This window comes from Hemiscyllium ocellatum, chromosome 7, assembly GCF_020745735.1.
Source record: "Hemiscyllium ocellatum isolate sHemOce1 chromosome 7, sHemOce1.pat.X.cur, whole genome shotgun sequence".
Taxonomy (NCBI): domain Eukaryota; kingdom Metazoa; phylum Chordata; class Chondrichthyes; order Orectolobiformes; family Hemiscylliidae; genus Hemiscyllium; species Hemiscyllium ocellatum.
This window is the reverse complement of record NC_083407.1, coordinates 87554432-87626520: the sequence shown is the minus strand read 5'-3', so window position 1 is coordinate 87626520 and position 72089 is coordinate 87554432. Positions and strand designations below refer to the sequence as shown.

The 72089-nt window shown below is 40.2% G+C and overlaps 1 protein-coding gene across 3 annotated transcripts; it reads left to right on the top strand.

The window, feature by feature from the left end:
- Positions 1-20554: 20554 nt before the first annotated feature.
- Positions 20555-70714, top strand: rab5b (RAB5B, member RAS oncogene family). 3 transcript variants are annotated; one of them, XM_060827438.1, is made up of 7 exons: positions 20555-20779; positions 42558-42717; positions 52768-53036; positions 54891-55042; positions 57718-57840; positions 66581-66674; positions 68924-70714. In XM_060827438.1, the coding sequence occupies exons 3-7, from the start codon at positions 52877-52879 to the stop codon at positions 69034-69036; spliced, it is 642 nt and encodes a 213-aa protein (XP_060683421.1). In that variant the 5' UTR covers positions 20555-20779; positions 42558-42717; positions 52768-52876; the 3' UTR covers positions 69037-70714. The 3 variants fall into 3 exon arrangements, with proteins under 3 accessions (XP_060683421.1, XP_060683422.1, XP_060683423.1); XM_060827440.1 differs by lacking the exon at positions 20555-20779 and adding an exon at positions 21164-21332; XM_060827439.1 differs by lacking the exon at positions 42558-42717.
- The last annotated feature ends 1375 nt before the right edge of the window (positions 70715-72089 follow it).

Below are 72089 nucleotides of genomic sequence, written 5' to 3'. Positions count from 1 at the left end.
CAGAGTGGTGCTGGAAAAGCATATCAGGTCAGGCAGCATCCGAGGAGCAGGAAAATCGATGTTTCGGGCAAAAGCCCTTCATCAAAGGCCCTATCTTTATCCCCCTCCGTCCACACATCAATGAATTTAATATGCATTGTGACGTCAAAATCACTTTTGCAGTCCTCACTTTTTACGATGTTCTTCAGGGCTACTTCAGAGAACCAGGACAACAGGGTTGATCCTTCATCAGTAGACATGCTAATCCATTGTCAAATTGATCCATTCTGCTTTTGCTAGGATCATTTTTCCTCAAGTGAATGGGCAACTTTTTCCACACAGACAGGGGTCCATGTATGGAACAAGCTGCCAGAGGAAGTGGTGGAGGTGGATACAATTACAACATTTAAAAGGCATCTGGATGTGTACACGAATAAGAAAGGTTTAGAGAGATAACCCTTTGGGGTATATTGGCTAAATGCTGGAAAATGGGATTACATCAGTTTAGGATATCTGGTCAGCATAGACAAGTTGGACAGAAGGGTCTGTTTCTATGCTGTATGACTCTGTGGTAGAAAACCTAAACGTTTGCAAATTGATGTTAAGGAACAATATACCAAATATAAAACATTGTGCTCTCTGTGCTTAGATTACAAATATTTTAATTGTTAATACTTGACTACAGACTTATACAAATGCATTCATAAACAGATATAGAAATACACATATATATATATGCTCTGTATAAACGGTGAAGAGGCAGATATATAGGCAGTTTATGAAGAAGGGAAATCCTATAAGTCCAAAACGTGTATCCAGACCAATAAGGGAGCATACAATCTCAGCATTCGATTATCTTTTTGTGGAAAGGTAGAAAATTCAGTTCCAGAGGTTCGCTTTACCGTATCCCGATCCAATACAATTCTCCACAACACTTCAGGTCAAAGCGGTCAATAAAACTTCTCCATGGTGGAAGAAAGCTCATTACAGACGGAAGACTAATTACTTATATGAGTTCCAAAGGAAAAGCTAAATGTCTAAAAAATTGAGAGTCAAGAAATGATGTTACAACGCAAGCAGTCATTGTTACCAAAGAAAGCTGTTGTATTCTCATTCTGGACTGAAAGACATCCCCAGTGATTGGCGGCACAAAAAAAATATAAGCAGGGTACCATTTAGGATTGAAGTGAGAAGTATTTTTATTTGCTCAGAGGATTGTGAGTCTTTGGCAATCTCTAAACCAAAGGATTGTGGAAGTCCAGTCTTCGCGTATCTTTAAGGTAGAGATTGTTAGATTTCTGATTTCCAGTAGTGTGAAGGGTAATGGTGATATGTGGTTAAAAGACATTAAAGTGTTCAATTAGCTATAATCATGTTAAACATGGAGCAAGCTTGATGGACTAAATGACCCACTCCTTTTTCTATCTTCCTACCAATGAAGACTGATTAACTGCAACACCTCCAGAGTATTTTCTCCTAATTCTGCCATATTCCTGAGTTCAATCATTTTTGATAACCACGAAAGCCCTATTATTGGATTTAGTACACTAGCATATTAGGCAAAAGTGAAGACTGCAGATGCTGGAGATTAGAATTGAGAGTGTGGTACTGGAAAAGCACAACAGGTCAGGCAGCATCTGAGGAGCAGGAAAATCGGACAGAAGCCCTTCCTCAGGAATTACTCTAGCATATTGCCCACTCTTATTTTCATGTTCATTTTCTACTGTGATAATACATTGCAGTGTATTGGATTCAGCAGAAGTTATACTTTCTCTTCCTCCGTTCCATCCATTCATTCATTTGTCAAATGTTTTTACTCATTTAAGTCAACTCCTGTCATTAAGGTAGGCTTTACAATCAAATCAAGTAAAATACAAAGATACAGAAAAAAAACAGCAGAAGAAAACAATGTTTTAAAACAAATTAATAACTTATTCCCAAATATAGGATCAATATCAAAAAGAAATTGAGAATTTCTTCTGTGAAATCACGGAGACTCCTGGTCCCCAGAATCTGCATGGATGAATATTTGGTGGCTGAACCTCATGAAATACAAAGCAGCTGTTTGTGCCACTATAATTTGGTGCTTTGAGCAGAGTCCTTGTAAAATCAACATCACATTAACATCAAAGGACAAGTGAGTACCCTAATTTTACCATCCATTCAACAAATGGACTGCCAATGGGCTGATTTGAAATGCTTCTCATGCGGACTATAGAAAGATGTCTACCACCCCCTATCTTGACTGAGGACTGCTTGGTTGTGTGACCGCTTACAGGCAAAGCAGTCATGCTCTGAGCACCCAGGTAGGCGCTAAGTGTGTGACTGCTATTTTGTAAAGTAAATTGTGAATCTCTGTGTTTAAATCTGCGTTGGAATTAGATTGTGTTATTACAATTCTCAAAAAGGAAAAAAAGAGTTGCAGTGAAATGCAAATTAATTGAAGGATTGTGAGGTTGTACTGTTCTGTTTCTTTATGGAGTCAACAACAACAGGGTACAGACAAATACCTGGAAATCCTTCTAGTGGTATATTTAAGTGGATGGCATTCCTAGCTCAGAGGGTTCTGACCAGTGCCAACAGGAGGAAGAACCGATATAGGGACAATAGCATGAACACAATAGGCATTTAAGTTAATGTGCATGGTACTCTTAGTGGTAAATATGCTTAATTTCAATTGTAAGAAATATCCATTGCTATAAAGAACAAGGAGATCAGGGGAACTAAAGGGTGGGTTGCCACAGAAAGCAAGAGATCCAGGTATGAGATTGAGATGAAAGGGAGGCCTGTATTGAGAATTATAAACTATGCTAAAATCTTTGTATTTTTGAGACATTCTTCTGGGTTACGAGAAGAACTTGTTCCTAGCATGTGCTTGAATAAATCTTTACTTACTGAACCTTACAAGACTCAAAATGGCTGTTTATGCCACAGAATTGTTATTCCAATGCTGAAAGAAATCATTCTGCCCATTGTGTCGTGCTACCTTTCCAGGTGGAAAAATCACTTAATGCCATTCATCTCCCTTCTCCCTGTAACCCTGGATTTTGTTCTTTCCTCATATGATAGTTTAACTCCCTTGTTAAAGCCATGATTGAACAATTCTGCACCACATTTGCAGGCAATGCATTAAAGACCTCAACTAGTCACTACATGAAGTATTTTTTCTCTCATATCTTTTTTTTTCATTTGCCAATTACTTTAAATCTGTGTTGTCTCATTTTGAATATGTCTCAAGTTGAAATAGTTTCTCACTACCTACTCTGTCTGGATGAGTCATGATTTTGAACATGTCTATCCTATCTCAATTCCAGACAAAATAGTTTCAATTTCTTCAGCCTAACTTCATAACTGAAGTTCCTTATCCCGAGAAATATTCTTGTACATCTCTTCTGCACTCTCTCCACAGCTTTAACACTCTTCCTAAAGAGCGCTGCCCAGAATCAGATGCTATATTCTGAAGTTGAAACTGAAGTTGTATGTTTTTTCATTCATTTGTGAGACATTGACATCACTGGCCGGCCCAGCATTTATTGTCTGTTCCTTATTGTCCTTAAGAAAGTCATCCATCTTCTTGAACCACTGTAATGCATATTTGATAGACAGAAGCATAATAATGTTTTAAGAGGAAATTCCAGGATTTTTGACCCAGTCAAGTTCAGCACAACCTCCTTACTCTTTTGTACTCTATACTCTTATTATATTTTAGTTACTTTTCTGTCCACTTGTCCTTCCACCTTTACTACCATAGTTTTGTATGCTAAATTTCACCTGCACCTTGCTCATTATCGGTGTCTCCTGACAGTTTAATGCAAACCTTTCAGCTGAGGTTCAGAACTGCCACGTGGCTTCCTGCCTTCCAAGGCACTGCTGCCCCTCGGCCAGTTCTCCTACAAGTCATTCTATTTATGTTTCTTCTCTGGGACCAAATCCTGGAACTTTGTTCCTAACAACACAGTGAGTGTCTGCACACCAATCACAGAAAAAAATGGAGAGATGGTAGTGAACCACCTGAACGGAAGTCAGCTCCACTTTCAGGTATTTCCACGGGAAGGTAGCTGAGATGAATGAGGTGCAATCTTTGGGAACTGGAATGAAGGGTTCAGCAAACTATCAGTCCTTTAGAGAGTGGCTCTGCAGACCAGTCTGTCAGAATTGACCAGGCGGTGCCATGGACAAGGGAGTAGGGGCAGGGGGAGGTGACAGAAGGCAGGAGGAAGAATGGTTGAATCTAATTGTCGCCCATGACAACATACTGATGCTCAACCCCCACATCCAATGGCCTTCTTGGCCAGCAGATCAATGTTGATTAACTGAAAGTCTTCAAGGAAGTGACTGAGGTCTTTGATGCAACATGTCCTGAGGACAGTGCAAACAACAGCAGCAAATTATATCATGTGTTTGTTTCTCTAGACACACAGGCAATATGAGAAAAGAAAGAGGAAGAGAAATTGTGACTAATGGTTGTCTCCAAATAAAATTGTTAGGATAATTTGATATAAAAAGGAGCACAATTAGAGATAAACAACAAGCGGTATTACTGATATGTGAAGGGGGAAATGGCAGTGGTTTAAATAGTCCATCCTGTTGGTCATGCAAGTGAGTATGTGGCTAAAGTTAGAACTCTTCTCACAGAAAAGTGAATAAAACATTCAAACATTATGAGGCTTTTGATGGCTCAGTTGGAAGCATGCTCCCTCGTGTAATTATTAGAAGTATATCCAGCCAAGAGATCAAGCAACATGTTGAATATGGGTGCTAATTTGCTAAACAAAATCTTTGTAGCAATTCACAAGTATTGTCATAGCAACAATAACCAAATGACTGCAGCAAAACATGAAGCCTCATATTAGATTAGTTATTGAAGGAAGGAGGCCAATTGACCCATCATGTGTGTCTGAGTTGATTTTCTAGAGGAGTAGCTTGGCAGTCTCAGTTTTCCACCCTTTCACTTTATCCCTGCATTTTCGTTTCTCTCTTAAGGACCTATCCAATTCCTTTTGAAAGCCATGGTTGCATCTGCTTCCACCATACTCTCAAGTAGTCCATTCCCGATCCTAACCACTTAAGACCATAGGAACATGATGAAAGTAGACCATTCAGCCAATTGAATCTACTCCAACAATGAGATCCTGGCTGATCTGATAATGTTCAACTCCACTTTCCTGCCTTTTTCCCATAACCCTTGATTCCCTTTCTGATTCAAAATTGTGCATCTCAGTCTTAAATATATCTAATGGCCCACTCACTACAATTCTCTGCAAGAAGTGAATTCCACAGATTCATCAGAAATTCATTCTCATCGCTGTTTTAAATATGTGAATCCTTTCTCTGCAATTATGCCCTCTGTTCCTAGATTGTCCCACACTTGTCTTTCACTGTCAAGGCCACAAAGAAAATTGTATGTTTCAACAAGATTGCCCCTATTCTTGTACACTCCAATGAATACAGGCTAAAACTACACAAACTCTCCTCATAAGACAATTCCTATATACCCAGGATCTACCTAGTGAACTTTCAATGCACTGCCTCCATTGCCAATGTATCTCTCCTTAGATAAGGAGTCTAAAACTGTTCATAGTATTCCATGGGTAATCTAACTTGTGCCTTGTATACTTTCAGCAAGACTTCCCTATTTTTGCTTTGAAATAAACATTCCAGTTGCTTTCCCTATTACCTGTTGAGGTTATATTCGAGCTTTTTGTGATTTATGCACAAGGGCTCCCAAATCTCTGTGTTGTGGCTTTCTGCAGTGTTTCTCCATTTAAACAATATTCAGCTCCTCTATTCTTCCGGCCAAAGTGCATAACATCACATTTTCCCACATTATGTTCCACCTCCCAACTTTTTGCCAACTCACTTAACTCGTCTATATCTCTCTCTGCAGACTATTTGTGTTACTCTCATCGCTTGCCTTCCCACCCATTTTTGTGACATTTGCAAAATTGGCTAAAATATATTCAATATTCTCATCCAAGTCATTCACACATATTATGAATAATTGAGGCCCCAGCTCTTATTTTTGTGACACTCCATTATTTAGAGGTTGTGATCATGAAAATACTTCTATTATCCCAACTGTCTGTCTTCTATTAGTTAGCCAATACTTTATCCATGCCAATATACTACCTCTAACACCATAGTCTCTTTGAGAACAACCATAGCTTCTCCAATCTATCCACAAAACTCAGGTTTCTAATTCCTGAAACCAATCTCATAAATGTTTTCAGCACCAACTTTAAATCCTTTATATTCTTCCAAAGGTGTGGTGCCTAGAATTGGACACATTACTTCACATGCAGCCAAATCACCATTTCATGAAAGTTCATCATAACTTCATACTTTTTGTACTCAGTACTTTAAATTATAAAATCCAGGATCATTCATGTCATTTTAACCACTTTCTCAATTAGCTCTGCTACCTTCCTTCACTTGGGGTCAAGTTCAATTCTCCTTTGATGAATTTCAAACAATAAGGTATCAATTAAAATGTTGTTGAATTGGTGGTTAATGGCCTGAAAAATCATTTGTCTCAGTCAACTGCTATAACCACCTCCTCTTGACATTCAATTAACCAGAACTTAATCAGAAAAATCATAAATAATGAACTTAAAAAAGCAAGTCAGGTGCTTGGAACTCTTCAGAACTTATGGGATCAGAGAATCATAAGAGTACAGAATAGGTTGTTTGGCTCATTGAATCTGTCCAGCGGAAAATGCATTACTACCTACACTAGTCCCACTTTCTCACACTAGACCCATAGCTTTAAATGTTATGAAACTTCAAATGCCCATCCAACTTTTTGAAGGTTGTGTGGTTACCTGCTTCAATTATTCCCACTCCCCCCCCCCCCCCGCACACACACACAAACAGTGCATTCCAGAGCCCTATCACCCTTTGGATCAAAGATGGTTTCCACAAATTCCCTCTAAACTCTTGGTCACTTTAAAAGTGACCTTGTCCTTTTCCCTTCAACCAAGGGGAACAACTGTTTCCTATCCATGTTTCCATGCTCCTCATATTCTTATACACCTCAATCAGGCTCCCTCCTCAACCTCCTCTGCTCCAACGAAAACAAGCCAAACTTATTTCTTCATAGTTGGAATGCTCTATCTCATGCAAACTCCCGGTGAATCTTTGCACTCCCTCCATGCAATCACATCCTTATGTAGTGTGGTACTAGAACGGCACACAGTACTCCAGCTGTTCCCTAACCCAATGTTCTGTATAGCTCCAACATAATCTCCCTGTTCTTATGTGCCTCAACTGATAAAGGAAAGTGTGTCGTATGCTTTTGTAACTACCCTATTAACCTCTGCTGCCTTCTTCAGAGATCTGTGAACAACCACCCCAAGATCCCTCTGTTCCTCTGAGATTTGTGCTGTCCTGCCATTCATTAAGTACCTTACCCCCAGAATTATGCTTCCTGTAATTATTTTGCTGCAATGTGAACCTCCACGGTCTGTGCACAGGGAGTAGCTTCTAGAAGTGGAAGCCACTGTGTCAGTATGCTGATCGGAGTGTACAGAACATCCCAGTGATTGTGCAGCTGAACAGCTTAAAGTGAACATTGCTCCTGACTCCCCAAGTCAATTCACCCACTGTAATATACAAATCAGGATTGTGTTGGAATGGTCTTACTTGTCAGGATGAGTACAACTCTGACAATACTCAAGAAGTTCAATACCATCCAAACCAGCATCCTTTTCACCACTTTTAAAACTTATTCCCTCCATTGGCAGCAATGAACATAAGAACATGAGAACTAGGAGCAGGAGTCGGCCTTTCAGCCCTTCGAGCCTGCTCCGCTGCTCAGTAAGATCATGGTTGATCTTTTCGTGGACTCAACTCCACTTACCTGCGTTTTCACCATATCCCTTAGTTCCTTTACTTTTCAAAAATGTATCTTAGCTTTAAAAGCAATTACTGAAATAGCGTCAACTACTTCCCTGGGCAAGGAATTCCATAGATTAACAACCCTCTGGGTGAAGAAGTTCCTCCTAAGTTCAGTTCTAAATCTGCTTCCTCTAACCTTGAGCCAGTGCCCTCTTGTCTTAGTCTTACCCACCAGTGAAACAACCTATCTATTTCTATTTTATCGATTCCCTTCATAATTTTATATGTTTCCATAAGATCCCACCTCATTCTTCTGAATTCCAATGAATATAATCCCAATCTACTCAGCCTCTCCTCATAAACCAATCCCCTCAACTCCAGAATCAACCTAGTGAACCTCCTCTGCACCCCCTCCAGTGCCAGTACATTCTTTTCTTAAGTAAGGAGACCAAATCTGCACACAGTACTCCAGGTGTGGCCTCATTAGCACCTTGTACAGCTGTAACATAACCTCCCTGCTTTTAAACTCAACCCCTTTAGCAATGAAGGACAAAATTCCATTTGCCTTCCTAATTACTTGTTGTACCTGCAGACCAACTCTCTATGATTCATGCATAAGGACACCCAGGTCCCTCTGCAAATCAGCATGCTGCAATTTTTTTACCATTCATGTAATAATTTATTTTGCTGTTACTCCTACCTAAATGTATGACTTCACATTTACTAACATTGTATTCCATCTGCCAGACCTTTGCCCACTCACGCAATGTATCTTTGTTCCTCTGCAAAGTTTCACAGTCATCTGCACACTTTGCTCTGCTACTCACCTTAGTGTCATCGGCAAATTTTGACACCATACACGGGTGCCCAACTCCAAATCATCGATATAAATTGTAAATAATTGTGGTCCCAACACTGATTCCTGAGGCTCACCACTAGTCACTGATTGCCATCCAGAATAGCACCCATTTATCCCCACTCTTTGCTTCCTGTCAGTCAACCAATTCACTATCCACGCTAATACTCCACCCTTAACACCACGCATCCTTATCTTCTGCAGCAGCCTCATGTGCAGCACACTGTCAAAGGCCTTTTGGAAATCTGGTACACCACATCCACTGGGTCCCCGTTGTTCATCTTACTCGTAATGTCTTCATAGGATTCCAAAAGATTTGTGAAGCATGACTTACCCTTCATGAACTCATGCTGCATCTGTACAATGGGACAATTTTAAGCTCGACTTTTCTCTCTGGAGAGGAGGAGGAAGAGAGGTGACCTGATCGAGGTATACAAGATAATGAGATGAATGAATAGAGTCAATAGCCAGAGACCTTTCTCCAGGGCAGGATTGACTGGCATGAGGGGTTATAGTTTTAAGATTTTAGGAGAAAGGTATAGAAGGTTCTTTACGCAGAGAGTTGTGAATGCATGGAATGTATTGCCAGCGGTGGTGGTGGAAGCAGAGTCATTGGGGACATTTAAGCGACTGCTGGACAGTGAATTGAGGGGTGCATAGGTTAAGTTATTTTATTTTACATTAGGATTAATGCTCAGACCAACATTGTGGGCGAAAGGGCCAGTTCTGTGCTGTACTTTTCTATATTTTAAGTTCTAATTTCTTTTGAGATGCACTGCTATTTCTTCCTTGATATCAGACTCAAGCATCTTCCCCATGACAGGTTAAGCTCACTGGTCTATAATTCCCCATTTTTTGTCTACTTCCCTTTTTAAACACTGGTGTCACATTTGCTATTTTCCAAACTGATGGGATTGCCCCAGAGTCAAGCGAATTTTTGAAAATTACCACCAGTCCACCTGCTATTTCTCCCGCCATCTCTTTTAGTACCATTGGGATGCATTCCATCAGGGCCAGGGGACTTATCTATCCTTAGCTCCATTACCATATCCAACACTAACTCTTCCATAATAATAATTGTTTCCAGGTCCTGACCTACCTTCGTCTCTTTCTCACTTACTGGCATGTTGTTAGTATGATAAGACCACAGTGAAGACTGATGCAAAGGACCTGTTCAATGCCTCAGCCATTTCATCATATCCCATAACTAACTGCCCCTCCTCATCCCCTAAAGGACCAACATTTACTTTAGCCACCCTTCTTTGTTTTATATACTTATAGAAACTTTTGCTTTCTGTCTTTATATTCTGTGCTAGTTTTTTTCTCACACTCTTTTCTTTATAACTCTTTTTGTGGCTTTCTGTTGACCTTTAAATTTTCCCAATATTCTAGATTCCTGCTGTTTTTGGCCACTTTGTATGCCTTCTTCTTTCACTTTGATTTCTTACCTTATTTCCTTAGACACCCATGGCAGATTGCCCCTCCTACTGCATAAGCTGCAATGCAAGCTCACAGGAATAACCTTCAAAGTCTTGGAGATATTCTGGAAAGCAGGGAAAGTCCACATCAGAACAAGCCCTGTATTTCATTTAGGCAAAGAAGCATCAGTCTTCACTCAGTATTTAAAGGATTTCCATCCTGTCAATGAAGTCAACCCTATCAATCCTCCTCTACTCCTGTGTTGTTGTCTAACAAGTTTCGAGTAGCCCAGGAATGTTTGGCAGTTAAAACCAGAATACAGGGTCAAAGATGCAGACAGTTGTCTTTTCTGTTCACTTAAATCTCAAAACTTCCTGTTCCAATGAGACTTTCTACATATTTAGTAACAAGTATGACATTGATCATGGTGGTGTAACCAGAATGCTTCCACACTCAATTACGAGAGGGAATGTTCAATGGAGAGCTTGGGTTAGGGATCCGCTCTCATGATAGACAAAGGAAGTGCTATAAGGACACCCTGAAGGGTTCCCTTTGAGGGAGTTTTGATATAGATGTTGAGTCCTGGGATAAACCCATCCAGGATTGTTGCACTTAGCACAACAAAATTAAAAGAAATGTGCTTCCTCCTTTGAAAGCAAGTGACAATCAGAGGCAGATGGGTAAAAAAAGAACAAGGAGAGAAGTCTTAAACTGGAAACCTATCTGGTACTTAAAGATTTGTTCTATCGTGTTTTATGTGCAGCAGAACCTTCCAGATCCTAGGTGACCTCAGCAATCAGCTACATACTACCTGGAACCCAACCAAACAGCCCAGGCAATGAATGTGGTCATCTTCACTTCAAAGTCAAATAACAGAAAGGCACAACAGTTAAATGTGGAAGATGCCAAGTTACTGATTTGATTAACTTAAACTTAGATTAGATTACTTACAGTGTGGAAACAGGCCCTTCGGCCCAACAAGTCCACATCGACCCGCTGAAGCGCAACCCACCCATACCCCTACATTTACCCCTTACCTAACACTACGGGCAATTTAGCATGGCCAATTCACCTGATCCACACATCTTTGGACTGTGGGAGGAAACCCACGCAGACACGGGGAGAACGTGCAAACTCCACACAGTCAGTTGCCTGAGGCAGGAATTGAACCCGAGTCTCTGGCGCTGTGATGCAGCAGTGCTAACCACTGTACCACCGTGCCACCGTGCCACTTCTTTAACATCCACAAAATAGACCCTGAGTCTCACACCAGTTTCAGATTAATATCCAGCCATCCACAGTGACTCCCACAACCAATTGAAATATTTCTGTTGAAGGAAATGTAACTGTGTATTTTTCAGGTTGCTGGCAGGTTTGTTGGTTAATTCCCTCACTTTACTAGTCTGACTAAAGAAGGTATCATACATCAAACAGAAAACTAAATTACAAGCTTGCCAATTTATTATTCTACTGTTGTGGATTTCTGCAATCAGATAACTGAGGTTAGCTCAAACAAGGTTGCAGTAAAGCTTCAACACTGTGTTGCAGCATAAAGTCAGCTGAATATTTAAGTTTGAAGCCATTCCTTGCGAGTGATGTAACATAACCACATAGCATCAGAAATCCTGTGTGCTGAGGAAAATACTTGTTAATATTTGCTCTGCACACAGTGCACAGGATTCGTTTTTACTGTGTTGCTGATGCAAGCATTTGAGGTCAGCAGTAATGAATCATATATAGTCTGGGAGGGTAGCTTGCTGTATAAATTATGCCCAAATGATCATCAATTTATAATTCAGATATATGTTCTTGAACTGGGGAGAATATTCCAGAATTTTGGGAAGGTAATAGCAAAGTGGTATAATTGAGAGATGATTACTTCAGTGACCCAAATTATATTCTGGAGACTTGGGTTCAAATCCTCATGGTACATGGTGTATTTTGAATCCGATGAAAATCTGGAATTAAGAGTCATGAAACCATTGTCAGTTCTTGTTTGAAAAAAAAACATCTGGTTCACTCATGAACTTTAGGGAAGGAAACTGCTGTCCTGACCAGGTCTGGTAAATATGTGACTCTAGATCCACAGCAATGTGGGTGACTCATAATTATACAGTCACAGAGTCACAGAGATATACAGCACGGAAACTGACCCTTCGGCTCAATTCGTCCATGCCGACCAGATATCCCAATCCAATCTAGTCTTACCTTGCCACCACACAGCCCATATCCCTCCAAACCTTTCCTATTCATATACCCATCCAGATGCTTTTTGAATGTTGCAATTGAACCAGCCTCCACCACTTCCTCTGGCAGCCCATTCCACACACACACCACCCTCTGCATGAAAACGTTGCCCCTTAGGTCCCTTTTATATCTTTCCCCTCTCACCCTAAACCTATGCCTTCTAATTCTGGACTCACCCACCCCAGGAAAAAGACTTTGTCTATTTATCTTATTCATGCCCCATGATTTTATAAACCGCTACAAGGTCACCCCTCAGCATCCGACACTCCAGGGAAAACAGCCCTAGACTATTCAACCTTTCCCGATAGCTCAATCCTCCAACCCTGGCAACATCCTTGTAAATCTTTTCTGAACCCTTTCAAGTTTCACAACATCCTTCTGATAGGAAGGAGACCAGAATTGCACATAATATTCCAAAAGTGGCCGAACCAATGTCCTGTACAGCCGCTACATGAACTTCCAATTCCTTTTCTCAATACTCTGACCAATAACGGAAAATATACCAAATGCCTTCTACACTATCCTATCTATTTGCGACTCTACTTTCAAGGAGCTATGAACCTGCACTCCAAGTCTCTTTGTTCAGCAATACTCGCACGGACCTTACCATTAAGTGTATAAGTCCTGTTAAGATTTGCTTTCCCAAAATGCAGCACCTTGCATTTATCTAAATTAAACTCTATCTGCCACTCCTCAGCCTATTGACTCATCTGATCAAGATCCCGTTGTAATCCGAGGTAACCTTTTTCGCTGTCCATTACACCTTCAATTTTGGTGTCATCTGCAAACTTACTAACTCCATGTATACCTCTTAAGCTCACATCCAAGTCATTTATATAAATGATGAAAAGTAGTGGACCCAGCACTGATCCTTGTGGCACTCCACTGGTCACAGGCCTCCAATCTGAAAAACAACCCCCCATCACTGCCCTCTGTCTTCTACCTTTGAGCCAGTTCTGCATCCAAATGGCTAGTTCTCCCCGTATACCATGAGATCTAACCTTGCTAACCAGTCTCCCACGGGGAACCTTGTTGAACGCCTTACTGAAATCCATATAGATCACGTCTACCGATTTGCCCTCATCAATCCTCTTTGTTACTTCTTCAAAAAACTCAAGTTCGAGAGATGCGATTTCCCATGCACAAAGCCATGTTGACTGTCCCTAATCAGTCCTTGCCTTTCCAAATACGTATACCTCCTGTCCCAAAGGATTTCCTCCAACAAATTGCCCACCACCGACATCAGGCTCACTGGTCTATACTTCCCTGGCTTGTCCTTACCACCCTTCTTAAACAGTCTCCAGTCTTCCGGCACCTCTCCTGTGACTATCAATGATACAAATATTTCAGTTCGAGGCCCAGTAATCACTTCTCTAGCTTCCCACACGGTCCTGGGGATTTATTCACCTTTATGCATTTCAAGGCATCCAGCACTTTCTCCTCTGTAATATTGACATTTTTCAAGAAGTCACCATCTATTTCCCCACATTCTATATCTTCCATGTCCTTTTCCACAGTAAATATTGATGCAAAATACTCATTTAGTATCTCCCCCATCTCCGGTGCCTCCATACACAGTTAGCCTTGCTGATCTTTGAGGGTAACTAAGGAGAGAATAGGGCCCCTTTTGACCACAATGTATTTGTAAAACCCCTTTGGATTCTTCTCAACCCTACTTGCCAAAGCTATCTCATGTCCCCTTTTTGCCCTCATGATTTCCCTCTTAAGTATACTCCTACTGCCTTTATACTCTTCTAAGGATTCACTCAATCGCTCTTGTCTATATCAGACATATGCCTCCTCCTTTTTCTTAACCACACCTTCAATTTTTCATCATCCAACATTCCCAGACCTACCAGTCTTTCCTTTCACCCGGACAGGAATATACTGTGTCTACACTCTTGTTATCTCATTTCTGAAGGCTTCCCATTTTCCAGCCATCCCTTTACCTGCGAACATCCGTCCCCAGTCAGCTTTTGAAAGTTCTTGCCTAATACCGTCAAAATTGGCCTTTGTACAATTTAGAACTTCAATTTTTCGATCTGGTCTATCTTTTTCCATCACTATTTAAAATTTATAGAATTATGGTCACTGGCCCCAAAGTGCTCCCCCACTGACACCTCAGTCACCTGCCCTGCATTATTTCTCAAGAGTAGGTCACATTTTGCACTTTGTCTAGTAGGTACATCCACATACTGAATCAGAAAAGTTTTCTTGTACATGCTGAACAACTTAACATGCTTAACTCTCCATCTAAACCCTTAACACAATGCCAGTCCCAGTCTACGTTTGGAAAGTTAAAATCCCTGAACATAACCACCCTATTATTCTTACAAATAACAGATCTCCTTACAAAATTGTTTCTCAATTTCCCTCTGACTATTAAGGGTCTATAATACAATCCCAATTAAGTGATCAGCCCTTTCTTATTTCTCAGTTCCACCCAAATAACTTCCCTGGATGTATTTCCGGAAATATCCTCCCTCAGTACAGCTGTCATGCTATCCCTTATCAAAAACGCTACTCCCCCTCCTCTCTTGTCTCCCTTTCTGTCCTTCCTGTAGCATTTGTATCCTGGAACATTTACTGTCAGTCCTGTTCATCTGATGTTTCTGTAATTGCTATGATATCCCAGTCCCATGTTCCTAACCATGTCCTGAGTTCATCTGCCTTGCTTGTTGGGTTCCTTGCATCAAAATAAATGCAGTTTAATTTATCAGTCCTACCTTGATCTCTGCTTTGTCCCTGCCTGCCCTGACTGTTGGCTCACTTCTTTTCTCAACTGTACCAGTCTCAGATTGATCTCTTTCCTCACTATCTCCTTGGGTCCCACTCCACACCTTAATAGTTTAAATCCTGCCAAGCAGCTCTAGCATATCTCCCTGCCAGTATATGAGTCCCCTTCCAATTTAGGTGCAATCCATCCTTCTTGTACAGGTCACTTCTACTCCAGAAGAGATTCCGATGATCCAAAAATGTGAACCCTTCTCCCATACACCAGCTCCTCAGCCATGCATTCATCTGCTCTATTCTCCTATTCCTACCCTCACTAGCTCGTAGCACCAGGAGTATTCCAGATATTACTACTCTCGAGGACCTCCTTTTTAAATCCCTGCCTAACTCTCTATATTCTCCCCTCAGAATCTCATCATTTTCCCTTCCCTTGTGTTTGGTTGCAATGTGTACAATAACTTCCTGCTGGGCCCTCTCCCCCTTGAGAACATTCTGCAGCCTCTCTGAGACATCCTTGATCCTGGCACCAGGAAGGCAACACACCATTCTGTTTTTTTGCTGCTGGTCACAGAAACGTCTGTCTGTGCCTCGGACTAGAGAATCATCAAACACAATTGATCTCTGGGAACCCAACGTACCCTTCATTGCATTAGAGCCAGCCTCAATACCAGAAAATTGGCTACTCACGCTACATTTCCCTGAGAATCCATTAACCCCTACATCTTCCTAAATAGCAGACTTGTTTGAAATGGGTGTAGCTACAGAAGACTCCTGCACTACCTGCCACCTCCCTTACCTTTCCTGGAGTTAACTGATCCATGTGACTGTACCTGCAACTTTTCTCCCTCCCTTTAATTGCCATCCATCACACCCCCTTGCTCTTGTAAATTCTTCATTGCCTCTCACTGTGAATCCAACCGATCCATTTGATCTGATAGGATTCACAACCATTGGCATTTATTGCAGATATAATCCGCAGTAACACGTAAACTCTCCCTAAACTCCCAAGTCTGATAAGAAGAACATATCACTCTACTAAGGGCCATTTTTGCTTCTTCCAATCTGCATACCCAGAATATAGCATTGTTTTATTCCTCTGCAAAACACTGCTCCAAGCTAACTTAATACTTATAGTTTTAAGTTTAATCAAGAGACATATCTCAATAAACATATAATCAAAAAAGAACCCACTCTACTCACTACTACAGACTGACAGCTCAGTTCCAAGGCCACACTTAAAAATATTCACTTACCTGTCTCTGTGCTGTGACTTCTCCCAAACAGGTTCCTCCAAGGTTAGTTGTGAATTTCACTGTTTGTTAATTTTCCCAGATGCACTCCAGCAATACATGAATTAAACAGCAAAAGCAGTAACTGTGGAGGCTCACTGCTGTGTCAGTTAGCAATGTGGGTTTCTTTCTCTCTCTCTCTCTCTCTCTCCTGCACTGACCACACCATGTGCTGCCTATGTCTGTTCCTTTTAAAAGTGCTGTTGTTTTGACTTTTTTTTCTCCAAAGTTGCAAACAATGCAAATGCATATAAATAGTAATTGCTACTCCTGGAGTTTGAGGAAATCACCTCCAACATCTAAAATACCTCACAAAAGGGGCAGCTTGTTAACAGCCAGAAATTTTTCCCATCCTCCATCTTGGATTACCCAGAAATGCTGGCTGGCCATTGATGCCCAAATCCTATAAATGAGTAAATTTATTGTCTGTCACTTGTTTCCCAGGGAAATTACTGCTGCTGTTTACCCAGCCTCCTACCGGTTCTCTGCAATCTTTCTTGTGGTCATGGTGCTTCTAAAATGTGTCAGCTGGTGAATTCCAGGACATTGACTGAATTATAATGAATGAGTAAGGATACATGTCCAGATCAGAGAAAAAAAATTGTGGTTTGAAGAGAACTTAGATGACTATATCCCCATGATTTTGTTTCTCTTGCATTTTCAGTAGTAGATGTTGCAAGAAAGCAAATGCTATCAAAGTCTGTCAAGTTGCTGCAATGTCTCCTGCAGGTTAGTCAAACCACAGCAACAGGTAATGGAGAGGCTGAATACTGATTACAGCATGAGAGATATTGATAAAGTGACCTGATCTCTTATGGCTGGTGTTGACGTTCTTGAGCAATGCTGCTATTACACACAACAAAGTCAAGTCTTGGAGGGAATTTTGGTTAGAATCATAGAATTGCTACAGTATGAGATTTTTTTGTTTTTTTGCCTAATTAGGAGACATTGAGTAGATCGGGTCGGACCTCACTGAAATTTAGAAGAATGAGGGCAAGCTTAAAGAAACGTATAAAGTTATGAAGAGAATAAATAGTATAGAATCAGGGAGGTTGTTTCCACTGGTGGGTGAAACTAGAACTCGGAAGCAAATCCTCAAAACAAGGGGGAGCAGATTTAGGATTGAATTGAGGAGGAACTTCTTCAACAAAAGGGTTGTGAATCACTGGAATTCCCTGCCCAGTGAAGCAGATGAGCCTACCTCATTGAACATTTTAAGGCAAACATAAATGTTTGATTAGGAGATGCCAGTGTTGACTGGGGTGCACAAAGTTAAAAATCACACAACACCAGGTTATAGTCCAACAGGTTTAATTGGAAGCACACTAGCTTTTGGAGCATCGCTCCTTCATCAGGTGGTAGTGGAGGGCTCAATCCTAACACACAGAATTTATAGCAAAAATTTACAGTGTGTTGTAACTGAAATTGATTGTTAAGTCTTTCATCTGTTTGAATTCTGTGAAAGTTTCACTTCTTTCATGTGTAAATCACAAAACCTTTTTTTTAAAAGTTGCATTCTCAGGTTAGCTGTTAACAATGGGTGATAGCTAGACAATATGTTGAAGGTGTTAGCCCCCTGTGTTCTCTGTCTATGCCATGATGTTTAGATTGATTCTAATCTAAAAAGTGAGATAACTGAGTTTTACATGAATGTATGCAGTTTTTGAGCAGAGTGCAATGTAACTCTGCAAGTACAAATTCACCCCACAAAATATGTGTGTGCATGTGGGTCTTTGTCTGTGTGTGTGTGTGTGTGTGTGTGTCTGTCTGTCTGTCTGGGGTGGGGGTTGTGAGTGTGAGAAAGTGTATGTGTGTGTGCAGTGAGTGTAGAGTATCTTAAATCTGTGAGGGGGTGCATGTGTGAGTATGGGAGTGTGTGTGTCTGTAAGGGTGTGTGTGGGTGTCTGTGTGTGCATCTGTGTATATGTGTGTCCATGTGTATGCGTGTATAGGAGTGCCTCTGTGTGTGTGTGTCTGTGTGCGTGTATATTGCAATGGTGGTCACCTGTAATGTGACATGAACCGAAGGTCCCGGTTGAGGCCCTCCCTATGGGTACCAAACTTAGCTATCAGCCTCTGCTCGGCCACTTTTCGCTGCTGCCTGTCCCGAATCTGCCTTGGAGGATGGTCACCCGAAGGTCCGGGGTCGAATGTCCTGGACCACTGAAGTATTCAACACTCCTGTCTGTTGATTGTTGTGCGGTGCCCATTCATCCGTTGTCGTAGCCTTTGCTCGGTTTCCCCAAAGTACCATGCCTCAGGGCATCCTTGCCTGCAACATATAAGATAGACAATATTGGCTGAGTCACATGAGTACCTGCCATGTACAAGGTGGGAGGTGTCCCCACGCGTAATGGTGGTATCTGTGTCCACACTCTGACACGTCTTGCAGCACCTATCGTGAAAGGGTTGTATGGTGTTGTCTCGAGAGCTGGGCAGCTTGCTAAGAACAATGATCTGTTTGAGGTTTGGTGGTGGTTTAAAGGCAAGTAGTGGAGGTGTGGGAAAAGTCTTGGTGAGGTGCTCATCCTCATTAATAATGTGTTGCAGGTCACGAAGAACATGGTGTAGTTTTTCAGCTCCTGGGAAATACTGAACAACGAAGGGTAAATTTTTGAACAGTAAAGGAATTAAGAGTTATGGTGAGTGGGCACCTAAGTGGAGCTGAGCCCATGAAAAGATCTGCCATGATCGAATTAAATAGCAGAGCAGGCTCAATGGGCCAGATGGCCTACTCCTGCTTTTTATGTTCTCATGGAAGCAGGCAATGTGGCCCATCAAGTCAACACCAACCCTCTGAAGAGCATCCCACCCAGACTCACTCTTGTGAGAAACAGAATTCACTCACAAATCAGCCTGAGACAAAGCCTTGGAAACAAGAACAATTTATTACGGCCTTGCAAGTACCGGACGCCTCTGCAATCAAGCAAAAATGTGCACGCGTAACAAAACATGTAAACTTTCTTTGTTCAGTTTGCAAATTGCTGAATCACGCCTCCCTTTTCTCATTGGTCTAATCTCATCCTATCATAAACTGGTTACCTTACTTGTTTTTTTCTTCTTTAGTTATTTTCTTATCTGGCCATCTTGCTGTCCTTGTATGTCTGCATTCTTTATTCCTTGTTTGTTACAGCTTGTTCTTTTATCCAGTTTCCTTTTTAAATTATAAGCTTTATTGTGAAATGCCCCTGCTGCTTCTTTTGTGGTCAGCTACAACCCTTCATAGTTATTTCCTAGCTTAAAACTATTTTCTTTAAAAGACCCTCTATATTCATTAAAGCCTTAGCCTTAAGTATCCTGCATGCTACAAGAATTCCGCGACTGTTTGTAATAATGTCCTACCCGCGCAACACCCCACTTGCAGAAACTACATTTCTAACCTCCCACACTCTCCATTCCTATTCCTGTAGCCCTGCATTTCCGACAGCTAATCCTCCTAACCTGCACATCCCTGGTCACTATGTGCAATTTAGCATGGCCAGTCCACCTAACCTGCAAATCTTTGTACAGTGAGATGAAACCTACAGACACAGGGAGAATGTGCAAACATTATTTTATGGTCGTCATTGTGGTTCTCTCTCCACAGACGCTACCTAGTCCACTTTACATTCCTAACATTGTATTTTTATTTGACTTCTAACACTTCAGTATTGTACTTTTGAAATGTTAATACTAATAACCAGGTTTTATTTCTTACATGGGACATCTGCATTATTGGTAAGGCCAGCATTTCTTAATTGCCTTTAACCAGTTATCTTATTGGATTGCTGCACCCCCATGCAGGAGTGGCAGTACACCCACTGCTCTGTTGAGACGAAATTTCAACATTTTGAAACAGACTTAAGGAAGGAACAGCAACTTAGCTCCAGGTCTGACTTGTGGAGTAAAAAAAAACTTGCAGGAGGGTGTTTCTGCATCCCTCGCCCCTTCAGATGGTGGTGGTCGTGGGTTGAGGGTGTGCGTTTGGAAGAGCCTTGGGGAGTTGTTGCAGTGCATCTTGGAAATGGTACAAGAAGAGAGAGAGATGGTGGCCAACCAAGTAGGGGTATTTAGTCCTGGATGGTGCTGAGCTGCATCCAGGAAAGGAGGGGGGGGAAAGCATTCCATCACATTCTTGACATGTGTCTTGGACAGACTTGGAAGTGAGTTACAGTCGGTGATTGAAGGAAGGAAGGAAGGGAGGTGGAATTCCGGCGCATTTGGTCTCAGTGTGGAGGCTGTGAAAGTGATTGCAGCGGGTTTTGTGGTCAGATGCAGACACTGCGCAGTCTGGAGCTTCCCTCAGTTGCGGTGCAGACAGCGCGCGGGACAATAGGGGCACTGTTTGCGGCGGATGGACACACTGCCGGCACCGCGGCGGCTGTCGAACTGAGTGCGGCGGCTGTGAGGAGTCGAGCGGCCCCCGGGGGCGACGGAGCAGGTAAGAGCGGGGTCCGGGTGGGGTGGGCCCGGCCCGGATCGGGGGGAACACTTCACACCGGGGATCGAGGTCCGGCCTGGGTGGGGGTGGGGGTGGGGGAGCTCAGTCTCGGCTCCGCACCGTCCGGGGAGAGGGAGGAGATCGGGGAGGGGGGGGACCGAGCCCAGTCCCGGAGCGAATGGGAGGGAGGGAGGCCAGGCCCAAAGGGGAGAGCGGGACGGGGGCCAGGCCCAAAGGGGAGAGCGGGACGGGGGCCTGGACCTGGACCAGGACCAGATGGGGGCGAGAGGGAGAGAGAAGGCCGCCCCCGCCCCGTGGGGCCTCCCTTTCCTGTCGGATGGCGGCTTGTCAGCTGGATGTGGGAGATCGGGGCCCGGAGTAAACATTTCCCAGTCCCCCCCCGGGGGGTGGGATGGAGAAGCGGGGAGGGGGCATGCAGCTCAGGGTTTGTGATTTAAACCCACCCCCAGTGATCGGGGAGATTCTGTTGTTTACCGGTGGCCGGGGCGGTACATAAAGGGCTGGCCGGGCCGGCGGCTTGTTGTGTATTTTGGTGCGTAACTGCTTTGTCGGTGAGGGAGGGTGGGTGGGTGGGTGAGGGAGGGAAGGAGGGTGGGTGGGTTTGAGGCCGGCTGGGTGAGGGAGGGTGGGTTTGAGGCCGGGCTGGGTGGTGCTGGGTGAGGGAGGGTGGGTTTGAGGCCGGCTGGGTGAGGGAGGGTGGGTTTGAGGCCGGCTGGGTGAGGGAGGGTGGGTTTGAGGCCGGGCTGGGTGGTGCTGGGTGAGGGAGGGTGGGTTTGAGGCCGGGCTGGGTGGTGCTGGGTGAGGGAGGGTGGGTTTGAGGCCGGGCTGGGTGGTGCTGGGTGAGGGAGGGTGGGTTTGAGGCCGGCTGGGTGAGGGAGGGTGGGTTTGAGGCCGGGCTGGGTGGTGCTTGGTGAGGGAGGGTGGGTTTGAGGCCGGCTGGGTGAGGGAGGGTGGGTTTGAGGCCGGCTGGGTGAGGGAGGGTGGGTTTGAGGCCGGGCTGGGTGGTGCTGGGTGAGGGAGGGTGGGTTTGAGGCCGGGCTGGGTGGTGCTGGGTGAGGGAGGGTGGGTTTGAGGCCGGCTGGGTGAGGGAGGGTGGGTTTGAGGCCGGCTGGGTGAGGGAGGGTGGGTTTGAGGCCGGGCTGGGTGGTGCTTGGTGAGGGAGGGTGGGTTTGAGGCCGGCTGGGTGAGGGAGGGTGGGTTTGAGGCCGGCTGGGTGAGGGAGGGTGGGTTTGAGGCCGGGCTGGGTGGTGCTGGGTGAGGGAGGGTGGGTTTGAGGCCGGGCTGGGTGGTGCTGGGTGAGGGAGGGTGGGTTTGAGGCCGGGCTGGGTGGTGCTGGGTGAGGGAGGGTGGGTTTGAGGCCGGCTGGGTGAGGGAGGGTGAGGGAGGGTGGGTTTGAGGCCGGGCTGGGTGGTGCTGGGTGAGGGAGGGTGGGTTTGAGGCCGGGCTGGGTGGTGCTGGGTGGGTGAGGGAGGGTTTGAGGCCGGGCTGGGTGGTGCTGGGTGAGGGAGGGTGGGTTTGAGGCCAGGCTGGGTGGTGCTGGGTGAGGGAGGGTGGGTTTGAGGCCGGCTGGGTGGTGCTGGGTGGGTGAGGGAGGGAGGGAGGGTGGGTGGGTTTGAGGCCGGCTGGGTGGTGCTGGGTGCAGTAATGGCTTTGTTTCAGCCTGAGTGACTGCGCCGAGTTATCACTCAAAGTCGTGTTGAGTTTCCCCACTCTCCCTGTACTTGACTGGGCTTGTTTTTGATGGAATGGGTGTTGGCTCAGACAGTTTACCGGTGTCCTCCAACAAAATGCTTCGCAAAGATCCAAGTAAGACAGATGGGAGGAATAATTGTCTTTATTTTTGACATGGTAATGTAAGACATGGCCTTATTACATGCACCTGTACCGATGTGCGATTGAACTTCACTGGGTTAAAAGCCAGAAGCGTTTATGTTGAATATTTGTCGTTCGTTGTAGAGCATCTTGTGTTTGTACCTAGATGAGTTACACGTGATTTGTTGATTTTAAAAATAGGGTATGTGAAAGCCGTCCCCTTAATTATGATTTATTGTCTAGTTAGTAACAGTGAGAAAATTTCACATAGGTATCTGCCTTTAAAGGTCTGGAAGGATTTTTTGTCTTTGTGTGATAGCTGTGAGAGATTACAACAAGGAACATTATTGAGAGGTTTATTATAGCTGTTGGATTGAGTGTATAGCTTTCTCAGGTAGCTTTAACTCACCTGAACATGAAGGAAATTAATCTGAAACTGTAACTGGCTGTTACTGTTTTTGAATAATTGCACTGAGGCTGACCTAGAATTTTAGTCTGGATTTTGACACTGATGCAGGTATATTTGAGATAGGACAAGTTGTCCTGTCAAATGATATTTCCTACCCTTCTCTTTTGCCTGTTTTTGACAGCAACTCCAGTGACATGACTGATCTGTACTATTCAATGAAGGGGTTGTATGCATAACTTTACATGTTGATAAGGTAATCATAAATTAGCATGACATCAGCTTTATAATTGTTGATCTTTTAAAAGTATATTCCCTCCGCTGTCTATTTACATAAAGCTGTGACTGTTGCTCTTCATGCCTTGGTTTAAAAGAATTATAGAAATGATTTTTCAACTGTTTTGAGTCATCTAAGTCAGTGGGATGATTTATTTCACCTATTGTCAGTAAAGGGCTTGTGGAATGACTTTTGGCAGGGTCAGTCTTACTCTCAGTAGGCATGGGCTTGAAGCATAAAATCTATCCTAAATTTGGCACCAGATTGGCCAGTGGATATTTGTCATGCATTTGAAATTGTTTGTATGTGAATCTGACTGCATTCTACCTGACCAGAGAGTGCATGATGCTGAGACTGGATGCCATTTTCAGCATTAATCACTCCATCTTGGATAATAAAGAAATGTATTCCAAAAACAATGAATTAGTTTTGCATTTCTGATTTATTGAAAATAACTCCTTGATTGTGAAATCATATATGACAAAAAGTGAATCAAATTAACTTTAGAAAACCACAAAAATGCAAACATTGAAAACCCATATTGATGTCATGGAAAGGCAATAAGTTGATAAGAAATAGGTTAGGATAGATCCTCTGTGGGACATGAGTGTAGGGAGACTAGTCACTGCCCATGATTAGTTACAGTTAGATAAAAATGCAACCACGTAAGAGAAGGTGCTGTGGCCACCTAATGTCAAAAGCTGCAGACAAGAAACCTTTGCTCCTCATTCTTCTTAACCTTTGTTATGCTCACAGGATATTAGTTGTGACTTTGTTTCGGTATCATGGTATGGACAGAAATCAGATTGCAATGAAGATAGAAAACAATTTTGGAGGTACCAATTCAAAGATTTTGGAGGGGAAAGTGCAGTTTTAGATGGTATGTCAGTATTGCAAGGATGATGAGATCAAAGAATAGTTTTTTGAATAAAATTTAGACCATGGTAGATTTAAAGGAACAAGGATGCACACATAAAGTGAGAGAACCATTTACAGTATTGACTAACATAGGTATTAGATTACTTACAGTGTGGAAACAGGCCCTTCGGCCCAACAAGTCCACACCGACCCGCCAAAGCACACCCACCCAGACCCATTCCCTACATTTACCCCTGCACCTAACACTATGGGCAATTTAGTATGGCCAATTCACCTGTGAGAAGAAACCGGAGCACCCGGAGAAAACCCACGCAGACACGGGGAGAATGTGCAAACTCCACACAGACAGTCTGTTTAAGGTGGGAATTGAACCCGGCATCCAGTCTCAGCATCATGCACACTCTGGTCAGGTAGAATGCAGTCAGATTCACATACAAACAATTTCAAATGCATGACAAATATCTGACAAATATCCACTGGCCAATCTAGTGCCAAATTTAGGATAGATTTTATGCTTTAAGCCCATGCCTGTGAGGCAGCAGTGCTTACTGCTGTGCCACCATGCTGCCCACTTAGAAAGGGAATTCTGTAATCAGCCTTATGGAGCCAGAAGTTGGCTCAACATGGAAAAGATGAGCACAGAGGACATGAGACTGAATGGAGAGACTAGAGAGAGATTAAAATTTCAGTTAAGGCAGTGGGGAGCATAATGTGCTAGTAAAAGGGAGGGATTCAGCATTGTCTCGATCTTTAAGGCAAAGTTACTGAGCTCCTTACCCTCATTGATGGAGTGAGGATGTAGGAGACAAGGCAGAGGGATTTAAGATATCGTCTTGTGTTGAGAACAGAAGTGAGGATCATCTTTGCTTTACAATTTTAACAGATGCAAGAAAGACCTGATGGTGTTTTAAGTAGTCCAGCCATGTCTGATAATGGCTGCCTGACATACTTTGCATCCCTTATTTAAGTGATCTGAGATGCGAGCCCTAGGTGAACAGTCATGGTCAGAGTAATGGTTTTATTAGGGTCTACAACATCAAAGGGATGCAGGTGAGGAGATAGCTGAATAATATTTATATGCAGTTTTATTAAGGCATTCAAATATAAATATGCCAAAGAAAAATGTTTTCTGCCCAATGGAGTATAACTTATTAAATAACTTTAAAATTAGAACTGAAATATGCAGAACCAAACTTCTATCAGGATCATAGCCTTATTTAATTTTTCTGCAGTTTTTGCATAATCCTTCAGCTTGGAGCATGGATTGGAATGAAATATTGATATCTCTATCATGGTTACTACGTAACAGAACTGCAAGTTCATAAGATGAAGTTACATGAAAATGTCCTTGCACACATTTGATCTCATCCTACCAGAATACCAATTCTTACTAATATTCTGTTGTATCTTCAAAGATAACTGGCTTAATTGAATCAATATTAGAGCAAAATGCTATGGGTTTTGAAAATCTGAATTAAAACAGTAGATTTTGGAAATAACAATGTTATGCAGCACCTGTGGAACAAGAATCTGAGTTAACATTTCATGTTATTAAATTTTGTCGGAGTTGTAAGAAATCAAAGATGTTACAATATTTAAGCAAGTATGGAATAGAGAAGAGAAGGGTTCTTGAAGGCAGATGTGATTAACTGACAAGCTGCATGGAAAAATGTGATAATAGGACAAGTAAACAAAAGATGGATTTAAAAATGTGTAAATGGCAACAATTCCCTTCTGGTGGCACCAGTTTTACTGGGTCTACTGTGTTCAGATCCCTCATGGTTTTGAATATCTCCAGCAAATCACCCCTCACCCTCCTTTTCTCCCGAGAAAGCAGTTCTGAACTATATAACTGAATTTCCTCATCTCTGGAACAATTTCTTGAATGGCATAAGTGAATCACTTCATTTCTCACAAATTGACCACTCCAGAGCAATCAGTAATTTGGAAGACCGTGTTAAAAAAAATTCAGCATCATGTAGATCTAGGTTTTGTAGATCACATGTTGGAGTTTTACTTTTTTCTTTAAAAATGCAATTTTTAATTAATGAAAGCCATACCAATATCAGGAGCCTGGAAAAGGAACAAGTGTCACATTAGATTAGTACATTATTTTTGTCCATTTTCTGGCCAGAATGACGAACGCAAGTCTTCCCATTAGTTTGAGTTTCAATCATTGTTGTTGGACATGAATCAGGAGCATAAAGCTGTCAAAATACACAGTTTATTGCCAAGGTTATGTAGATAACTCAGAGGCAGATAACTCTACAGCACGAAACGGACGCTTTTGTCCAACCCGTCCATGCTGACCAGATATCCTAAATTAATCTAGTCCCATTTGCCAGCATTGAGCTCATGTCCCTCTAAATCCTTCCTACCCATCCAGATGCCTTTTAAATGTTGTAATTGTACCAGCTTTCACCACTTCCTCTGGCAGCTCATTCCATGCACGCACCACCCTCTGCATGAAAAAGTATCTCCTTTGGTCCCTTTTAAACCTTTCCCCTCTCACCTTATACTTATGTCCTCTAGTTTTGGACTCCACTAATCTGGGAAAAAGACCTTGGCTATTCACCCTCCATGTCCCTCATGATTTTACAAACTTGCATAAAGTCACCCCTCAGCCGCCGATGCTCCAGGAAAATAGCCCGAGCCTATTCAGCCTCTGCCTAAAGCTCAAACTGTCCAATCCTGACAATATTCTTGTGAATCTTTCCTAAATCCTTTCATGTTTCACAACATCTTTCCTATAGTAGGGAGACTAGATTGGAATGCAGTTTTCCAAAAGTGGCCTAACCAATGTCCTGTGTTGGAATTTAAGAGGCACATTGATGATATTTAAAGTGTTTTGTTTTCTTTGGAGTTAAATCATATTAATGGGGAAGTTTAGATAAAGCTTTACTTTGCATCTGCAAAGTAATATACCTAATCTTAAGATGTTCATTTATGGTAGATTTTTGTTTGATAGAATATCGCTAAATTCTGGGAGCAGAGGCTACATGGTGTGCGGATTGGGAATCATTCTAGTCAGTTTCAAAACTTTACAAGAACTGTATAGCATTGGTTATTAAAATTTTTTTTAATCAGTCTGTTCAGAGATATTGTTACACACTTCTAGAGCAGTGGACTTGAACCTACACTACCACTGCATCACAAGGGCTGTTACACAGCTCTTCTACAGCTGTTTGCATTGCAAGTTTCAGCATTCTGAGAATTGTTGAACCTTGTTGTCCACAAATTGAGTTATTTTTGAGTATGTCATTTGAATCTGTTATTATCCTTTTCAGAGAATGAAGTCAGACTTGTTTGTAGAGTACGTTTTTTGACCGTTCTGTGAAAGAAGATAACTAACTTTAAGTGTAATCAGCAATTAATGTCAGTTTTCCCCGCAAACTAAGTCTCTATTAATTTCACATGATGCAGAAAAACAAAAGACTTTCAGGATACAAGTAGATTGGAACTTTATCCATCATTGCGTTGCTTAGTATCCTCCTAACACTCCCTCAATAATCATGCTTTTTAATCTTGATTGATTGATTCATATTATTTAGACTTTTATACTTCAATGCATTAATATGAAGTCCACTTTGACCATATTGGCTAAAACTGTTTAAGCTATGTTTGAATATTGTACATATGAAAAGAGATGTAAGAATATATTTGGTGTTAAGTCTGGTCACCTTGATTGAAATTACATATTTAGTTTGTAATCTTCAAATTTTTGTTTGGTTAATGATTGTGTTTTGAACAACAAGTACAGGACATGGATATAAATAAGCTGCATTTTAATTAATATCGCTTAATTTGGGCTATATGAATAATGAAAGGGATTGACTATACGTTGGTGGAACTTTATTGGGTTCTAATCTACATTGGCAATTTGGTTTCATGAAACTGCTGCACATAAATGTGAAGATTGTAATTGCTTTAGGGAAAGAGTGGCAATTGAGTTTGGAGAAACAACGCGAGACTTCAAAGTAATCTGGATAATACTTGTAAAATTGGCAAAGCAGTGATAGGTGCAATACAGTAAAATTACATACAGGGTATTGAATATTAATATAAAGTAAATATTTGCATAGTTTAGGAAGCTTAAAGATGAAATGAAAAGGACCTGTAGGTGACTGGAATGTTATGCCAAATCACTGGAAGAACACTGCAAATAGAATGTCTTATTATTACTAATCCAATAGGTAGTTGGGTATGACATTAATATTGTTGCTGTGATTGCACCTTTGAATGTTTTAACTTCTGTGAATTTGTAAACTAAACCTGCAGGTTGTGGAAACAGTCCAGAGAGCCATGAAGCTAAGGTGTCAGAGGATTGTATTTTGAGGAAAGACTGGGCAGTCTTAAGTTTAGATATAGAGACACTTTTATAAAAGTACACAATGTACTATGTGCATCAGGATAAAATAAATCCAGGATACTGATTCAATAAAAACTAAAAAAATTTGAACACCAGACAATTTGGAATCTTAGCTAGCACAAAGAAAGATGGTTATGGCTGCTGGATGTCAATTATCTCAGTCTCAGGACATCCCTGCAGGAGTTCTTCAGGCTCATGTACTTGGCTCAGCCATCATCAGTTGCCTCAGTAATGACCTTCCCATCATCACAAAGTCAGTGGCAGGGATACTTAATTGTACAGTGTTCAACACCACTCTCAACTCTCATATATGGAAACAACTGATTTCCATTTGCAGTAATGCCTGAAAGATATTTGGATTGGGCTGATAAGTTGCAATGTTTGTCTCCCAGAACCAGATATTGTTCGTTTCCAGTGAGATATAATGCAGATATCTCATCTTGATAATCCATGGCATTACCATTGATGAATTGTTCATTTATTAACATAGAGAATTACTGTTGACCAAAGTCTGAATTATACTTGATATTTTGTAATCAAACTATTCAGATTACACAGTTTGAACCTGGGCCTCCTTGTTGAGAGGTAGAGGTGTTACCACTAGACCACAAGAGTCAATTCCATTTAAATGCTAATATGACAGCAGATTGGAGCTTCTCCCAAAAAATGTCAACTGCGTTTCTAGAAAGTAGCTCATTTAAACCACCTTAAGGATAATTAGAGATGGGCAATAAATGTTCACTTAGCCAATGACATCCACATCCTGTGAACAAATAGAAACAAAAAAAATTTAAGTGGTTTAATGGCTGATTTCAGGACTAATACTATGAGGAACCATCTCATGCACAAAATGCTTATTCTTAGAATGAACTTTGGGCTGAGTAGAGGAGATACAATCTTAGATCCAGTCAAGAATAGAAAAAGTTTGTGGTGATGGTGCTTCAGAAATACCATTTTCTTCAAGACAATAAATATATTTACTTTAAGCTAGATGGTGGCTTGAAAGCTACTTGATTGTCAGAACATTGCAACTGACATTGACTTGATTTTACCTTATATGAACATGTTCAGGAACCACTGGATAATGATGAAGAGTGAGAACCTCACTCGTTCTCCTGCACATACCTAAAGTCTTTTAAGTCAAAATTAAATGCTTTGAATACAATATGAACAATCTCCCAAATCACTGCTTTAAAACATGGAGAGAAACATTAAAGTTCAAATGATCCAGAAATAGAACAGAATTTACAAGAGCTTATTTCATCTTGATTTACTTCTTTCAGGATTTTCACCTAAAGTCCAGACTTCTTTGTGGTAAGATTCTATGATAGTGATAGCTCCTGGACAGTCTATGGGACTCTAGGATTTGGTTACATGTTATTTATTCAAACCCAAGGACCAAATCAGTGATTCTGAACCATAGCTTAGTGCAGCATGCTACATTATTGGGAAAGCTCGCCCATTTTTCTGCTGCCGCCTTTTATGTTCCTCACTGTATGCTTCATGACACTCATCACTTCCAGCTGCTTTTAAGAATGTAGCCAGCTCTCAGGCTTCAATCTTTGTTGCTTATCATAAGGCCTTTAAAATGTGATACATTTGCATTTTGCTAATAACAAAATAATAGATGGCATTGTTTGCAGTGTAGATGCAAACATAACATTACAAAACGCTATTGATTTAACTGAAAAGGCAAAACTATGGCAAATGGATTTTGGAGCAGACAAAAGTAGGGTGTTCCAAATTGAACTGAAAAAAGATAGAATAGTGAGATTTAAGTGGTGAAAACCCAGAAACAGTTGACATTCAAAATTCTGGACAGCTGCTGCACAGTGAGCAACTTTGTGCACAAATCACAGGAAGGATCCACGGGCTATGGAGATGTGCAGCTGATTTATTGAGAGAGAGAGAGAGAGAGAAAATGGGCGTATGTCTTTGAAATTTAGAATCCTGAGTAGCAGTTGGATCAAACTAATTATATTAAGAAGAACATACAGGGTGGATGTGTTAGGTTTTTTTTCCCCTGAGATTCTTACGCACTTGATGCAACTGCAGTTGCCAACTTCTGTGAACAAGCAAAATGTATTAAGCACAGTACAATACAAGCTTTCTAGAGAAACCCTTTAACACACTTCGCAATGGTTGCGAAGCAGTATCAAAGGATCTCACTGAACAAAGGGACAGACCTTCCTTTATACACAATCTTTACATCACAGTAAGTAATGCCCACAAGATGCCCCCTCCCCAGTCACTCCCCACAGTCACGTGCTGCACAACACACAAAGCAATGACCACATTGTTTCCAGAAACAATATAATACATTTTGCTTGTTCACAGAAGTTGGCAACTGCAGTTGCATCAAGTGCGTAAGAATCTCAGGAAAAAATCATCCCTTAACAGTTAAATCTGTTGTGAATTTTGTTTTAACTACAAGGAATAGTCAGAATTACAACTGCAATGTTCTTATTGATTTTGAATAGGATAATGATCTATTTCTTTACTCTAAATAATAGGAAATAGCCATGCAAGTGGCTCTGAATGTAAGGAATTTACATTCCCATCCCTTGCTAATCTACTTGTAAGTCAGAGGCATCCCACGCTAGCCTGCAGGTCAGCAGAGCAAATTAACCCTTTAATATCTCAGATGGAAACTATTTTTGCTGGTTGGTGAGTCTTGGATTAGGGACACTGTTTAACAGTTAGAGGCAGAGCTTTCTGGAGTGAAATTAGCGAATGCTTCTATACACAAGTTGGTAGAAATGGAAAGCCTTCTTCCAAAAACACCAATTAATAGTGAGGCAACCATTAACTCTAAATCTGATGTTGATTAGCAGAAGGCTATCAAAGGTATTGAGGGATATTAGCAAAGGACGAAATGGGTTTGGGTTGCAGATCAGCAATGATTACTTGAATCCTGTAATGGGCTAATTGCAGTGATATATGTTTCCTTGTGGTTTGGCTAATGGAGAGATGTCTGTTCATTATTAATAATACATTTTTATGTGGAATTCTAATTCCACTTGTCGAACTTGTGTAACTGTTTGTAACTGTCTTCTGTTTCAAAGCATAGATGCGTAGTTGTCCTTTTCAAGTTTTTGTCCGTGGCCTAATGCATTTTTCATATTTTTGAGATTCCCAAGTGTTATGATGTTTATGCTTGGTTCCTTGTCCCAAGACTTTTAGTTGTGATATTTTAAAGAAATTTGATTTTATATTACTGTAAGGTAACTTTCAGATTATAACACCAAAAACAATGAGCAAGGAACAAGAGTAGTCCCACTTGTCACTTCATAAGATCATGGCCAATTTGGTTGTAATTTCATATCCACCTTCTCGCTCACTCTGCTCATTTTGCAGCCTCCGGTTAAACTATGACCTCTAGTTCTAGATTCTCCCATAAGTCAAAATATCCTCTCCACAACAATCCTATCAAGACCTTTAAATGTATCTAAATGATTCAATCAAGTTGCTGCTTATTGTCCTAAATGCTAATAGATAAAACCGTAGCCTGTCCAACCTTTTCTTGACATGATAGTTTTCCACTTCCAGGAATGAGTGCTAAAACGTCTCTGAATTGCTTCCAACATATTTACATCTTTTTTTAAATAAGGAACTCAACACTGTGTTGTATGCCAATTATGTCTCTCAAGTGCCTTGCAGAGAGGTTGTCCTTGTATTTTTGATTCTAATTCCTCTCCCAATAAATGATAACTTACAATTAGTTTTCATACTTAATTGTTGTACCTGCATACTACCCTTTTGTGATTCATGAACTAGGACATTCAGATCCTCCTGCATCTACGAGCTCCACACACTCTCACTATTTAGGTAGTGTACCTCTTTATGCTTTCTGTCAAAATGGATAGTTTCACATTTTCCACTTTATAGTCCCATTTGCTAAACCTTTGATTGAGTTAACCAATAACCAATCTATATCTTTCTGTAGCCTCCTAATGTCCTTTTTTGCAACTGAACACTTATCTAGGGGCAGCACGGTAGCACAGTGGTTATCACTGCTGCCTCACAGTGCCAGGGACCCGGGTTAGATTCCTACCACAGGTGACTACGTGGAGTTTGCACATTCTCCCCATGTCTGTGTGGGTTTCCTCCAGGTGCTCAGGTTTCCTCCCACAATCCAAACTAAGTGCAGGTCAGGTGAATTGGCCATGCTAAATTGCCAAGTCGGGTAAATATAGGGTAGGGGAACAGGTCTGGGTGGGTTACTCTTTGGAGGGTCATTGTGGACTTGTTTCCATACTGTCGGGAATCTAATCTGTGTCCTCTCAAAGTTGATAACCAAAGCTTATGGCTCTTCATCAAAGTAAATTCTACAAATTGTAAACAGTAAAGGTTTCAGCACAAATTCCTCTAGTGTACTACTTGCATCTTCCCAACCTGGAAGAAATCCAAATATATCTACTTTGTTTCATGCTGGCCAATCAATCTTCAATCTATGCCAATTATGCTACTCTTGTATCATAATGTTTTATTTTCTGCAACAGCCTTTGCGGCACTTTATCAGTACTTTCTGGAAATGCAAGTTCATCACCTCTATACATTCCCCTTATCCATGGCATGTTACTTCTGAGAACTCAATAGATTGGTTAAAAACCTGGTTTCTCTTTCACAAAAATGTGTTGACTTTGCCTTATTGCCTTTAAGTTCTCAGGGCCCTACTGTAACTTCTTTAGAAAAGCTTCTACTATTTTTCTCTATGACAAATGTCAAGCCTGTACTTCACAACTTTTGTCTTTCTCCTTAATGAATAAAATGATTTACATTGACCATCTTTTAATCTAATGAGACCTTCCCTAAATCTAATGAATTTTGGTAAATTAAAATCAATGCATCAACTATATGAGCAGCCACTTCTTTGAAGATTCTAGGACAAAGTCTATCAAGACCTGGGTACTTGTTAGCAGTTTTGATAATTTACTCTGTACCACTTGTGTTGATTGTAATTTTCTTGAGGTATTCCATCCCTTTTCTTGATTAATGTATCAGTAGATACAAGGATATATTGTTTTATATTGTGTATGGTGAAGTCTAATGCAAAATACCAGTTCACTTCATCTGCCATCTCTCTTTATTTTCCATTATTAATACTGTAAACTTGCTTTCAAAGAACCAATGCTCACTTTATTAAGTTATTAGTTATTTAGCGAAACGCTTATGATTTTGATTTTATATTTCTGACAAGCTTTCTCTTGCACTCTAATTCTTCCTTCCTATTAATTTTTATTCTTTGCTGTTTTTATATTCCACCTTGGGACCCTGGAACCACAGGATAATTGTGGATTTCAACAGCTTCCTCGTTTTCCCCACCCCCACCCCCCTTTACATTATCCCAGTCCCAAGCTTCCAATTCTGCATCACCTCTGGACCTGTCCATCAGTGTCCCCTGTGACCTATCACCTTCTCCCTCACCTCCCTCCACCTATCACTTTCCCAGCTACCTCCCCCCAACCCACAAGCCCCTTTCTTGACGAAAGACGTATGCCTGAAACATTGCCTGTCTTGCTCCTCTGATGCTGCCTGACCTGCTGTGATTTCCCAGCACCACTCTCTTGACTCTGATCTCCAGCTTCTGCAATCTTCACTTTTTTTCTTACTTTTGCCCATCTGTCTTTTTTTTTACTTGACATTGATTAAAATCTCCCATGAAGATTGTGCCTTTCTGACAAAGTCCTATGACTTTTTTAATGCTCCGCCTTACCGTGAAATTATTATTGGGGACCCTGTACATAACTCACTCAAGTGAGTTCCTGTCTTTATCATTTCTCACCTGTACTCATGCACTTGGGTCAGCCCTCCCTCTGTTAATGCAATCACGAACTAACAGAGCCCGACTCAACCTTTTGCTGAGCTTCCTGCCCTTCCCATATGACCCGTACCTCGCAGAATCCACGTATCAATCATGTCATCCTGCAGACGTTTTTCTGCAATGACTGCCAAATCATACAAGTTTATTTCTTTGTGCTTTGTTTATTTTGAATGCTATGTGCATTCAGAACTATGTCTTTACTTATATTGTTTTATTCGTTATTCTTGCTTTATCTGTTGATTAACATTTAGATTTATATTCTTTATTTCTTCCTGTTATGGTCTGTTTATCATCTCCCATATTAAACCTTTCTTGTTGCCTTGTCTCTATTATTTAATTTTCTACATCTTTAAATTTGATTTCATGCCCCCACTAGTTTCAAATCTTGTCTACTTCCTTAGTTATGTGGCCTGCAGGAACACTGGCCGCATCACAGGTTCAGTTTGAGATGCCCTATTAGTACAGACTCAACATGCTGCAAAACTGGTGCCATTAACCCATGAAAAGGAACCCACTTTTACCACAAGTCTATGCATTTATCTCTTTACACTTTGCCACTTTTCACATACATCAGATAACCAAATATGGTATGATCTTTGAGGTTGTGTTTAATTTGCTAGCTCCTCTATACACGCACACGCGCACGCACACGCACACGCACACGCACACGCACACACATATAATCTCCTTGGTCTGGTCTACGTCACTGTTGCCTGCATCGACCACAATATCTTGATCTTTCTCCTACTACTGCAAATTCCCCTCCAGCCCTGAGCGGATATCTGCAGTCTGACTCCAGGACAACTGGTCTTTGCTGCAGAGAATTGAGTCAATCCCTTGGACTATACTGTCCCCTACCATGACTACATTTCTTCACATTTTACTGTACCACAGTACTGTAGTCAGTCGGTCACTGTAGCCCTACTTTCATCCATGCAAGCTGAAAGAACTTATATCTGCTGTACAATTGCAAAGACGAAGGCTCTGCCCTCTGGGTCCTTTACCTGTCTCACTTGCAGTCACACTCTCGCACCAAACCAGAAGGTACTATCCTAACAGGTATGACTACCACCTAGTACAACAAATCCAGATAACCTCCTGCTCCCTGATTCCTTTCAGTTTATCCTTGAGCTTATAAAGTAGCTGAAGCAGATCAGAAATCAAATACTTCAAACCTGTTTGCCTTGGATCAAACTGGCATCCTGGAGCTCCCAGGTGCTGCAATTGTGACACTTCACCCATCTCATTATCCTTAACATGTTTAACTTAACTAAATTATTTTATTCAATTACATGTTTACTTAGTTTCTACATATTTTATTACAAGCGATTGCTATACTATTTTGAACTTTAGGAATAGAATAAACAGTGGTCATTTGGCTACACATGCGTTCTTGTGCAACCCTGCATTTACAGAAAGATCGCGCTTTAGCCAAGCTTACTGTGTTGGTGATCTAATAGTGTTTCACCAACACACATTTTAAACGTTTGCGCTTTGGAAACAGTGACCCCCAATTCGTCAGTTGTTAATGCAAATTCGCTATAACACAAAACACATTATAGCAGAATGACCTGTAACTGCTGCTCCTTTAGCAGAGTAAGAACCAAATCTTGAAGGCTGAAAAATGTAAGAGAACATAAAAGAAGCAAAGAACCTCTTTGAACTTCCACCCATAACAACCCCAAATCAAATTGGTAAATGAGTAGGCCAAAAACTCCTTGGAATCTGTTCTTCTGTTCACTGAGATCATGGTTGATCTGTGGCCTAACTTAGTACGTGCCTTTGGCCCATATCCCTAAATACCTCTTCTTAACAAACACATATTCATCTCAGATTCTGCCATATGTGGAAAAGTGTTCCAAACTTCTACCATTCTTTGAGTGTAGAAGTGCTTTCTAACATCTCTCCTGAATAGTCTGATTGTAATTCTCAAACTTTCGCCCCTAGTTGTAGAATCTCCCACCAGTGAAAATAGTTTATCCCCCACCTCCTCCATGTCTTTTGGCATCACTGTATTTAATTTCATACCATCTAGAAAGTACCCTGATCTATCCTTTCTCAGTCTAAAATGGATAGTCACATTTGGTTACATCGAACTCCATCTGCCACAGTTTTGCCCATTCAACTAGTTTATCAGTATCTCTTTGTAATTTTATGATAATCATCTACAATGCTGCCTAACTTTGTGTGAGCAGCAAATTTTGATATGGCTTTCTATGCCATTATCCACGTTGTTAATACTTAATTTGAATATTTGAGGCCCTAACACAGATCTTTCTGGGACACCATTGTTCAAAACCTGCCAATTTGAGTACCTAACTATTATCAGAATACCTACATTGTCACCTGCTACTCAACCATGTCAGTAATTTGCCCTCAGTTCTGTGTGCCTCTACCTTAGTTATCAGTGTAGGACATTATCAATTGCTTTCTGAAAGCCCATATAACGGTGGCACAGTGATTAGCGCTGCTGCCTCAAAGCGCCAGAGACCCAGGTTCATTTCCCGCTTCGGGCAACTGTCTGTGTGGAGTTTGCGCGTTCTCCCTGTGTCTGCGTAAGTTTCCTCCGGGTGCTCCAGTTTCCTCCCACTGTCCAGAGATGTGCAGGTTAGGTGAATTGGCCATGCTAAATTGCCCATAGTGCTAGGTGAAGGGGTAAATGTAGGGGAATGGGTTTGCGTGGGATGCTCTTTGGAGGGTTGGTGTGGACTTGTTGGACCGAAGAGCCTAATTCCACACTAAGTAATCTAATCTAAACAGTACCTGTCCACTTTGTCACCACTTCAAAAAATTAAATAGGTTTGGCAGGCATGATCTACTTGTCATAAATCCATGCTGACCCTCACTGATTAAATAGAAATTTTCAGTGTTCAGTTACTCCCTCCTTGATTTTGCTCCAACAATTACCCCACCACAGTTGTGAGGCTAACCCATCTGTCAGTCGCTGATTTTTTTTTGCACTTAAAAAGTGGAGTGATCTGTAATTTTCCATTCCAGAGGAACAACAACTGTATCTAGGGAACTCAAGATTATAGTTAGATATAGTCTGTAGATAAAGTTGACGGAGTTAATATGCTTCTAACAAAAGGCTAATCAAAGGCACTAGTTGCAGCTGCTGATTTAATTACTGAAGCCCAGCTGCTCTTCCAGTGAAGTTGTTGAAGCCCTGCTGAATGCTGGGAATTTTAGAATTAAATGTAGACTTCAGGTAAATACTATCTCCAGACAAAATTAGATTTGTATAAAAAGATTAATACTTTATTATCCATTGACTGTCGACATTCAGTCCTGGGTTCAAAAAGGACATAAGCTTTCAACAGTTGTGTAATACCCAAGTTGCAGAGTAACACAGAGGGTCATCCGGAATATCTGTTTTGTGGATAGCTTTGTCAAAAATAACATTAAAGTTTTTTGGCATTGACAAGTGATGTTATATGTCTTGCTTAATTATGATGTCAACATGGTTCTGGACAGTCATTTGTTTGACTTTCATCTTTAAAAATAAAAGTAACTGCATGCCAGGCAATATTTACATTGAATAATCTTACTGCTTATTTCACATATTGAAGAATGGCTGTAGCTCATACAAGATGTTGGATTTTCATAAGGCTACTGCTTGCTGCTCAGAGAGATGTAAAGACATTCAGGAAAAAATGCAGGACAGCTCTTTGCAATGTTCTAGCCAACAATGACCTCTTGATTTTTTTTGCACAGATTATCTTGTCACTATCTTAGGATCTTGCAATTAGTTAGTTGGCTGCTGAGGTTATACATACATCAGTGACTATGGTTCTAAAATATTTAAATATTGGCTTTAAGTTGCTTTGGGATCTCCTGAGATTATACAATGTAGGTTTTCTTCCTCTTTTGGAAGAAATTTAGTACTCCAGGAGAATTTCTGATGTATGTTATGATGAAGCTATAGAGTCTACAGTTTCCAATAGACAGTTCAAAAAAGACCACAGCATTAACAACGAATACTTTCAGAAAGTGTCAATACCAACCCTGCTACTTCTGGGAATGGTAGATTGAATGGCCTTCATTCTGTGCTGTAAGATTCTACTTCTGATCTGATCAAATGGATTTCTGATGTATTTCGTGTCAGAGCTGTAAAGTCTGCAATTTCCAACAGCATTTATTTTTGAAATTCCTAATTCACAGCAATTTATACTTTTACAATTTCAGTATCCCTTTATTTTAAGGTTGTTTGTTTCAAGGGTTCAAACCTGAATGTGGAACATTCTAAGTACACCTGACAGTGTAAGCTAAATTGTAGAATTTTTAAGGGTTCAGAGGATCATAGATGGATTAATCTAAAGAAATCTTTGAAGATTTAAGAGCAGGTGCCAATAAAATATTTGCATTAGGAATAGAGCCATCATGTATGTACAAAAGCAAAAAAGGTGCTAAAACATTATAATTTTTGTTTTGGAGTATTGTTCCATTTTAAACTTCACACTTTAAAAAGGATGTCAAGGCCTTGAAGAGGCAAAGGAGATTTACTAGAATGGTGAAATAAAACAGAATATAGGAAATTCTCAGCTGATCATACAGATGAGACTTGGGGCTTTGACACAATAACTAAAGGGAAGCTACTTTCAGTGACTAAAGGGTTGATAAGTTCAGTGTAATTCAGAGTCTGAATTTTTTTTATATGTGGCATGTTGTTATGATCTTGAATGCTCTGATCAATGATCTGATTGCTACTTACAATTTAATATTAATTTTTTTATAAAAGAATTGGCAATCTACTTGAAAGGGACAATGTTGAGGGACAGTGGGAAGAGCAGAGTAGCCTCTTTTAAAGATGACTGCATCTGTTTCCACAACCAAAATAGAAAATCTCTTAATTTCACCAATAGGAAGTGGGAGGACAAAATGCAGACAGCACTTTGTCTAGAATGTGTAATTTGATATGATCTTCTATAAAGAAATTGAAGTTCTGTGCAGTGTATGGATGAGTTAGAAAGATATAGCCTTAACATAAGCTCTTTCCAAAAACGTCAACACTAATACTGCCATTTGCAGGAATGGTAGACTGAATGGTTTTCATTCTGTGCTGTAAGGTTCCAGGTATGATCTAATTGCACTGTCTGATATTGTGGGAGAAGATTCAAAACTTTATTGTTTTCACTTACCTACATGATTCCTATCTTTGCTCCAGGCTGCATCTGTCTAATCTGTCTGCACTCCTCCAATTCTGATCTTTTATGTATCCTGATTTTTAAGTGTACCATTCATTTGCTGTGACTTTAACTATTAAGGTTCTAAGTTTCATTTTTTCTTGCTAAGTCTGTCATGTCGCCACCTCAGTTTCCTCCAGAGTGAATACTTTTGAGGGGCAGAAAATAAGGGATGCTTCATAGAATGGGAGTGATGAGCCACCTTCATTGACTTGTGTGGAATGAAGGGGGAGAGTATGGTGAATGTGCTGTCCCAATCCCTTCTGTCCTGCATCCTTATTCTTGGACCAGTTGGATCCCTGTATTGCTGGAGCTTCCTCTCTTGGGAATGCTGGGCTCCTCCATTGGATTGGTGAGCTTCTATGTTTCCCTGCCCATCTGGCGTAAGATTACAGTTTCTGGAAGCCTATTGGGTAACAGATCCTTACCTTAAGTGCTCCTCTGCCACTTGTGTGAAAAAGAGAGTTCTGCCAGTGCTGTTTTGCTTATTTTAGCTCCAGTCCAATTCCAGACAGGAATGGGTTGACATTGTAGCAGCATATATATAGTAAACACCAAAGGTTTCACAAGCACAATTGCACAAGACCTGCAGAAATTCTGGGCAACAGCATCTTGAAAGGAAATGCTTTGAATAATAAAAAGCAGGACAATCCATTCCGCCATATCTTACTCTGCAGTCATATCGTAATTAGTACCTTACAGCAATCTACCATTCCTGGAAATGGCATTGTTAATGTATGGTTAGTGAAAGTGCTTGTGTTAAAGCTGTGCCTTTCCTGAATTTATCTGCCTACCTAAAATAGAGAGGGTTTCTTCCTTTAAGATACTCTCAAAACCCACCCCTTTCATTACCCTAATATCTCCTGAAAATACTTAGTTTTGCATTTTGTTTGACATTCCTTGTGGCACCTTGGCAAGTTTCACAACATTTAAAGGTGCTGTATACATGTAATTTGTTAATATCATCAGGCAAGGCTAAACTTAAATCTGGGGGTTGAATGCAGTGCTGCCAGATGTGAGTTAATACAAGTAACCAAGTATCCATACCTCTTATAATGTTAAAGCCTTGCATTTATTTAGGGCTTTCAGGTTCTTGAAATTTCTCAAAACTACCATTACCTAATTGATTTTAAAATTGTATTTACTATTCTACAAGTATCCCAAACCATCTGCGAGCAGCAACAGCCTATAGCCTATAATCAGCAGATAGTTTTTATGAGAGGTAAACTGACCGTCTTCATCCTGATTGTAGCCGGTAACACGGTTGACTACGTCACACCATCCACCTCTGCCATCATCCAGTTGAAAATCACACAGCACCAAGTTATAGTCCAACAGGTTTATTTGGAGTGCTGCTCCTTCCACGGGTAGTTGTGGATTAAGACCATAAGGCACAGAATTTATAGTAAAAGATTAGTGTGATGCAATTGATTGCTCTTGATTCTTTCACCTTTTAGAATGGATTGCAGGTTTCAGTTCATTAATATGTAAATCCCAGAACCTTTTTTAAGGTCACATTCTCGAGATAACTTAAGGTTTTAAAAAAAAAGTGACATTTCAGCTCAGACAATGCTTTTAAAGGTGTGAGATTAGAGTTTGTCTGTATCCCAATCTTGAGTCAGACTGGTTCAATTTCAAAAGTGGAATTTATAATATTACATGGAATGACTGTCTGCAGATTGTGCACTTTTTAAGCAAAATAGAATGTATCTGCAAATGTAAACTCACCTCAGAGTTGTATGCATGAGAGAGAGAGAGTTGTCAGCATGTGTGTGTGTCATGGAGTATAAGCTTGTGAGGGGGAGTTTGTGGTGGGGGAAGGGTGTGTGTGTGTATGAGCGAGAGCACACGTGTATGAGAGAGGGTCTGCGTGTGTGTGAGAGCGCGCCTATGTATGGGTGTGTGTAGTGGGTCACTTGTAGTGTGACATAAACACAAGGCCCAGTTGAGGCCATCCTCACGGGTACTGAACTTGACTTGCAGCCTTTGTTCAGCTACTTTGCATTGTCGCATGTCCCAAAGTCCGCCTTGCAACACACAGTGGTTGAGCAGAGGCTGAGAGCCAAGTTTGGCACCCATGAGGATGGTGTCAATTGAGACCTCGGGTTTTTTTAATAACTCTTTCTAACAGATGAAAGACTTAAGGGAAGTCTAGGTTTGTTCAATATATCATTTCAATTGCATGACATTGTAATCTTTTGCTATAAGTTGTCTTATGATCCTGCTCCAAGCTACCTGATAAAGGAGCAGAGCTCAGAAAGCTAGTGCTTCCAAATAAACCTGGTGTTGGGGTTTTTTAACTTTGTCCACCCCAGTCCAACACCGGTTCTTCCACATCATGATCATCCAGTTGGTTTGAAAGCTCTAGAATGATTCCAAAGATTCCCAAACCTTTCAAGTGAAAGCTTTTCTCCTCACCACAGTTCTCAATGATTATCCTGCTTCCTGTGGCTGTGTCTTTTTTTTTCTCCTTGCTCAGGAACATGATCCCAGTGTTTCCCTTGTCTCCCACTTTGAGCCTTGTATTGTTTCTGTGAGATCATTAATCCTTGTTTTAAAGTCCAGAGAGTACAGCCTCCATTGTCCTCAGAAGTTCATCACAGAATAGCCCTCTGTTCGCAGGAACCAATCTAGTGAACCATGTTAGAGGAAGGCCATAACAGCATATAGTCATATAGATGTGGTCTCTTCATGCCCTATGTATTTGTAATTAAGCTTTCTTAGTTTTGAGTCCCAGGCTGAATTTTCCACATTCTGTGGATCGAGAATTGATTTTACAGTTAGTTGTTTGAAAATTATGTCTTGAACATTATATAAAAGCATGATATGATAAATATACCACTTAATGATAAAGGATCTTTGTGGAAGTAGTTCCATATTGTTGCTTCACCAGGATTATGACACCTTGAAGTGTTCAGGCAAATAAGCCTAAATTTTGAATTTTACTTTCTACTTAGATTTAGCGTCACTGACCACTCCCATCCCCAATGTATCTTTACCTGCCTAGGATCTAAATAATGAATAGTGAAACCTGACGAGCAAATGAAGAGCCTTGCTGCCGTTTGTCAGCTTACTGGAATGTACTGCGTGCCACCATGTGATTCTTCAATAGACGGATTGAATACAGACGCTATCAAACTGAGACTAAGGATATAAACATAGAACAGGTAAATTAATAGTATTCAATATATAAGGGGTGATTGCTATAAATTCTGCTATCTTTCACAGTGCACTATCAAAAATTATTAAAACAATGCACCTTGTATTTCATCGCACATTTTACCCCTTTTATGTGATGAGCCACTCTAATAGTCGAGCTTTTTTGTTAATTCCAGGCTATGGATCAACCATTGAGATAAACACCAGTAGAAGTATTGTTCAAAATTCATTCTGGAATTCCCTCCAAAACCCATCCACTACTCTAGCTCTTGTTCCTTCTTTAAATTATGCCTTAAAACTTGCCTTTTCATCCTAGCTTTTGGTTACCAAGTATCTCCTTATGGGGACTAGTCTCAAATGTTATTACTTTACTGTGAAGTGCCTTGGAACATTTCTTCTACTCATAAAACCAAGCTGCTTTGAAGGTGTATTTAAATAAAATTTGTTCACAAAATCTGTACTTTCCTTCAATAAATGAGCACCATTCTTTGTCAAATACTGTAACCTTTGAACAGTATGTTGTCTGTAACTTGTATCCAAATGAGCATGCTCAAACCAACTTTATTTCAGTAGACTCAATCACAGATATCTTGATAAATATACCCCTGTTGATACCAATTCATGTACCTGTATAAGTTCACTTTCCGGATGTAACAATATTGAGTTAAGGATTTTTGGAACTATGAAATTTCTGTACTGAAATGGCCAGACTCAAATGTAAATACTCTTCATTTTGGGTAAATAGAAAGAAGTATACACAAATTAAAGCTGGAAATAATTGAATCTTTGACCTGTATATGTATTTTAACAAGTATTAAGCAATAGTATCAACCTAATGCAGGCAAAAATATTTCCAAACTGTCAGCCTGGTGTACATCTATAACCCCATAAATCAGAATAAGAACTGATATGATAATGGCTGAACTCACAGATACTCCAGAAAGAACATTGAAAGTAGCACAACTGATTTGCTCATGCAAGTCTGGAGCTCTGATTCAAATTGGGAAGGTGGAAGAGGCTAGCCAATTGGTAAGGTAGTAGTAACATGGAGGCCCAGGTGAATGCTTTGGGGCCATGGGTTCAAATCCTGCCAAGGTAAATGGTAAAATTTATTGGGGTGGCTGCTCAGTGGTTAGCTGTCTCACAGTGCCAAGGACCGGGGTTTAATTCAAATTTTGGGTGACTGTGGAGTTTGCATGTTTGAGCGTAAGAGGTACAGTTAGTAAGTTTGCAGATTCCACCAAAATTGGAGGTGTAGGGGACAGGAAGAAGGTTACCTAAGGTTACAACGAGATCTCGATCAGATGGGCCAATGGACTGAGAAGTGGCAGATGGAGTTTAATTAAGATCAATGTGAGGTGCTGGATTTTGTGAAAACAAATTTTAGCAGGACTTATACACAAAATGCTAAGGTCCTAGGGAGTGTTGCTGAACAAAAAGACCTTGGAGTACAGATTCATAGCTCCTTGAAAGTGGAGTCGCAGGTAGATAGGATAGTGAAGAAGGCGTTTGGTGTGCTTTCGTTTATTGGTCATAGTATTGAGTATAGGAGTTGGGAGGTCGTGTTGCGGCTGTACAGGGCATTGGTTTGGCCACTGCTGGAATATTGCATGCAATTCTGGTCTCCTTCCTATCGGAAAGATATTGTGAAATGTGAAAGGGTTCGGAAAAGATGTGCAAATATGTTGCCATGGTTGGAGGATTTGAGCTTTAGGGAGCTATCCTATAGGGAGAGGTTGAATAGGCTGGGGCTGTTTTCCCTGGAGTGTCGGAGGCTGAGGGGTGACCTTATAGAGGTTTATAAAATCATGAGGGGTATGGATAAGATAAATAGACAATGCCTTTTTTCTGGGGTGGGGGAAAACTAGAACTAGAGTGTAGGTTTAGAACGAGAGGGGAAAGATATAAAAAAAGAGACCTATGGGGCAAGTTTTTCACGTAGAGGGTGGTACATGTATGGTATGAGCTGCCAGAGGAATTGGTGGAGGCTGGTACAATCGCAACATTTAAAAGGCATCTAGATGGTATATGATTAGGAAATATTTGGAGGGATATAGTTTGGGTGCTGGCAGGTGGGACTTGATTGGGTTGGGATATCGAGTTAGACTAAAGGGTCGGTTCCGTGCTGTACATCTGTGACTCTGCGTCTCCCTGCGTCTGCGTTTCCGCTGGGTGCTCTGGTTTCCTCCCACAGTCTAACAATATGCAGATTAGGTGGAATGGCTGTGCTAAATTACCTTGTGCAGGTTAGGTGGTTAGCCATGGTAATGTCGGAATAAACTAGGGACCTGGATCTGGGTCTGGGTGGGATGTTCTTTGGTGGATTGGTGCAGACTTGATGCACTAAATGGCCTCTTTCTGCACTGTAGGAATTCTGTGATATATGCTATATAAAGTATGAATGTCGGGAACACAATGACAACAGAAGAAATTTATCCATACGATTGAAGGATTAAGCAATACTATTTGTAGTTCTAGCATTGAATTAATAACAAATAATTTCTTAGAAGCTTGCCCATATTTTTCATCTCTCATCTATGATATTTTTTGATGAGAAGTGGAGCAGATGGGACTTGATCCAGATCTTCTGGCCATGAGATAAGAATGCTACCATTGTGCCATGAGACTCCTATCGGTGCCATCTATCCATACAGCATTTGAGGTTCTGCTGGAGAATGATATGAATGATGGGGGGATTATGATTAATTTTGTTTAATCCCTTGTTACCTGTAAACTTAACGCATTCAATGTTCCTCTTCTCCCAGTCTTCATGAATTCAAATTAAATTGGAAATCTGCTCCTGTTGTTACTTTCCCTAGGTACTGCTCAACGATCATATCAGTACTGTTTGAACCTAGAAATCCCTCCCTAAAGCTCATTTTCTCTTTCTCATTGAATCTGCTCAGTATGTATCTCTCTCAACAATTTTTAAATAAGCTACCCTAAAATCAGCTTATCTGGTTTGGAGTTGACTTTTATCTGATAAAGCTGTTCAGAATGTTTATTGTGACAAATGCTGAATTTACCCCGAATCTCCCTCGTTTCCAATCCTGAACAGAATTTTGATTAGGTATTATATCTTTAAATGCCTGTCTGCAACCTGTCCTTAGTGGCATTGGTTAGGGTGGAATCATTTAAAGCCACTCTAATAGTATTATTTGCATTATTTTAAGAGTTATAAGTTACAGTAGTGTTTGTGAAGTGGAAGCGTTTATTTGATCAGTGCTGAGGGATTAGAAACCTCAGCTGGATTGCTGAGTTAACAGAATCAACTCGTGATTAGTTTGATCATGTGTGCATTCTAAATATTTATTTCAATTTTCCCATGAAAAGCCATTTTAAAGGAAGTAGGATTGCAAGCTTTGAATGAAATGTGTCTACAGTATAAATGGCCCTTTTTAATTATGTTACTTCCATAAGTAATAACTGTAAGCATTTAACAGTGCTGGTACTCCTCTTAAAAGTAAAATTATAATCCGACCTGTGTTTTTTTTTGGAAGCCAGAAACTATCTTACAGACTTCTCAGTGGCAAAAAACAGTTTCAACGTTTTAAGAGGCATTTGGATGGGTATATGAATAGGTAGGGTTTGGATGGATATTGGGGGAGGGGGGACTAGATTGGGTGGGGATATCTGGTCAGCATGGACCGGTTGGACCGAAGGGTCTGTTTCCATGCTGTACATCTCTATGGCTCTGATTACTTAAGAGAGTGAGAACATTTTGAGAAGAGGGTCGATATAGCATGCATTAATTGTTTGAAAAAAGAACTAGCGTCCATAATGTTTCAATCATTGAACTTGCAGTTTATTTTCTACAGCTTGCAGCTGCCCATGAATATTGAAATAATCTATAAATAAATCTTCATATAAATGTAGAACAGAACATTTGATGACATTTTTGTTTGCTGTGTGATTTGTATATTTAATTTCTCCCCCTCTAAAGTTTTGGTTGAAGACTCTCTGTGTCAGCATACTGGATGCTTGCTAAATGTTAACAGGAAGTTATAAAATATAATGTGCATTTTTTTTGCAAAATATGTGTTACGTAAGTGTTAATGTCAGATCTGCTTGGGCACAAATCAAAAATGAGAAGCTCACTGGGCTTTAGCTCTTTTTATGCAACTGTCAAATTTTTAAATATGGAGAGTTTTTTTTTGGTCACCAAGGCATTAGCTGAGATGATGAACAAGCCATTCTCATCATCTTCATAACCTTTAGCAATGCTGCCATTTAGCCATCCAAAGAGTCAAAAGTGAAACTTAGTCTTTTGATCTTTTTGGGTAAGGACATGAGAGAAGGTGCCCAGGCCCTAAAGTTATTGAACTCTTTAGAGTCCTGGAGGCTGCAGAGTCCCCAAGTGGAAAATAAGATGCTATTCTTCTGGTTTGCACTGAGCTTCGCTGGAATACTGTAGTGAGCCTGAGACAGATGTTGGCTAGAAATGAAGTGAGTGGTGTTTTGAAGTTGCAAGCAACAGGAAGCTCAGGGTGGCACGGTGGCACACTGGTTAGCACTGCTGCCTCACAGCGCCAGAGACCCGGGTTCAATTCCCGACTCAGGCGACTGACTGTGTGGAGTTTGCACATTCTCCCCATGTCCGCGTGGGTTTCTTCCGGGTGCTCCAGTTTCCTCCCACAGTCCAAAGACGTGCAGGCCAGGTGAATTGGCCATGCTAATTGCCTGTAGTGTTAGGTAAAGGGGTAAATGTAGGGGAATGGGTGGGTTTTGCTTCGGCGGGTCGGTGTGGACTTGTTGGGCCGAAGGGCCTGTTTCCACACTGTAAGTAATCTAATCTAAAGTAATCTAATCTAATTGCGGTTATGTTTTGTGGAGAGAACGTAGGTGTTCTGCAAAGCGGTCCCCAGTCTGCATTTTGTCTCCCATGTGTAGAGCTGACCACATTTATGAACTGCAGATACATTAGAATAGGTTGAATGAAGTGCAGGAAAATTGCTACTTCACCTGGAATGTGTGTCTGGAGCCTTGGATAGGGAGGAGGTAAACAAGTAGGTGTTAAACTTGTGCAATTGCAAAGGAAGGTGCCAAGTGGATAATAGGGGTGTTGGGAATGGAGGAGGAGTGGACTAAGGTGGCCTGGAGGGGATGTTCCCTGCAGAATGCTGAGAAGAGAGGGGAAGGAAATGTGTGGCTGGTTGTGGCATCTCACTGGAGGTGGGGAAATGGCAGCTAATGATCCTTTGAATGTGGATGCAGGTGGGGTTGTAAGTGAGGACCAGGGGACCCTTTCAGTGTTATGGGAAGGAAACGAATTGATGAGGGCAGATGTGCGGGAGTATGTCAGACACAGCTTGGAGACCTTGTTAACCGCAGTGGTGGGGAATCCTCTGTTGAAGAAAATGGTGGACGTTTTGGGGGCCCACTTGTAGAAGCTGAAAGTATTGGAAGAGATGTGCTGACGACTGAGAAATCGGGAGATTGGAATAGAGTCCTTACAAGAAGATGTATAGTCCAGATAACTGTGGGAGTTGTGTTTGTAGTAGATATTAGTGGTCACCCTATGCCCAGAAATGGAAGCAATGATGTTGAGAAAGAGAGGAGCCAGGTTGAAGGTGAGGATAGGGTAGAAACTGAAATTGATGAACTTTTCCAATTCCAGGCAAGAGAGGGAAGTAGCACCAACAATGATATTGAAATAACAGAGAGAGCATTGTGGCGAAGGGTATGTGTAGGAGTGGAATAAGCAATGTTCCACATGTCTCACAAAGAGACAGGCATAACCGCACCTTTGACCTGAAGAAAGTGAGTAGTTAAAGAAGTTGCTCAATGTGAAGATAAGCTTGGCCAGGCAGAGGAGGGTGTTGGTGGGTGGGGACAGTTCAGCGCCTCTTTCCAGGAAGAGTGTCTTGAGAGCATCATGTAATGGGATTGCATATTATGGTGAAGAGTAGGTGACTGGATCCCCTCAAACTGGAAAATTTGAAACCTATGTAAAATATCAGAAGAATTGCAAATGTAATGGGAAGGGACTGGACAAGGCGAGAATGTAGGCCTTAGTATGCCAGACAACAACATCACCACCTTTGTTTGCAGCCATGATTACAAACTCAGGGTTGGACCTGAGAGCACAGATAAAATGAGTTCAGAGGGAGATATGTTTGAATGGGTGATGGGGGGAGTGCAGAGGAATTAAGATGACATCTTAAGGGTATGCTGGCCACCAATATCCAGTACATTGTACTTGGCTTGCTCTTGTTGTTGAAAATGTGTTGCTGGAAAAGCACAGCAGGTCAGGCAGCATCCAAGGAGCCGTAGAATCGATGTTTCGGGCAAGAGCCCTTCTTCAGGAATGAGGAAAGTGTGTCCAGCAGGCTAAGATAAAAGGTAGGGAGGAGGGACTTGGGGGAGGGGCATTGAAAATGCAATAGGTGGAAGGAGGTCAAGTGAGGGTGATAGGCCGGAGTGGGGGTGGGTGCGGAGAGGTCAGGAAGAAGATTGCAGGTTAGGGAGGTGGTGCTGAGTTTGAGGGATTTGACTGAGACAAGGTGGGGGGAGAGGGAATGAGAAAACTGGAGAAATCTGAGTTCATCCCTTGTGGTTGGAGGGTACCTAGGCTGAAGATGAGGTGCTCTTCCTCCAGCTGTCGTGTTGATATGGTCTGGCGATGGGAGTCCAAGGACCTGCATGTCCTTGTTGGAATGGGAGGGGGAGTTGAAGTGTTGAGCCACGGGGTGGTTGGGTTGGTTGGTCCGGGTGTCCCAGAGGTGTTCTCTGAAACATTCCGCAAGTAGGCAGCCTGTCTCCCCAATATAGAGGAGGCCACATCGGATGCAGCGGATGCAGTAAATGATGTGTGTGGAGGTGCAGGTGAATTTGTGACGGATATGGAAGATTCCCTTGGGGCCTTGGAGGGAAGTAAGGGGGTAGGTGTGGGCGCAAGTTTTGCATTTCTTACGGTTGCAGGGGAAGGTGCCGGGAGTGGAGGTTGGGTTGGTGGGGGGTGTGGACCTGACGATAATGTTTAATTTTTATAAAGTCAAATAGGTTGGCTGGTGAAAATTAGCCCCTTTATCAGTACTTAAGGAAGTACATGTGCTTTCAAACGTGAGGTAGGTTTTTTTTTCCTTTATTCGTTCACGGAATAAGGGTGTTGCTGGGTAAGCAGCATTTATTGCCCATCCCAATTTGCCCAGATGGCAGTTAAGAATCACCCACATTGCTGTGGGTGCACAGTCACATGTAGGCCCAGATGAGGTAAGGATGGCACTTTCCTTCCCGAAAGGACATTAGTGAACCAGGTGGATTTTTCCAGCAGTTGACAATGGATTAATGGTCATCAATAGATTCTTGATTCCAGGTTTTTTTAAAAAATTGAATTCAAATTCCACCAAATGCTAGGTGAGATTCAAGCCCAGCTCCCTAGAACATTAACTGAGTTTTTGGACTAATAGTCCAGCAGTAATGCCACTAGGCTATCACCGCTGCATGTGGAGATGGAAAACAAAGTAAAATTGATATTATTGTGAGAATTCCATTTGACAGTGCAGTACCATTGAATGTTATTAGACAAATCAGCAATTTGAAATAAAATCTTTATGAATTAATATTTAAATATAAAATTTCTTTCTTTTGCAAGGTGTATAATGACTGAAGTATAGTGACAATAACAAAATTAGAATTGAATAGAATGTATCTATGTTAATTTGTTGAACAGCTGTTTTGAAGCAAATGTTTTTATACAAACATAAATTAGATTCATCCCAGAAGTGCTTTATCCTGATATGTGCTGTACATGGAAACTTGTGATTTTTCTGCCATGGGATGAAAGGTTGATGGTTGGCAGGAAATTATTTCAAAAACTAAATGTGTAGCAGTTGGAGATGGTTCATTGCAGTTTGTGCAATCTGTCTGGTTTTGAGGATCATATGCACTGCTTAGCAATAACCTGCTCATTGATGCTCAGTTTGGGTTCCACATGGCCCCCTCAGCTCCTGACCTCATTTCAGCCTTGGTTTGAATATGGACAAACTTACTGAACCGAGAGCTGTGGTGAGTGTGACTATCCTGCTGTTGACATCAGGGCCGCACATGACAGAGTGTGGCATCAAGGAATCCTTTCAAAACTGGAATTAGGGGAAATCAAGGGGAAAGTCATCTGTTGGCTGGAGTCATACCTGCCGTGTAGGAAGATGGTTGTGGCTGTTCAAGGTCAGTCATCTTAGCTCTAGGACCTCTCTGCAGGATTTCCTCACAATAGTGACCTAGGCCCAACCATCTTTAGCTGCTTCATCAATGATCTTCCTTACCTCAAAGTGGGGATGTTCATCAATAGTTGCACAATGTTCAATACCATTCATGAAAAGTCCGATACTGAAGCAGTCCATCGCCAAGTGCAGTAAGACTTGGACAATATCCAGGCTTGGGCTGCACAAATGCCAGGCAATGGCCATCTCCAATAAAATCCAACCTAGCCATCACTATTTGACATTCAGTGGCATTATCATCACTGAATCCCCCATTATCAACATTCTGGAGTTGATCGTTAACTAGAGACTGAACTGAACTAGCCATATAGATACAGAGGAACTTCGATTATCCGGCTAGATTGCAAGGTCTTGATGCTCGGCTAAACTGTGTTATCTGGCGTTCGATTAACTGAATGAAATGCTCCCTGCCCATGTCTTTCCGATAATCGAGGTTCCTCTGTACGGTGGTTACGAGAGCAGGTCAAAGGCTCAGAAAACTCGCCCCTTAACTCCCTCAAATCCTGTATGCTGTCTACAAGGCACAAGTCAGGAGTATGATGGAATACTCCACGCTTGCCTGAATGAGTCCAGCTCCAACAACACTCAGAAAGCTTGACAACATCCAGGACCAAGCAACTGCTTGATTAGCACCATATCTGCAAACATTCATTCTCTCTACCTCTGAAACTCAGTCGCAGCAATGTGTACTGTTGACAAGATGCACTGCAAAAGTGCCTTAGATAATATCTTCCAAACTCACCACCACTACCATCTAAAAAGATCAAGGCTGCAGATAGTTGGGAGCATCATTCACCTTCAAGTTCTCCTTAAGCTACTCATTATCCTGACTTGACAATATATCGCTTTCTTTTGGTGTCTCTGTGTTAAAATCCTGGAAATCCTTCCCTAATGGCATTGTGGGTATATCTACAGCACATGGACTGCAGCAGTTCAGGAAGGCTGCACACCACAACGTCCCACGAGAGAATTAATAAACAACTCCCTTAACTTTGACAATTGACAGTTCAAATATAGCTGAGATCATATTTTTAATTTATTCTCAACACCACCTTGGACTGGATATATCAATGTTGAATAAGTCCATCTACTGATTTGTTTTCAAACAAAAATCCTAGTACTTCTAAATGAAATCGTGAACATTGTTTGCTTGTGTAATTATTTTTGTGTGTTTCTAGATCGCTTGGTAAACTAGATTAAGATATAGCTGAAAATGTGTTGCTGGTTAAAGCACAGCAGGTTAGGCAGCATCCAAGGAATAGGAAATTCGACGTTTCAGGCATAAGCCCTTCATCGGATTAAGATATAACTTGTTTTTTGACATTCATGTAGCTGTAATATTTGGATTCAGTTCGGCTACTGTATTCATTAGCTCTTGTTAAACTTAGTGAAAGTTGCACAATGCGCTAGGTGATTGGGTGACTTTAGTTTAAGGGAAACTAAATGTTTTATTGCAAAACCATTGTTAACGATCGCATAATGTGTTTTGCTAATTTGTAAAATAATTCTAGAAGAGACCTGTTACATCATAGGTTTCATTTAAGTTGAAGGTATAACTCTGTACAATGCAAGTTTATTTCATCTCACACCAATGTTATGAAGTTAGTACAAATCCATAGTCAGAGCCAAACTTGTCTCTGGGTTTCCAGTACAGCTTTCATTTGTGAAGTCAAAGTATCTTGTGCTATTGCTACAATTATGCTGTTATTACACCCTAGAGAAGTGGCATTTCAGTAATGCATTTTATTCTGAATGAACGTTATCTACAGCAGTGTTAAATTGGTTTCAGAAAAAGCCTGCATGCTTCAACCTTATCTTGAGCCTTTATTTTTACAGTTTCGAAGTGGTTACTCAACTGCAAGATTATAAAGATCACCTCTTCCATGGTTGTGCAATTTGAAATATCGTTGCAACTAAAATACTGAACTTACTAACTGAAAGAATCATGGCAAGCAGAGGAGCTTCTAGACCAAATGGTCCTGGCCAGACAAAGATCTGTCAATTCAAGCTGGTTCTATTAGGAGATATGGCGGTGGGGAAATCCAGTTTAGTCCTGCGTTTTGTCAAAGGCCAGTTTGATGAATTCCAAGAGACAACAATTGGTGGTAAGTGTTTATTTTAAATTGTGCAGCATTTGGCAATTTTTTAATTACACCTTGGTCTTTGCAAAGGATGTTACATTCTAACCAAATCTGAGGTAGGGAGAATCAGACAGGAAAGTCTTAAACTGTGCTTCTCCTTTTAAAGATCAAGAAGATAGACTCACGTGTAAGAATATGAATAGATTGACTAGCGCAACATTTGTGGTCTAACACAGAAATACAACTTTAATGTTTTAGATCGGAGTGTTAATATTTTTCAGAATTTTGATACAGGTATGTTAATGTTTATATCTAACTTAAAAGCATATAAATGCATAAAAAAGTTGTCTTGCCCATGAAGCTTAGCCTATCTGGATATGATGCACCAATGTATATCAACCCCTCTAATGCCATTCTTAAATTCCCATGGTCAGTTTCAATAGTGTAGCATGAGCAAAGATTGCCACCATTGGATTGATGGATCACAGCCTTCAATTTTGCATTTCAGGGGTTGTTTACTTTCCCAATGTATGCATTTTGACTTCAAATAAATCAGAAAACAGTGATTTAGGTTACTCCAAGAGTTTTCTTTTAATTTGCTGATCTTTTAAAGCTGAGAGTCTGAGAAGGGTAAGGAGCAGTTATTGGTGATTGTCTAAGATGCTGGAGTTGAATTTTGCTGATTGCCAGTGGATGAGTAACTGACTTGATGAAAACACAGTATTTTTGTGAAGAACTCTGTCTGCTTTCTGGTACAAAATTACAGAATTCCCTGAAAGGCAGAGGGCGGGGTGGGGGGAGGAGATTATTCTATTTTCAGAGAAGGAAGTGATTAAAGAATTGATAAAGGCAGTGGTGGTGATTTGGAATGATGGAGGGAAACTGCTTGAATATTGCAACAGATTTTATTTTTTAATCCTTAGTCTGTTCTGATATAACACAATAGTTCTGTTCCTGTGTGATCCCGTGTTACAACAAAATCGCACAATAGCAGCATCATTTAAATGAATGGGACTGAAATCGTGTTATAGACCATACAGGTGAGGAAAAGTTCACGTTCTGCAAATACAGGTAATGGTTTAAATTCCTCAATCGTGTTATATCCAATTTGCTTTGCAGAAATCCATGTACTTTAAGAACCAACTGTACTTTATCTAGGCAACTTTAAGTCTGATTCTCCAGTTTTATGAAATCAAGTTTTACTGAAATAGTTGAAACTTGTACCTTCAGAATAACTACACTCCCTTAGTATTGCACAGGAATGTCAATTTAGATTAAGGTTTTAGCAGTTGCAATGGGCCATGTACTATCCACTGAACCAAATTAACATGAAAGGGATGGTCTGAATTGAGGAATAAGTGACAGAGTAGGTTAGAAAATCTGTGAACTCTTAGGAGATTGTGTTGCCACTGGGATGAATCATCAAAGTCTTAGTACCGAAAACAGAAGTTGCTGGAAAAGCTCAGCAGGTCTGGTAGCATCTGTTTGAAGAGATATCAGAATTAATGAATTGGGTCTGGTGACCCTTCCCGAAGCTTTAACTCTGATTTCTCTTCTCAGATGCTGCCAGACCTGCAGACCTGTTGAGCTTTTCCAGCAGTCTCTGTTTTTGTTTCTGACTTACAGCATTTGCAGTTCTTTTGGTTTTTAATCAGTATTTTAGAGTTACACTACAACATTGCATTGTGCTGCAATATTTTTGTTTCAGGATATAGTTGATCATACAGAATTGATCCAGAACTCCTGCACTGTTTTGTAGGATGTAGCTTTGCATCTGCAGCCTGACGTGAAGAGGATCGAAAACATTTTTGAGAGGGGTAAACAAGCTCCGTTATTTGCCTGCATAGAATTAATCAACTTTTCATTTATATCTTGCAGCTGCTTTTCTTGCTCAGTCAGTCTGTCTGGATGACACAACAGTGAAATTTGAGATTTGGGATACTGCTGGTCAGGAACGTTACCACAGTTTAGCACCAATGTATTACAGGGGGGCTCAAGCTGCCATAGTGGTTTTTGATATCACAAAACAGGTAACAGTACAATTGAAATTTAATCCCTATTATTTGTTGGAAGGAATAAAGCTTTTTTGAAGTTTTAAAGCTGTCAGAGTTTCAGCAAAGGTGTTCAATACCTACAAATAAGGTAACAGAGTTTCTATTTGTGTGTAAAGCCATCCCTACATAAGTTGAGTTTGGGCTTTGTCCTGTAGTGCTAGTCATAAAGTCGTAGAGTCATTCAACATGGAAGCAGATCCTCTGGTCCAACCAGTCCATGCTGACCAAAATCTCAAACTAGATTAATCCCACCTGCCTGTTCCTGGCCCATATCCCACCAAACCTTCCTATTCATGTAGCCATCCAAGTGTCTTTTAAACATTGTAATTGTACTTGTATCCACCACTTCTTGAGGAAGTTCGTTCCACATGCGAATTACCCTCCGTAAAAAAAAAATTTGCCCCGTGTCGTCTTTAAATCTCTCTCCTCTCACGTCTTGAAATTCCACATCCTAGGGAAAAGTCAACCGCCATTAACACCAAAATTGGTGGCATCTGCAAACTTACAAATCATGCCTTCTCTATTCTCATCCAAATCGTTTATATAAATGACAAATAAAAGAGGACCCAGAACCAATCCCTGTGGAACACTGCTGGTTGCAGGCCTCTAGTCCGAAAGGCAACCCTCCACTATTACTCTGTCTCCTGCTATTAAGCCAATGTTGTATCCAATTGGCAAGCCCACCCCGAATTCCATGTGACCTAACTTTGCTAATTAGTCTACCATGTGGGATCTTGTCAGAGGCTTTACTAAAATTCAAATAAACAACATCTACTGTTCTGCCATCATCAACTTTTTTTTTGGTAACTTCCTCAGTCAAGTTTGTGAGACATGATTTTTCTCATGCAAAACCATGCTGATTATCCCTACTTAATGTTTGTCCCTCTAAATGTCCATAAATCAGAAAAGACCCTGAAAACTGGTAAGTACATTGGAATGGAATTATAGATTAAGAATTGGGTTCACCATTTTAAACTAGCTATTTACCAGATTAATTTTGGATTATTAAATTCAGTTTAAGTATCTGTGTTGTTTCAGAAGCTTTAAATGGCCAAATCAAAATGATGCTAAGAACCAAAGTGTATTGTAAACATACTAAAGATAGCTTTATAAAGGGGTTTTATGTTGCAGTGAAAGTTTGAAGGTCTATTGGATTTACTCTTAAAGGAGCCACAGTTGGTATCTCATATCTTGATAGTTAGATGGTAAATGATGAATCTCAATGTGACACATATTGATATATTGAGGCGAGTTACACTTTGTAAAATTGTGTAGGTCATAACCAGACATATTGATTGAACATACTGTGCTTTGCATTTTTCTGTACAGGAACATTTTTTATTTAAAAATTTCTTTTCCCACTCGCACCAAAGTGATGGTGGTAAATTATGGAACTCATTACTGCAGAATGCTGTGGAGGCTAAGTCATTGAGTGTCTTTAAGACTGAGATAGGTTCCTGTTTAGTGAGGGCGTCAAGGGTTACAGGAAGAAGGCAGGAGAATGAAGTTGAGAAATATTTCAACTATGATCGAATGGTGGAACAGGTTTGATCAACCAAATGGCCTAATTCTGCTATATCTTATTGTCTGAGGTTACTGACTTAGTCACAAATGACTCTCCAACAACTTCAGCTATTCAAGCTTGATCCAAATAGGCATTATTCATTTTATTAAATAAGTGAAATGCTAATATCCTAGTGTGGAGGATATCCCAACCAGACCAAGCTGTCACCTAACTGCATAATTTAAATGTTAATTTTCTAACATGAATGACACTGAATGAAAGAGAAAGTCTGGCTAATATACCTTTATTTTCCATTTCCTTCTTCAAGTGAAAGGGGTATTAGTTATATAGCAATCTAATTAAGATCTGCTAATTCATCACAAATCAAGTTTGGGATTTCGTAGGCCATAATGGCTTCGTAACCCATTAGGTGACACCTTTAACGAAAGCTGAATGGGAATTTTTCCAAACACAGGAAATTGATTTGTATCAGCTGAAGATCTGTTCTGTATTGCAATCCTAACATTGTTTAGCAGGGTCAACAATAGAAATCAGGTGGTCTTGCAACTTTTAGTAAAGCTAGAGATTATGTCCAAAAACTGTTTTAAATTGTGAATGCTAAAATGTGGTGACTATTTGATTAAAAGTAGATTAAATCTGAGGAATTTCATCTTGCAGATTAAAGGGATGGCTGTTTAAAATAGTTTTGGTATATTTTGTTTTAGAGTAGAACTTTTATTGGTATGCATTAGTTGAAAATATATTGAATTGATATGTTAACCAATGTGTCGTTTTGTATATTTGAGGAAATGTTTCAAAATAAGGGACAATTTATGATAATTATAATAAAATGCCTGGTATCCAGCACTCCTTACCCAGAATTCTCATGCAACTGGCAATGAATGGGAGTTAGGTTTCCTTGTTCTGGGAACTGAACATTTGGTGGTCTGTTTCCTATTGATCATTCCCTGCTGATGGTATTTATAAGCAGCCCTGGCTGCAACTGTCACATTCATGGTATGGCAGACCCCTATTCCCTGTGTATACCAGATATTGCTTCATTGTACTATATTTACTATACTGTGTTTGAGAGTTTTAAAAATTAAATTGCATTTATGCATTTGCTTTTCTGTTTTTTTTTCCCCAGGAAACATTTGATCGAGCAAAAGCATGGGTAAAAGAATTGCAGAGACAGGCCAGTCCTAATATAGTGATAGCCTTGGCTGGCAACAAAGCTGACCTAGCAGATAAACGAATGGTGGAGTATGAGGTAATGATCAATAACCGTTTACATTTATAAAACACTACAGAGGAGGTCTCAGATCCTATATAGGATAGAGAAGGATACAGTACTATACATTTATTTTAACCCCACCTAAGTCGACATTCACTTTTTTCAACCCCACTAGTTTTGATCTTTTTTTTGCCTTTGCAATTTGCTTCATGCTGTCATGTTGTTGACATAACCTGATGAGTTGACAAACAACCTTTGTTTCCACCACACTTTCTTCTGAAAGATCCCACGTGTTTTGACATCTTTGGTATTTAATGTGTTAAATTTTTAAAAAAAACAAGCTGCTGTTGGCTTCTGTCTCTCCAAATTTGTATTGTCACTTTTGTCAAAACAAAATTTAAGAATCTTTGTTTTCAGTAAAACTATAGATATATGTACATTGAGGTTCATGGATGGATGTCTTCAATTAGTAATGTATGACCCTAAAGATATCAACACAATTTGCTAGTACTTTACTGTGTCAGAGATGTGAAAGGTTTTAGGATAGTGGGTTATCCACACAAGCATTTGGGGAGCCAAGAAGTCTGGACAGGAACAATAGGTGTGTGGGATTTTTAGCAAGAGGGCGTGAACTTCACAGATATAGATGAAAGGTGGAGGACAGGAGCTTGGCAAGGAGAACATTCAGTTTGTCAATTATGATCAACTATGTTTTATCATTACTATTTTGAATACATTTCAGCTAAAGCAGCTGAGGATTTGGAAAGCGTTAAGGATTTATCAGAGTGCTTAAGCCCTGTTGTCTCCTTAAATAGTGTAATTTGTTGTTGTTGTTGTTTTGCTTGTGTAAAATAACATCAAAAACAAATACAGGCATACAGTATTTCTAAAAAGGTGAAAGATTGCAAATGGTTGTTGTCCAAAGGAACCTGTTTACAAGTACTTGTTTACAAGTTACTGAAAGCTAATGTGCAAGTGCAACAAGCAGTTAGAAAGGCAAATGGTATATTGGCTTTTTATTGAAAAAGATTTGAATGCAGAAGTAAAGAGTTGTTGCTGCAGTTGAATTGAACTTTGAGTCCGTTTACCTTTTGGACATATACTTCGTAGAGGGGTGCAGTGTTATGGTTCCTGACGTGATGGACTTAGTGTGTATGGAGAGAATGAGTAGTCTAGACCTGGCTTCTCTGGGATTCAAAGAATGAAAAGGGACCTTGTTGAGACATACAAATCCTTACAGGGCTCAACAAGGTGGTTTCAGGAACAATGTTTCTCCTGACTGGAATGGGCTTGACAATCTTAGAGTAAAAGGTATGCTTTTTAGGGTTATAATGAGAAGGATTTTCTTCACTCGGCCATTGTTTGTTCTCCTTCAGAACTCTGAGGAGAGATAGTCAACAAACACGCTCAAGACAGAAATGGATATATCTCTGGTTAGTAATGAAATTAAAGGATTTGGGGAGAGTTTTTTGGGTGAGGCTAGCATGGATTGCCCAAATTACCTTTTAAGAATTTGTCTGTGAACTGCTTTCTTAAAACATAACTGTCCTAGGGAAGTGGGATGTGAAGGAGGGAACATAGAAAAAATACAGCGCAGTATAGGCCCTTTGACCCTCGATGTTGCGCCGATCCAAGCCCACCTAACCTACACTAGCCCACTATCCTCCATATGCCTATCCAATGCCCGTTTAAATGCCCAGAAAGAGGGAGAGTCCACCACTACTACTGGCAGGGCATTCCATGAACTCACGACTCGCTGAGTAAAGAATCTACCCCTAACATCTGTCCTATACCTACCACCCCTTAATTTAAAGCAATGCCCCCTCGTAATAGTGAGGGAAGTGGGATGTGAAGGAGGGAATCTATGAATTTGACCCAGTGACATTTGAAGAAATGGCGATAGGATGATTTGTCGCTTGGATGAGGATTTGCAAGTGGTGGTGTCCCAAATATCTAATCTCTGTTGTAAGTAGTCATGGTCACTGGTTTGGAAAGTGTTGTGTAAGGAGCTTTGAGTTCTTACAATGCACCTTAAAGATGATACACGTTGCTGTCACTGTGTGTTAAATAGTGGATGTTGAAAGTGTTAGATGGTGGTACCAGTTGAGCAGGCTGCTTTGTTCTGGATGGTATCAGACTGTTTGAATGGTTTTGGAAATGCAGTCATCCATTCGAGTGGAGATGATTCCAGAACATGTGACTTTTGACTTGTGCCTTGTGGATGGTCCAGAAATTTTGAAATATTTGCCTCAATTTCCAAACCTGAAACCTGCTTCTGTAGCCACAGTGTTTATATGACCAGTCCAGTTCAGTTTCTGGCCAATGGTAATCATAAGAATGTTTGAGAGTGGGGGATTCAGTGATTGTAATGACATTGAATGTGAAGGGTCAGTGTTTGGAATCTCTTTTATTGGGGATGGTATTGTCTGGCATTTAAATGGCAAGCAACTGGTCAATCCAAATCTGGATATTGTCCAGGTTTTTCTGCACTTAGTCTCTGACTACTTCATAGTTGAGGAAACATGAATGGTGAGAAGCATTGTACAATCAGCAACAAACATCCTCATCCCAGTGGATAGAATATCATTGATGAAGCAAAAGATATTTTGGGCCTAGGACATTATCCTGGGAACCCCTGCAGTGCTGTTCTGAGGGCGAGATGATTGACTATTGACAGCCCAGCCATTTTCCTTTGTGCTATCGATGTATCCAGTCAGTGGAGAGTTTTCCCCCATTTCAGTTGACTCTAGTTTTACTGAGGCTGCTTAATGCTGTATTCAATCAAATGCTGCCTCATGTCAAGGGCAGTCACCTTAACTTCACTACGACAAAATAACACCCAGGCAGAAGGTAAGCTTATCTATTAATGGCATTTCAGGTCAAAGGGCCAACTAGTCTTCTCTTGCCTCTGTTTCCTATTATTTGACATCAGGCAAATCTATTGACTCATTTTTGCAATTTAATAAATTCTATTATTGCTAAGTAGTTCAGTTCAAACTACATGTAAAAGAGTCATGTAAAGCAAAATATTTCCACATGACCAGAACCTGTCTTTTGGAGCTCTTCTTCCTTGAAGGATTCTGATCAGGAGATTGACTGCCCATGGGCTGCAATATTGCTGAAACATTTCTTCATTACACTGATGGTAGACTACTTTAATTCATGTAATATAATTAACATAATGGAGTTCTTTAGAAATCAGAGGGCAGTTCTCCCTGATGGTGTACCTTTTAATGAACCTGCTATCAGGCTTTTGATGTTTTCTATTGGAATGACTCAGAACCTTAGTGTTTAAGGTCACACCCACCTATCTCCCCCCTCTTATGATGTTGAAAATGTGCAGTCTGGTGACAACACAAGTGGCACATGGTTACTCAGATATGTAAGGATACGGAAATCTCTCATAATTACAATGGTACAACATTTAACGAATTATAATTTCCCTTGAATGCTGTTTTAAGCGTTATGTTGAAATAATGCCCTTTAATCTGGCCAGAAATGAAACCAAGCACTTCACACTAATGACAATGTATTGTACTACACATATATTGAGTGAAAGAGTTGGGTATTAACACTAATTACTGTTGTCTGAGCTTCCATCTGTGCAAAGATCTGTAATGCTCCCAACTCTTAGATTTTTAGTAAACAAAACTTACATCAAAGATCCAGCTTTTATTTTACAGAAATATAATGTTAATTATAGAGGTTTGATACTTATAAGTAAATACACCCAGGAAAGAACTTTAAGTATGAGACAGTGCAATTAGAGTTTAATTGCACAGTGCACAAAAAATGTGACCGACATATGAAGATGTTTATGACTTCTGTGCTTAGCCTAAAATTTATTTTGAATTTATCTTCAAAGTCTTAACATTTTCTAATCCAGGAAACCAGTTGGTAATGGATAGAAATGGACCTTATGTACATCAATTTTTTTCAATCACTCAGTTTGGACATGAAACACCTGTCCAGGAGACAGGCCATAACTTGAACCCAGGTGTTCTGGCACAATACTGAATATTTGTCTAAAGCGTTACAGACCACAAGCATACTGTGCAGTAGTATTGCAACTTTGAGCCTGAAGGCCTGGGTTCATGTCCCACGTGTGTCAGAAGTGTGAAATAGCATATCTGAACAGGTTTATTAGACTTGCACACATCATTTAGTTTAAAATTTCACTCCAACAAATTTTTGAAACAAGTTGGTTCACCTGATGATAAGAACTTAAATACACAATTCTTCATTTTTAGTTTGTTTTAAAAGGAAATAAAATAAAATATTATCACCTTAAGGTATTTCACCATAGTAGTTAACTGCATGATATCAAAAGTAGCATCTGGTCTGGTTTAAATATGGAACCAGTTCAGCTGATTGATCAAGGTTTATATTTGCTTCATGTTTAAATATATCATCTTCTATGAAGCTGAGTGTGATTAACTAGGATAGAAGTAACACAGTGTAAATAGAAATGTTGATCTTAAGTTATTCCAGACTCCCGCACCTCAAAGTAAGCCAGTGTTGTTTGATAGGATTTCAATGTTCAACAAACTCCTAGTGATCAGCTCGCTATATTTGCCCATGCCATACAAAATATATGTAAAGGAGGGAGTGAAGTTGTAGCAGTCTGTGTTAAACTGAGGATATCGAGCAGGTCTAAATTGAGTAATATTGCACTGTATTGTGACAGCAGAACTGTCAAACAATATTTTTAGCAGCAACTAATTGCTACATGGCATTCAGTTGTGGTGTAACAGCTAAAATATTTCAACATAATGTCCTTCCATGGAGACTCTTTACCGCATATCTTAATGGAGATAATCTCCTAGCAGTTTTTTAATGTAAAAGATTATTTTTGTGCAGATTTTATACTTAGTTTGTGGTCATGACAAAAATGTCACATGGAATGCAGAACGTATCTGCAGTTGAATGGCTGCCATAGGATCACATCTTTCATCTGGTTACATTCTTAGGAAGACCATAAGACATGGGAGCAGAAATTAGGCAATTCAGTCCATCGTGTCTGCTCTGCCATTCAATCATGGCTGATAAGTTTCTCAACCCCATTCTCCTGCTTTCTCCCCATAACCCATGATCCCCTTGACAATCAAGAACCTATCAAGCTCTATCTTAAATATACTCAATGACCTGGACTCCATAGCCTTCTGTGGCAATGAATTCGATAGATTTACCACTCTCTGGCTGAAGTTTGTTTTAATCTGTGCTCTAAAAGGTCTTCCCTTTTAATCTAAGGCAATGTCCTCTGATCCTAGTCTCTTCGACCAATGGAAACATCCTCACAACATCCACTCTGCCCAGTCTATTCAGTATTCTGTACGTTTCAATTAGATCCCCCCTCATCCTTCTAACCTGCATTAAGTATAGACCCAGAGTTCTTAAACATTCCTCATATATTAAGCTGTTCATTCCTGGGACTAATCTTGTGATCCTCCTCTGAATACGCTCCAGGGCCAGTACATCCTTACTGAGATTTGGGGCCTAAAGTTGCACATACCACTTTAAATGTGGTCAGACCACATGACTCTGATGGATTCACCATGTGGGAATGGTGAGTGTATGGGCAACATTGATCTCGATCAGTATGCTGCCCCCATTAGCCTGAGCTGACTTCCAATTATAAATTCTACTCTAATCCTATTAATAACACATTTCTCAAATTCCATAATATCATTCCTTAACAAATCATTAATTTGTATTGTGAAGGTTCCTGAAAATTTTCTTTTACGATATCACGAAAGCATTGCAGGATGTTTGTCATTGAACACCAACTATTTTCACAAAGCAGATTTCATTTAAAATGCTACACCTTTGAAATATTATTAACGCCACAGACACATCTCATTTAGTTTCCAGAGTTCTCTTTCTGTATCTGCTGCCTCTTTGGGCTGTTTCAGAAACTTTATTTGAGCAGTATTTCCTTGCAGAAGTACAACTTGTATGCTGATTTACCAACCTATCATAAAAATGTGGTTAAAAGACTTAAAAGGATGTTCCAGATAACTTTTCTAGTTTTGGAAAAGTTGACTAACATCCAATCACTCAGTCGGTCTTCAGAGCTCCTTGCAACTATGCATGCCTTAGCTTTAAGCCCCGTGTGTTCGGATTTTTTCCACCTACCTCATAAAAACTAGCTACCCTTTACCTCGTACCTCAAAATAATCTCCAAGTAACTAATTCCATTTATTTCACACCTCTTGTTATTTTATCCTCTGGTTTATTGGCAGCTATCAAAACTTCATAATCATGAAGACTTTGACTTCTGGTTGTGTTTAGGGACTGTTTTGTAATCATAATCTTATTTAAAGTGTTTAAGCTATGGCCTCTGCATGCATGTACTTAGTCTGTCAGGGTATTTCTGCATGTTTGAATTTGTTTTTAGAATCCTAGGAAGTTTATGACACAGAGACCACTTGGCTCTTCCTGTTTGTGCAAACTGAAAATAATCCACCTACTTTCTGGCATTTGCTCCATGGCCCTGCAAGTTCACAGCGCTTGAGGTGCATATTCAGACATCTGTTCAATGAATTGAAGGATTTGTCTCCACTACCCTTTTCAGGCAGTATATTCCAGACCACCTACCAACCACCCTCTTTGCTTCCCCTCCCCTCTGATCAATGTCGATCTATGTCTTCTAGTTACTCACCTCAATGGGCTGTACATATCCCCTGCATCTAGGCCCCACACAATTCTGTATATCTCAATCACATCTCATTTTCCCTCCACTCTTGTCAGGAGAACAGCCCCAAACTATTCAGTTTTTCCTCATAACTGAAATTTTCCACCCGTGGCACTATATAGTCTCCTCTGTACCATCTCCAAGGCAATTACATTCTTTCTATTAAAGAGATAACCATAATTGCATACAGAACTCAAGCTGTGGCTTTTCTACTTATTTATAAATTTTCACTGTAACCTCCTTGGTCTTATGCTGTAAGCCTCAGTTATTAAAGGATTCCATGTGCCACCTTAACTTTCTTAATGACTGTCCTGCTACTTCAGGAATCTTTGCATCTACGCACCTACGTCCTTCACTTCCTCCAGATCAGGGCTTGTCCAACAGGCAGCCTATGGGCCACCACATGCTCCCTGCTATGGGGGCCAGGTGGCCTGCCAAGCCATTGTTCAAAATATGGGTATGTCTAACTAGAGGATTTTGAAGAAGCTACTCGTCCATTCACAGTCTGTTATTTCCTGTGTTTGCTGCTGATAGGCTCACTTAGCAGCAAATGAGAAAGGGTAAATCTGTGGTTGGAGGAACAGCAAACAGAGCTATGTGAATGGTTTCAGTTGGCTTGCAGCTTGGGACCATGAGAGTGACTCTGAAAATTGGCAGAATCTTGTGGAGATGCTGGCTTGTGGAGGAGGGACACAAGAGTTGGGTTGGCACCTGGGATGAAGGGGAATGAAAGTCCAGCTGCTGCCTAGTTGCTGGAGTGATGGAAGTATGAGTTGTGCCACTAGAGCAAGGAGGCATGAAAGTTCAGGCTTGGAACCTGAGGAGCAGATGTGATGCTCTATCATGGAGTAGGGGAGTTGAGCCATTGCCTCACCAAGATGTGGGTCTGGTGCAGGGAGGTCAGGAAAAGTGATGGTTCAACAACAGCACAGTTTGACAGCTGGATTGTTACACTGAGAATGAGGAAGCACATTTTGGTATTGTCACAGCCATCCCATTCATGTTCTTAATGGTATTAATCATCAAGCCTACGGGTCATGTGTGAGTGACTGGGTTGTGTGGGTGCCTGCATGAGAATGAAGCGGCAGCCACGCATCCTTCTCATCCTCCTCCTGCCCCCACATAATAGCCTGGGAGGGGAGGGAAACATAGGCTGAAAGGTCACCCACGTCTCAAATAAATGCAACTCTGACTTGTGACTTATGAGGGACAAACTGAGGACATTGTTAGTTAAACCCAATTGCTTGACTCAGCCTGTACTCGCCCTTCTTAGTTGGAGACCAGGACTTGTAGCTTAAAATCTGGAAAAGAAATGCTTTATAAGTTAGCTTTGCTGCTTGGCAGTGTTAATCATTGTTTTTAATAATTACTCATTAAAATGATCACTTTATTGCTTTGAAACCTTTTTCATGTTGCTATTGTCAAAAATCTTAAATTTCTGACAGTTGCTCACTAGCCCCCTAAGCGGGAAAAAAATGAAATGTTTTCTTTCCATGTAAAAAGATTGGACAACCCTGTTCTATGACGTGGAGGTGTTGGTGTTGGACTGAGGTAGACAAAGTCAGAAGTCACCCGATACCACATTATAGTCCAACAGGTTCATTTGAAATCACCAGTTTTTCATACTGCTGCTCCTTCCTCAGATGATGTGTCATTTCACCTGATGAAGGACCAGCGCTCCGAAATCTTGTGATTCCAAATAAACCTGTTGGACTGTAACCTGGTGTCATGTGACTTCTAACCCTGTCCTACTCTTTATTACTCTCCCATCAGTTGAGTATTCACTTGCATTATTTCCCCTCCCTCCACTCATACTTCTCCATGTTGACTTGGTTTGCTACCTGGCAAGTCCGTCAATATTTTCCAACCTTCTCCTTGTTTGTCCATTTTCTGCTGCCATGTCTAACTGAAACATAATTTCGTGAAAGACAGAATTGAATCTTTACATGCATTTTTCTTCACAATTTGTCCATCTATAGGAGCTCAGATTAATCTCCAGTTAATTTTACCATCTGCATATAAATAAACACATTTAACTTACATTTAACACTGAATATGATATTTCCTTGTTTTTTTTTGCAGGAAGCACAAGCATATGCAGAAGATTGTGGTTTGCTGTTCATGGAAACATCAGCTAAGACAGCAATGAATGTCAATGACATATTTCTCGCAATAGGTACAGTGTTTTGGATGGTACTGTTTTAATTGTTTATTTAGATACGGGTTAAAAATGTGAAAAATCTAAATGCTTGTTAGTTAGCTTAAAACACAGAATTTGTCTTACTTTGTGGAGCAGGAGAATAGTGCAATTCCTTAAATCTCAATCTAATAGAAATCCTTAATGGAAGCCTATATAAATGCATTGTTCCATTAAGGAGTTGAAACAGTTTTAATGAAAGTTTTCCCATCTTGATCATCAAACCACAACGTAGTTGGAAACTGCTGAAGATAGTTTACAAAAGTGGAAAGAGAGGGCAAAGTCCTGTTTTGAGAATCTCCCTTTTTCAGAGCAACTCATGTCCTCTCTGCTCAGAGCCCTGTGGCTCCAGGAGTGAGTGAGTCACCTGAGGAAATGATATTTGTCATGCTTGGGATACATCATCTTCACTTCAAGGGACTGACAATATGCATTGCAATACCATAGTTTTATCCAAGCAAAAATTAAACATGTTTATGAATGTACAGTTTGATTCCAGATTTCCAATGCAGTGTGTTTTGCAAATCTATAAGCATTTATTTTTAAAGTTCCAGAAATTATATGATCTTTCTAATAATTCAAAATTTGAGCCAAAGCTATTTGCATCAGCAATCCATTTGGGCCATCAGCATGTCTGCTATATTGAGCAATATAAAACTAAACCCACTGTTACATGCTTTTTCCATAGCCTTTTTTTTTGGTTTGAATGTTTCTTAACTTCTTTCTTTTTAAGCAATGATCAGCACTGCCTCAATCACTGCCCATTCCTGATGAAGGGCTTTTGCCCGAAACGTCGATTTACCTGCTCCTCGGATGTTGCTTGACCTGCTGTGCTTTTCCAGCACAATTCTAATCTAGACTGCCTCAATCACTGCTCTGTGACAAGATTCTATAGGCTGCTCTACAGTTTCTCTTAAACCTGTCCCAAACTTTCAATAATGTAAATTCATTCTGCTCCATCAGCCAGTGGAAATACTTCTGTTTACTCACTCACTTCAATAAAACTCTTCATAATTGTCTTTAAAACTTAACGTACCAAAATAATTTAAGTACCTTTCTTCCTTCACAACAAGAATATTGCAAACCTGCAGATACTAGTAAATCTGCACTGTATGTTTTCTCTGGGTTTAATGTTCCTTGTGTGGTGGGGTGCTGAAAATTGCATACTGCCTTCTACTTGCAGCATTACCACCTCACTTTTGTGTTCTATTATGAAAGATAGCATCCTACTAGCCTATTTTAAACAGTTTATTTATCTGTACCTATTGTTTCAGGAAAGTGCATATTTCAGTATCTAGGTGGTATACTTTTCAATGTATTTTTGTTTGTGTACACTTTTTTTTCTTCATAATATTTTGTCTCAAACTATTGAGATAAGGTGTATCGATCTCCCAGTTGATGGGCAACTTAAGCTGAGATGCAGGAACTGTTCTACATTTTATTATTTAACTTGAAATTCATTCAACTGATTTAATGTTTTAAGATTACGTGGCATTGGTATGTTGTAGATTTACAAAATCATTGGAAAATTTGACGGTCAAGATGACAGTTTAATACATAATCCTTTTCAACTCCAATTTAGATTTTAATTAATGCAAATTATTGGCAGTACCAACTTTCATTTCTGGTTTATTGGGTCTTGTATAAAGTCATTTTTGTTCGAATTTAATTCTAATGCATAGCATTACAAACAAAAAATTGCTTTTAATACTTTATTATGTAACAAGTCTCATGAGAGAGGTTTCTGGTGCCAACTGAAATTTTCTTCTTTAGTGCACAATGTTTCAGTACAAATAATTGGATTTAAAAAGCAATGATAGCCCTGTCCATTAATTAAAGCTTAACTTTCAAAATTCAGTTTTTGCTGTAGAGCTTCTGTTGAAAGCTGAATAGAGGAACATGTATGCAAAATTCCAATGCTACATAAGCAAACCAGCTCATGTTTATGTAGTTAGGATAAAATACTTACTATTCTGTATAAGTAGCAGTATATTATACCAAAATACAAAAGTGGTTAAAGCAACATATCAACATAGAAATGAAGATCATTAACAGCAGCTTGTCATTAAATATGACTGTTGCTTGATTTTTATATTGAACTGAGCTTCTGTATAGCAGTGTGTTAAAAATGTAGACAGCATCAGATGTAGTACAAACAATGTCTCATAGTTTTTAAGAGTAAACTGTTTAGCTATGTTAGTTAAATTGTTTTGTTGTTTTATCCACAGCAAAGAAAATGCCAAAAAATGATCCTCAAAATCCAGCAACTGCTGCCAGAAATCGGGGGGTAAATCTTCAGGAAACAAACCAGCAAAGCCAAAGGGGTTGCTGTGGCAATTAACAGTATTTGGACCTCGAACAACATGAACAATAGAAAATATGGATATTGGAGATTTTCTTTCCTTTTTATATTAGCACGCTTTACTGTGCTAATTCCTTTTATTCTCTTCCATTTTGGACTACTGCATGAGTCATTCTTCTCATGGTTGACTACAGGTCTCTCCTGCTTTTACCTGGCACCTGTAGAAAGTAAATGATGTAAATAGCTTGTCAAATCACTATGTGTAAAGGTTAGTTACTCCTTTTCACCAGATTCAATGAAGGCTTTCTCTGCAAATCAAACTTTGTTGAGGATAAATATTCTCCCACACTTTCCTAATCTTATACTCAATCCACTATAATTTCTTCCTGTTATCTAATTTGATTACTATTTCATGTATAATAAGAGAGCCTAATTTGCAGGTATTCTGAAATGCAATATTCAAAATCATTCTTTGAATGCATTTTCTCTTAACTTCATACACAAATTTAGCTTGGTGTAGGGAAAGTATTTTTAAAATGTAATATAACAGTTTTGAAAAGCTTTCAACAATTGCTTATGCAAATCTTTAAGAACAAGAGTGTGCTGGTTCTGATTACTTGGGCACAATATTTAGAAGCTCAACATTGCTTTTCACTGTTGTAGTTTGAAACCCTAGTAAAGTCTTACCCATAATAACAGATAATTAAATCCTGTTAATAAATGAAGATTGCTTAGAACAAGGCTTGTCTATAATGCAAGTGGCAGTGCCCTTCTTCATTTATCTTCCATGTATCATGGCTAAGTCAAAGAGAGCTATTGGGATAAACTGTTACAGTTGCCTGTTTTGTTTATTTTTGTGCTATTGATGTCTTTCTTTTCACATATAGACCCTAGCCATGTATATATTTCTTCTTGTACATCAGTAGGGGGAGAAAATGCTGTACTGACGGTGTGTTTTGTATGTCTATTCTCAGTATAGTAAATTGAGTGAATATTAGATATTCTTGTACAGCGCAAGGGGAAAAAAAAGTTGCATCTAAATCTGTATTCGTTGCAGGATGTCTCTTCTTTTAACAAATTCTTGTGACAGATTATTAGTGGGGTGTGAAGTTGTTCAAGTTAACAGTCTGAAATGATCCCTTTCTTTTGGTCAAATTTTAAGGTGTGTGTAAAGTTGTCTTGCTCTTCCTAAGCCCATATGAAAAAAATAAGCTCTTGGTGCTTTAGTTCAGAGTAAGCTCTTGGCATCAGATCTCCCTCATATATTGCTTCAATGTTGAAGTTTGCATCAGCTACCTGACGAAAGGAGACCAAAAACATTGTTCTTTTATTGACTGAATAGTTTGGCGTGCAGAGCAGGGACCACCCGAGGATGCTTTAATAGCAATGGAAAATTGTACCATTTATGAACTACTTAGTGCTTTATTGAGCCACACGGCTTAAAACTAGACACTTTTGATTCATTTGTCAAAAGAACAGCAAGACAAATATTCATGGTTGGAAGACATGCCAAACTTTGATACTACAGAAATGAATGTTGGGGTTTGATTTTGACCAGTTATTCTAAAACAGCAAAGATTGTTAACAAGTGGCAGACAATATTTTGGGGCCTTGATTTGTTGGGTGACAAAGGTAAGCATTGATTTGTTATTTGACGCTGTTTAGTATCAACACCCACTTAAAAGGATTTAGTGCAATTAAACAGACTACTAATGAAGCTGTATCATTGATTTTGGTATTTTTCTTGCAGATAATCTCTTCCATTGCTCTAACTTTATTATCACATTTTCTAGGTCCATCAGAATATATTGTACTAATTTTTTTTACAGTATTGGGGTTGCCTCAAAGCTAGACCATATTTATTAACTTTTGTAGCTGTCTTGTTTGTTGGAAGCACGAGGTGAAGATTATTCAGTTGCTTAAGACTTCTGCATCAGTCAGTTTGGTCATGCCTGATGTATACTTCAAATTCATGTACCTGTATTTGCTCCATATACCTTTATTACCCTTATGTAACAAAAGTAATTCCATTTCTTACTTGAAAACTTTAATAATCCCTGAATCCAAAAGTGTTCTGGAGAGAAAATTTCAGTTTTGTACTACCTTTTGTGTCAAAGAAGTGATTCTTGATTTTGCCCTTGGGATTGTGCCCTCTCATTCTTTATTAACCCAGAACAAATACTTCCTCTTCATCTTCCCTTAAACAGTATGATCAATTCATCTTTCGATCTTCTATTCTGAATGAAAATTTTAATGCTTTTGGCAATTTAGAAAAATCAAGGACCTGTTAATACCTTAATAAATGGGTCACAAAATAGGACAACCAAGTCTTGCCCTACTTAGCAATTAGTTTGCAAAGTATCCCAAAAGGCTAGGCTGTTGAAGAACCCCTTTAGACTAAGGTGCATTCGTGGAGCACCAAATCAAGATAGGCTTATCACAGTCAGTCATTAAATCGCCCCTCGATTTAATTTTTACATTTATATAAGGGGACTTATTTGACATGCCTTTTCATTCCTGCCTTTGGAACTGCATACTCCATGCTCCACACCCACACCCCAAAGCATCCTGCCTCACAATTGATTTAATTTGTCTAATGCATAGAATGACCACAAGTGTAATGCATCTGAAATTGAGTTACGTGCCTTTCTGAATCAAATCAAAGCCTGCTGTGAAAACATACATCTGGTACTTTTCTATGAACACGTGTTTTACTTTATAGGGCAGAATCTTAAAAATTTGTAGGCCTGGAGTTTTTTTTTGCTAATCGTGCACTTTGGGATTTCTGGCAAAGAATTCAACAGGTGCTTTTTCATCAATAATTGAAAATCCATCATGGGACATGCTGATTTCCAAGCTAAATTTCCATATTATGGTCTTGATGGATAAAGTTTTGTACCAGAGTGCAGATTTGTTCAAATCTAATTGTTAATGTATAGTTAATTTCATCAGTTAGTTACTAAATATACAATGCAAATGTTTGACCATGCTAGAGGGTGGTTCAAGAAGATACAATTATCTCAATGCAACCTAGAAAGCATGGCTCCTTCCACATTGAGTATCAGGACTGAAAGCTTTGCATAACACTTATC

Excerpts from the sequence above, each read along its gene's own strand:
- rab5b (XM_060827439.1), top strand. The coding sequence starts at position 52,877 with ATGGCAAGCAGAGGAGCTTCTAGACCAAATGGTCCTGGCCAGACAAAG. Across the intron at positions 55,043-57,717 it reads TTTTTGATATCACAAAACAG|GAAACATTTGATCGAGCAAA; the intron begins GTAACAGTACAA and ends TTTTTTCCCCAG. Across the intron at positions 57,841-66,580 it reads AACGAATGGTGGAGTATGAG|GAAGCACAAGCATATGCAGA; the intron begins GTAATGATCAAT and ends TTTTTTTTGCAG.